We start from the raw sequence: 72089 nt of genomic DNA, 5'->3' as shown, positions 1-72089 counted from the left end.
GCGTAGGTGGAGTCACACCATTAAGTACCGAGCCCTTGACTTGATTAGATAGAGTAGGATCAATGGACTCTAAGTAGAGCGTGATGAAAAATTCTTCGCGATACCTCTCATTGACCTCAGGATCTGCGCTTATCGGCTGGTATTGAGCTAGAAGATTGGCATACTTTGTCAAGGCGAGATAGGTGCTTTGCCAATTTCCGGACGTCCCACGGAGCTTGAGCATATCGAAGTAGATGTTCATCGTATGCCCAATGCTCCCGCGCGCCCCAAAAGACCGCTGTAGCTTGTCCCACATCGCCTTGGCGGTGTTTAAGTACTCAACGGTACCTGTGAGCATCGGAGACACCATCTTGATGATCCAGGCTTGAACAATCTCATCCTTGGAAATCCAAGTTTCATAGTCGGGATCCGTTGAAACCGGCGGTGCATCAGAGAGATGCTGACGATATCCATGGATGCTAAAGAACCTGCGGAAGTTATGCGCCCATTGATGATAATTTATTCCATCGTCTGCAAGGAGAGGACCGGGGGTGTGTAGTTGACTGAGGAGAATATGCGCTGGCGTACTGGGGACCGGCGGAGTACAACTCGTGCTTGAGAGGTGTGGAGAAGCAGACGACGCCTCGGGATCCATTGTGAGTGACGGAAAAATAAACACGAGGATTAGATCAGACCTCGGAATTGGAGAGACGACGGCCGGGTGAGCCCGACCCGATTCGTATTGGCCGCGAAGACTCGGAGGAGGAGGATCGGCCGACTCCGCACGTCCGTGAGAGAAGGGCAGCAATCAGTGGCGTCCGTCGATGAAGACCGGTGGGTAGTGTGAAGAACCCGTGCACCGCCGGCAAGTGGAAAGTGGCGTTTGGCGGCGCTAGAAGAACCGCCGGCGGCGTTGCGGCGGCGAGCGGCGGTGGGCGGCGGCACACTACGCCGGTGATGGCAAGTGGAAGGGGCGGACTGGCGGCGCGATCCTGAACGACGAGTGGCGGCGATCAGGGACGATAATGGGCGAGAACCTCTCAAGCCCTAACGATCTCTTCTCCTTCCCCTCCTCGCTCTGATACCATGTGAAGGCGGAGGCGGAGACGGAGACGGAGATAGAGGAATCCGAGAAGATGAATAGTGTCGAATTAGGTTTACGGGGAGAGAGAGAGAGAGAGAGAGAGAGAGAGAGAGAGAGAGAGAGAGAGAGAGAGAGAGAGAGAGAGAGAGAGAGAGAGAGAGAGAGAGAGAGAGAGAGAGAATACATATCGGGGAGAGAGAGAGAGAGAGAGAGAGAGAGAGAGAGAGGAATGGGCCCAAGTGGGCCACATTCTCACAATTCACATATCAAAAGATGAATGCCACTATCGTAATTACAGTTACAAAATGATGATCAAATCACATGTGCATGGATCGGATCTACAATTTCTTGATTCATCAAGTGAGATGTGTTTGGCTGTTCATGTGTCAACTCCCTAGACATATACACATGAACCTGGCACACTGAATATAGTTTTCCCTCCATCTTGTGTAAAACAATGTCAATTGGCTAACTTGAAACAGTTACATTAACTCCCTCAAATATGATTTAAAGAACCATCATATGGAAATTTTTTTAAATATTTATCTTTCTTGACCCGTGCAAAAGTTATCATCATAATCATCAATAGGAAAACACCAAATAAAGGCTTTGTTAGAATTAATATTTGGGAATTTATTGCGAAAGCTTAATGCATTGATTTGTAAGAGACCAACAATTTGAGATATCTTTCTGGTTAGATTTTTGGGGAAAACTCATTCATAATGTCTTCTTTTAATATTTTTCTTTGTAGATCGCCTTGGGCTACAAGTCATGTTAGGGGTCACATCATAGGTGGACATTAGTGCCAGGATTTCTCAGCAATCCTTCTCCAGACATTGCTGCCATCCGGCACAAACTCCCAGAAGGTGCAGGGAATTGGAAGCCACTCAACAGTGCTAAGCAGTAGAGGAACAAGGCAACTCATCAATAGTCCCACTCTATTACAGACAAGGTTGGAATTACTCCTACCTCCACCCCAAGATGTACATCATTCTTGTCCACAACCCTGAAAGCATGGTTACAACATCATAGTTGTTCCGAAGAGCTGAGGACTGAAACTAATTAGGTTTAAATTCCTTAAAAAACTAATTAGCAAAACTTCCAATATCATTAAAAATAATCATTCTATTTAATTTTAATTTACAATCCATTCTTGGTCAAATAAAATTTTTTTATTATCTAAATTCTGGCATCACAAGCTTTCTGAAAGTAAGGTTACATCTCATAACTGTTCCAAAAAGCTGGGGACTCCCTAAACTACTAATTAGCTTCAAATTCCATTAAAACTAATTACTAAAATTTACAATATTATTAAAAAATGCAGTTCAATTTAATTTTCGTTTACAATCCATTCTTGGTCAAATAAAAAATTTTATTATCAAAATTGTGGCATCACAAGCTTTCTGAAAGTATGAATCTAACGTCATAGCTGTTCCAAAGAGTTGGGGACACACATTTACTAAGTTTAAGTTCCTTTAATCTAACCTAATTAGTAAAACTTCCAATATTATTAAAAATGCAGTTCAATTTAATTTTAATTTACAATCCATTCTTGGTCAAATAAATTTTTTTTATTATCTAAATTCTGGCATCACAAGCTTTCTGAAAGTAAGGTTACATCTCATAACTGTTCCAAAAAGCTGGGGACTCCCTAAACTACTAATTAGCTTCAAATTCCATTAAAACTAATTACTAAAATTTACAATATTATTAAAAAATGCAGTTCAATTTAATTTTCGTTTACAATCCATTCTTGGTCAAATAAAAAATTTTATTATCAAAATTGTGGCATCACAAGCTTTCTGAAAGTATGAATCTAACGTCATAGCTGTTCCAAAGAGTTGGGGACACACATTTACTAAGTTTAAGTTCCTTTAATCTAACCTAATTAGTAAAACTTCCAATATTATTAAAAATGCAGTTCAATTTAATTTTAATTTACAATCCATTCTTGGTCAAATAAAATTTTTTTATTATCTAAATTCTGGCATCACAAGCTTTCTGAAAGTAAGGTTACATCTCATAACTGTTCCAAAAAGCTGGGGACTCCCTAAACTACTAATTAGCTTCAAATTCCATTAAAACTAATTACTAAAATTTACAATATTATTAAAAAATGCAGTTCAATTTAATTTTCGTTTACAATCCATTCTTGGTCAAATAAAAAATTTTATTATCAAAATTGTGGCATCACAAGCTTTCTGAAAGTATGAATCTAACGTCATAGCTGTTCCAAAGAGTTGGGGACACACATTTACTAAGTTTAAGTTCCTTTAATCTAACCTAATTAGTAAAACTTCCAATATTATTAAAAATGCAGTTCAATTTAATTTTAATTTACAATCCATTCTTGGTCAAATAAAATTTTTTTATTATCTAAATTCTGGCATCACAAGCTTTGTTAAAGTAAGGTTACATCTCATAACTGTTCCAAAAGCTGGGGACTCCCTAAACTACTAATTAGCTTCAAATTCCATTAAAACTAATTACTAAAATTTACAATATTATTAAAAAATGCAGTTCAATTTAATTTTCGTTTACAATCCATTCTTGGTCAAATAAAAAATTTTATTATCAAAATTGTGGCATCACAAGCTTTCTGAAAGTATGAATCTAACGTCATAGCTGTTCCAAAGAGTTGGGGACACACATTTACTAAGTTTAAGTTCCTTTAATCTAACCTAATTAGTAAAACTTCCAATATTATTAAAAATGCAGTTCAATTTAATTTTAATTTACAATCCATTCTTGGTCAAATAAAATTTTTTTATTATCTAAATTCTGGCATCACAAGCTTTCTGAAAGTAAGGTTACATCTCATAACTGTTCCAAAAGCTGGGGACTCCCTAAACTACTAATTAGCTTCAAATTCCATTAAAACTAATTACTAAAATTTACAATATTATTAAAAAATGCAGTTCAATTTAATTTTCGTTTACAATCCATTCTTGGTCAAATAAAAAATTTTATTATCAAAATTGTGGCATCACAAGCTTTCTGAAAGTATGAATCTAACGTCATAGCTGTTCCAAAGAGTTGGGGACACACATTTACTAAGTTTAAGTTCCTTTAATCTAACCTAATTAGTAAAACTTCCAATATTATTAAAAATGCAGTTCAATTTAATTTTAATTTACAATCCATTCTTGGTCAAATAAAATTTTTTTATTATCTAAATTCTGGCATCACAAGCTTTCTGAAAGTAAGGTTACATCTCATAACTGTTCCAAAAGCTGGGGACTCCTAAACTACTAATTAGCTTCAAATTCCATTAAAACTAATTACTAAAATTTACAATATTATTAAAAAATGCAGTTCAATTTAATTTTCGTTTACAATCCATTCTTGGTCAAATAAAAAATTTTATTATCAAAATTGTGGCATCACAAGCTTTCTGAAAGTATGAATCTAACGTCATAGCTGTTCCAAAGAGTTGGGGACACACATTTACTAAGTTTAAGTTCCTTTAATCTAACCTAATTAGTAAAACTTCCAATATTATTAAAATGCAGTTCAATTTAATTTTAATTTACAATCCATTCTTGGTCAAATAAAATTTTTTTATTATCTAAATTCTGGCATCACAAGCTTTCTGAAAGTAAGGTTACATCTCATAACTGTTCCAAAAAGCTGGGGACTCCCTAAACTACTAATTAGCTTCAAATTCCATTAAAACTAATTACTAAAATTTACAATATTATTAAAAAATGCAGTTCAATTTAATTTTCGTTTACAATCCATTCTTGGTCAAATAAAAAATTTTATTATCAAAATTGTGGCATCACAAGCTTTCTGAAAGTATGAATCTAACGTCATAGCTGTTCCAAAGAGTTGGGGACACACATTTACTAAGTTTAAGTTCCTTTAATCTAACCTAATTAGTAAAACTTCCAATATTATTAAAAATGCAGTTCAATTTAATTTTAATTTACAATCCATTCTTGGTCAAATAAAATTTTTTTATTATCTAAATTCTGTTATCACAAGATTTAAATGATATCATGTTTTTACCATATTTTTATGATCTAAATTCTGGCATCACAGGCTTTCTATGATATCATGGTTTTATCATATTTTTTATCATCTAACCTTCCTATGACTTTAAAATGTCTTCCAAATATTTTATTAAATGGTGGTTGGTTTCACCCTCCACAGCCGGCTAATGGCTGAATTTCTGACACGTGGACTTCCCAGAATCCTCCACGTGGGACCCAACAAAAACCGAGGGTCGTCGCTGATTCGTCTAATTGCGGATATATCTTCTCCCCCGAGATATTTTTCATCTCAACCTTATTAAATTAATAATACCACATATACTCTTAAACAAACTTAACGTAGTTTAAGGGCATCTCGCAAAGTCGAGGTTCAAAACCAATTTACATTAAAAACAAGGGTTTATATGGGAAAACCTCGTCCTCGTCCTCCCCTAAGATATTTATCATATCAACCCATTAACTATAATAATTCGATACATACCCCTAAAACTCTTCCTCAGGAAATCTTTCGCGAAACAAGGTTTTTATAAAAACTTAAGGTATTGCAAAATATCAGAAAACAAGGTTTTTGAAAAAGGACAGGAAAAAATAAGGGCTTATGTGGAAAAAATTCTTCTTATGGCTGCTCCAGCTACTCTGTTCTTCCTCTTCGGAGCGAGCAGCTGCCTGTGGATAAGAGCTAAGGAAGACCAGATGAAGAAATTGTCTTTCTGGGTCTGTTCAATCTTCGAATTTGCTTCATGGGTCGTGGAAATTTGATTCATCAAGCGATTTCTCAAGGCAATTCTCGGTTATATCTCTGGAATTTCTCTGCCGGGAGGCTGCATGAATAAGGAGAAAACTGAAGGTTTGCTCTTCAGTTCATCGCTTTTGAATCGTCCATGGGATTGGTCGCAGTTGAGCGTTCTCCATCGCCAAATGGGTTGCCCATTATTAGTTTACCTCGTTCTCTCCGAAGAGTATCTGCGGTTATTCCTCTTCGCTGCGGCCACCTCGTCCCTGCCCAGCGGCTGAGGGTCTCTTCTCTGTCTCAACACAGGCGAGATTCTTCTATTTTTCCTCGATTTGAATTCTTATTTTTTGATTTTAGATGTTTTGTTTACGTGAAGAATACATTTCTTTGACAATTTTCTCAAAACCCTGGTTGTGGGAGGCGTGTCTAATGTATGAATTGGCGTTCTCTAGTGTACCCTTTTCTCCTATCTGATATGAGACAAAATGAGATCAGTTTGTTAAGGGGCCAAGAGAGTTGTTAGGCGTACCGATAACTTTTTTTTTCTAGTGGGAAGCCTCAGATCATTGATTAAAATTTCCGTGTCCTTTCCTTAAGCCTGTTAAATGCTTTGATCGCTTGATATAAGCTCGTGATATCATCAAACGGCATACTGTCACTAGTTTTTGTAACCCTTGAAGTCAATGTAAAAGATGTATGATTGGGTGGCCCCGTCTTTTGCTTTTCTTGCCATTTGATGCGATTCTATAACTCCCAGGGACAAATTATTATTCCCAATTGGGTTTTTTGATGTTATAATATATGTAATTCTCCCTCCTACGTGTTGATTATCTGGTGATTTGATTCGGCCCTATATCTCCAAGGGTTATCTCCGCTACTTTTGCCCATTAGGAGAATTTGGTTGGTTTCTATCTGCTCCATTCCTTTCCAATACAAGTTGCTCTTTAGTTTAGAGGAGCAGCCATGAATGAAGAATTAAGTTGTAGCTTGGTTCAATTCCATCGTTTCTTTTGAAGACTACCAATAGCAAATTGATGGAAGGTCTTGTATTTTTTTTTTTTTTCAGATTACACAGGTCAACCGCTAGGTGCTATGTGACACAAACTGAGGTTGACTTGGATCAAGTCAACATAGAAGAAGATGCATCATCAAGCAGCCCCATCTGTACTATTCCCCTTGTTCATCATAGAACAGTTATCCTTGAACCTGAACCTTTGGAATTCCTGGGAGATGAAGATTATATGACCAATCTTCTGACAACACTACCGGTACAGGACTTATTGACATTTGGTATTAAATCTATTTTTTAGCCTTTAAGTATGGTATATCAATTATATTTTCATCTTCATTTCTAGGTTCTCACGGAAGAACAGCAGGATGCCCTTGCCGCCACCCCTGCTCATCCAGCCGGTTTATATGGTGGGTTTTATCAAGCCAAATGAGATAAATTTCATTTCTACCTTTTGGATTTTCATCCTAATCTTTATCAGATTTAAGTTTTTTCTGAGATGCAGTTACACACTTTTTTGTTGACCTAGCACCAATTTTATGTTTTCCAACGTATTCGCTGACGATGATAATTTCTTCATCAATGAAGGACTCTGACAAGGATGACTTGTCATTGTCCTCATCCTTGTCCACAGCCAGAATGATGAGGACAGAATCATCATTGACAACATCATCATAGCCACAGACAAATGACAAGGATGATGAGGACTAAGCATCGGCCTGCTACCTGAAAAAACATAAAGAAACTGATGAGAGACCAATGATGAGTCGTCGTCATCATCATCATCGTCCATCAACAATTTGCGGGTATAGGATGATGGCAAAATTTTCATCCTCATTGTCATCCAAGTGACAGATGAATCATGAGGATAACGAGAGCTTGTCGTTGCCCTTTATCTGGAAGAGTAAAAATAAAGAACAAGAGACTCATCAACAATTTGCAGATTTAGGAGAGTGAAAAAATCATTACTATTATTATTATCCTCATCAAGGTGAAAACCAATGACGAGGACAAATGATGAGTCGTCATTGTCCTCTCGTCCTTCTCTGCAGTGACTACACACCATATTCTGACAGGGATCAGTTAGTTTTCAGCTCTATACGCTAGTTCCTTGGCGGGAAACCTGGTGACACAGATGTGGAGTTTCACCTGGCCCACGACAGTTGCCCTTCTCCATCCAAGTCTTTTACCTGTTGCTGTAGTGGGTTTCTTCACCAAGGTATTAAAAAAAAGATATAATTCCAATATATTTTAATAGATTATCATGTATGTGTAGTTAACCCATAAATTTGCAGCTTATGATGTTCTCTGTTGGTCCTCTCCTCGGAAATCTTGTAGACTCTTTCCCAAGAGTTTCATCTTATAACCTCTTAAGCTTCATTCAGGTGCATTTCTTTCATCCAGTGTTATGTAGTATATTTGTTACATTTTAGTACTGATGCTTTGTTGGGGTTATTTTCACTCTTCAGACATCGGCACAGCTGATGTCAGCAATGATGATCATCCATGCATACAACTCTGCTCGCCATGTATCTGCGTCAGCTATGCTTGTTCAACCCTGGTTTATTGCGTTGATTTTGGCCGCGGCTGTCGACAATATGGCAGGGCTGATAATTGGTGTCATGATGGGCCGTGACTGGGTCGTGCAGGTAACTTTTGATATTTTGTGGTACAACCCTTGGTTTAAGTTTGCATCAAGGAAGGGGGAAGGGAAAGGATCGATTGGAGACACCTATAGATTAAGTGAAACAGTGCCAATTAAGCTTCAGCAAATGTAAATGTCAACACCAACAACCTGACGATGACATTAATGTTTAGGATGACTTTCGTGAGTTACCATTGGCACTTGTTAAAGTTAATGGGATTTTATGGATGGTTGAAGTTGTCTGTCAAGGTCACCTGTCAACTTATTTAAATTCTAGTCGAAAAAAATTAACCCTGTGAACCTCATGGCAACACCTTCCACCCCACTTGACATTGAGAATATTTTTTGAACTTGTGGATGGTTGCTGTTGTTTACGATATTGGCGGTCATTGAAAGATTACTGCCATCATCGAAAAACGGTCAACCTTTTTCAGCGTTTTTGTCAATATTGTAGACATGCCAAACTCTAGTGCCAATCATGGTTTAGGGGATTGCAATGGGTTGTGGGAAAAGATCGAGAAGTGATGAGGGAAAGAAGGAACCCACACAGGAGGACTACCCTATTTCAATGAAACATACAGGAATGGAAAAAAAGAAATGCATCTTGACGAATCTTCTGAAGCTCAGAGAGAGAGACAGTGAGTAGAGAGGAGAACAAGAAAGATAAATTGGTGTATTAGAAGAGAAAAAGATAGATAACAAGCTCATAGATTGTCCCTCTTTTATAGAGGGACAATTAGCCGTTAACAACGGCTAGTTATAACGGCTAGTAAAACTAGCCGTTATAACTTACCCGATTCCGATAAGGAATCGGGTAATGGGTCTACCCGGACCCGATAAGGGGAATGAAAAAATTAAAAACTTTAGGCTTATAATTTTGCCTATACATTCGACACATCTAGTGGGCTGAAATGACAGAAATACCCCGAGATGCTGTTGGGGATTGTATTATTTGTTTCTGTTCACTCATTTTTTGTAGCATTTGCTAATTTATTTTCTTTTTCATGGATGACGTGTTCGTTTCTAATACAAACTGCTCTAATGTAAAGCTGGCAGGCTCCAACAGGCCAATAGCCTTGGCAGAAGCAAATGCTATGTTAAATGGAGTTGACCTTCTGTGTCAGGTGTTTATCTCCCTTTAATCTATTTTTTATTTCTTTTATCTAATGGCGATAAAAGGCATCATGGATGAATGCGAAAATATTTGATTGAAATTGCCATGAATTAAAGATAGGAGCACAGAATGACTATGCCGAAGAAAATGGATGTATTTTATCGACCAAAAGTTTCGGTGTTGATCAATCCATTTTTTTTTGCAGATTGCCGGACCGTCAATTTTTGGGTTCCTCTTAACTAAATACAACCCAGTGACATGTTTAAAGCTTGCAGCTGGGATCATGGTTTTCGTATTTCCCATCCTGGTTAGCCGTCCTGTTAAATCTTTGACTCGTTACTTGGCACTATTGTAGTTTAGACTTGAAGAATTCTTACCCTTGCAGTTATGTCTCTCCCAACTAACGAACACACTCTCTAGTGGTGTTCTTGATCGCTCAAAGTTCCAATCTCCATGTGATAAAGTAAAAAGCACATCCTTTCCCAGTTTCACTTGCATAGGTAATCTTGGTTGCCAAATATCTTTTCAAAATCTTTGTTCCCTTTGAATAAAATTCTGATACTAATTGTGGCGTCCAGTGAGAAATTGTTTGGATGCCATCAGAAATGGGTGGACGGAGTACAAGCTTCAGCCTGTTCTCCCTGCCAGTATGGCGTATGTGCTTTTATATTTCAATATCGCTCTTGAGCCTGGGGCACTGATGACTGCATTCTTGACGCACCGCGGTATGATTCCACAGCTCTCTCAATCTCAGTCTTATTTCTCCTATTTCTGTGCAATATTGGGCTTTGTTTGACGGAAGGGTGTAAATTCCTATTTAGTCTTTAGTATGGAGTTTTGTGTAATTTTTTAGTCACATATTTTCCTATATATGGAAGCTAGACAGGAACAAAAAGATTGGACTTTTCAGTGTTTTCTACCCCAAAATTTTGATGTCGTGTAGCGTGGGGTTTCTCTTGTCCTTATGCAATCTTGATCTCATCTCTCCTATTCCTGTGCAATATTGGGCTTTGTTAGGCGGCAGGGTGAGAAGAAAATTTAGCCTTTAGTAGAGGTTGTTTTATGCAAATGCAGAATCACCTATCTGCATATGTAAGTCAGAAATGAAATGAAAATGTTTCAAGTGTTCCCTAGCCCAAAATTTTGATCTCGGGAGGTGTGGGTTTCCTCCAATCCTTGTGCAATCTTGATCGTACTTATCTGATTCCGGTGCAACTTCCATCGTTATGGTCCAAAACCTGTGTTTTCCTGTCGTTAAGAAGTCCAGGGATGCTTTGATAATAGTAATTGTTGATATTATTGTGAAGAAAATTTTGGGAAGTATGTGATCTGTCTTATGAGTGCGAAGATGTCTTTACCTCTTTGAAAGTTGATATCATCTTCATTCTTTTTAGAATTATGTAACAATGGGATTCTGGTCCCTATGTTTAAAGAGTATTTTTATGACAGGAATCAGCCCATACGTCATTGGGTGTTTCAGTGGATTATGTGCATTCATGGGTATTGCAGCAACCTTCGCATCAGCCAGGCTAGTAAAGAGACTGGGGATTTTGAAGGTAATTTTTTGCAATGTCTGACATGCCAAATTTTAGATTCTTCTTTGCCCTCTTCCCTGCGGTTATCATCTCCATATCAAAACTTGCAATGTTTATTGGTAACAAATATCTTTCTATTTTCAGGCAGGTGCAGCTGGATTAATCTTTCAGGCCGCACTTCTCTCTATTGCTGCCGTTGTCTTCTTAAGTGGCTCACTTTCTCGCAGAACACCTCTGCTGATATTCCTTTCTTTGATTGTAAGTTGAAAGTTAATTTTGAATTTGAAATTTATATTTTTTTATATCGTGAGTGTGAGAGCTTTTACAATCTGAACAATACTATTCCTTCACATTTAGAATTTTTTCTGATGGAGATTTCAAAAGTAAATTTAAGCATGAAATTATAGTCTTTTAATTATCATTTGACAATTGAAAAACATTCATAAAGGTCCTTAAGGATGATCATCTTTCTTCAATGTTAGGTTCCATATTTTTAAGTTTGAGAGTCTAATCACTCCACAAAATGTTCCAAATTTGAGGGGTCTAGCTTAGTTTAAACATGATAACCCAAATTTTGAATGTAAGTTCTGAACGTAGGTAGTTTTGGGGGCAACAAATTGGTTTTTGCACTAGTTGTTGGTTGTAGTTTCCTTTGAAATTATAAAATGGAAAATCATAAATAAAAAACTCTGGGCACCATGACGAGAGATTGTCATTGCCGGTTATACTTATCTTATAACGTTTTCCACTATCATCCTTATAGATAAATAATTGTGAAACATTTTTGATGATATCAAATTTTCAGGTTTTGTCAAGGCTTGGAGTTCAGTCATATGAGGTTGTGGGAACCCAAATTCTTCAGACTGGTATACCAGCCAACAAAGCAAACCTAATTGGTGCCACTGAAGTCTCAATTGCAAGCCTTGCGGAGCTTCTAATGCTTGGTGTGGCCATAATTGCCAATGATGTTTCACATTATGGCTTTTTGGCTCTGCTCTCTGTCTCTTCTGTCGTTGGGGCAGCATGGATGTTCTGCCAGTGGCTTGCTAATCCCACTGAAGAACAGAGGAAGCTGTTTTGTTTTTGATCCTCTGTTCAGTGTGTTATGAAATGGGGCACAATAATCACAGGTCGGGCTCACAGTTTCATCCTTGGGCCTGAACTATAGGCCTAACACTCTGTACATAGACACCCTTTGTTCAATAGTGATCCATTGCCAGATTGTGGCTTATTTTTCGAACTTATTTCCATCATTTGGCTTCACACCACCATTTTGTATAATATTGATTACACATAGGTAATGAACCTTTGATCAGTTAGACCTATCACCAAGGTCTCTGTTAAGACCCCGCTAAGGGTTTATCAGAGATGGAAGTCGAAAAGGCCCCCTGGCATTTCGAATCCACCGGGGGGCCATTTCAGGTCCCGACCAGCAGGCATTCTGACTCGCGGAGGTACCGTGAGTCATAAGAAAGGAGGCCTGAGGAGCTGAAGGGTATCGGAAAAACCTCTCGTGAGTGCTCCCTCTTCCCTCTCACCCTTTCCTGACCCTAACTCCTCTCTCTTCCTTGGCTTTCTCCAGCTATCCTTGATCGTGCAGCCGTCTCCTGCCTACAAGGGGAGCGGACGTGCTCCTGCCCCTTCTTTTCTTGTCCCCCTCTATTTCCCTTCGGTTTCCCCTTCTGTACTGGACATCAAACGTAGTTGGAACAGAGTTTGAGTTTGCGTTGCGAGTGTTAGTTTGAAGGTCTCAACATTTTGGTTTCAGAGCCAGCCATCCAGCGACCTGTGCATCCCGAAGGGGCTGACATTAGGTCGAATGGAGGAGTTAGAAGGGTGAGTGGACCAGCTTTCGGTTGTCTCCCAAAACACTGCGGACGCTCTGGCCACGCTCACGGCAAGGCTGGACGAAAGTCAGAAGACTATTACCGATGCTCTGGAAAGGATTCTTCAAAGCCTCGTCACCAAGGGAATGAATTCTGACACCGGGCAGGGCACATCCCCAAGACCTCCAGTGCGACCCAACAACTCGGGAGACGACAACGCTTCCCTTCGCGACACACTGCCACCACCGACCACCGTGCCGCCTGAACACACGGGACTGTTGGTTCCCGGCATGCCACGCCTCACCCCCTTGCCCCCACATCCTCGTCTGCGTGGGTCTCCGTTCATACCCATGCCGATGCAAGACATGCTTGGTTCGGCGCCGCTCTTCCCAGGGCATATCGGTGTGAGTGACCCCGAGTCACGATTTCCAGGGTTGTATTCGGGATTACCACCGGCACAAGCCTTCCCCTTCGAAGACCACGAGGGACACCATCCTGGAATCCCTCTCACGGCAGATCGTCAGGCTACCCAGCGCACTCATGTGACGGGTCGGCCGCCACCGATCCTTCCACACCAGGACACAAATTGGGCATTTTCGCGGGCATGCGAAGTGCCTGATGAAGACCCTCATGCTGGAATGGGAAGGCACTCCGATCGCCCCCGCGTCTACCGCAAGGGCGACCTGCCAGTGTTCTCGGGCGACAACCCGGAAGGGTGGCTACGATGAGTTGATCAATACTTTCGTTTGCTCCCTACGGCAACCCATGAACGTCTTCAATTAGTGGCGATGCATCTGGAAGGAAAAGCCTTGGACTGGTTCTGCTATCGTGATGACCACTTTGGGTTTTCAGACTGGGACGACTTCCGCAGGCGAATCTCTAAGCGCTTTGGGTATTCAACAGACGAGGCGCACCATCGTTTGTTTAAACTCGAGCAGCAGGGGACAGTGGAAGAACTTATTGCAGAATTTGAGCTGCTGGCCGGGTACGCATTCACCATCCCTTCCGACATCCTCGCGAAGGCATTCCTCTCGGCCCTCCAACTGGATATTCGCTCTGAAGTCCGAAGGTGTAAGCCGTGATCCCTCGATGAGATGCAAGAGTATGCTTTGGAGGCCGAGCATCAGCTGTCTCAGGTCTTGCAGGGGGTTCAAACAAAGATTGCAACGGCTCAATCCCTACGGGAGTGGGGAACCAGACCACCGCCAAGCACACAGTCTCTACCTGCTGTTGTGGGGGGCCAAGTGGCGTCAGACCAAGGCAGAAAAGGGGGCAGGACCTATGTGGGTCTGACGGAGGAGGAATGGACAATGAGGAAGGCAAAGGGGCTTTGTTTCCACTGTACCAAGAAATTCACACCGGGCCACCAGGTCAAGCGCGAGCTGCGGCTCTATTTGATCCAGAGTGAGGCTGACTATTGCCCTTCATTGGAGGATGAAGAGGAATGCCCCCCAACCCCGGACGATGAGTTACAGGGGAACCGCCCAGGTGATGCTGAATGCAATGCTTGGCCTAACTTCGCAAGGTACACTGAAGTTGACGGGCGTGCATCTTGGGAGGGAAATTTCTATTCTGGTTGACAGAGGCGCGACGCACAATTTCGTCTGCAGAAAATTAGTCAATGAATTGGGTATTCAGTTGATTGACATCAACCTTGGGCGACGGCTACGTCTTACACGGCCATCAACGATGATGTAACCTGGAGTTAACAGTGCAGGTCCTCTCTATCATCCAAGATTTCTTACCATTGGAGCAAATCGGAATTGAAGTGATTCGTGGAGTGCAATGGCTGTGGAGCCTCGGGTGGGTGAACACTAATTATGACCTCTTGATGCTCAGTTTCAGCATCGACGGCGTTCACCATACCCTCATGGGTGACCCTTCCACGCCTCTTTCCACTCTACCAGAGCACCGCCGTCGAGGTTCTAGGAGGTTCCACTCAGAGTTTCATTTTGCTTCGGGCGTTTCTCAGCCAATCTCCGAGCCTGACGCATCTCGCTTATGTGAGCAGCTGCAAGCAACATTTCCCCAGACGTTTGGGCCAACCCAGGGTCTCCCTCCGCAGCGCAACATCGACCATCGTATCCTTCTCTTGCCGGATGCCATCCCTGTCAGTGTGCGACCCTATCGTTATTCGCCTGTGCAGAAGGATGAATTGGAACGAGTAGTGCAGGAGCGGCTGCACAAGGAATAATCTGCCACTCGATCAGCCCTTATTCGAGTCCAGCATTGCTGGTCCCCAAGAAGGATGGGACATAGCGCTGTTGTGTTGATTATCAGGCATTGAATCACATAACTGTGCTGGACAAGTTCCCCATTCCGGTGGTCGACGAGCTGCTGGAAGAACTTAATGGGATGCCGATCTTCTCCAAACTGGATCTTAAGTCAGTGTATCACCAGATTCAGATGCATGCTGAGGATGTGCCCAAAACTGCGTTCTGCATGCACCAAGGTCACTACGAGTTTTTGGTAATGCCGTTTGGCCTTACCAATGCTCCCGCCACTTTTCAGCTCCTCATGAACCAGATATTTCAACTTTTTTGAGGAAGTTTGTGCTCGTCTTCTTTGATGATATTCTGGTCTATAGCCTTGACAGTGCCTCTCACGAGCAACATCTTCATAACCATTTCCCCACCATCTCTTCGTTCAAAGCATGTAATTTGATACATGGTGATATCTGGGAATCTAGCCCTCATAGTGCTTTCTAGAGTATTCATTAGATTTAACAATTCATGATTTTGAGTCATCTGTATCAAATTTATATGATGAAATATCAATATGTAATACAAAAGTAAGTTTACTATTTTCCTTTCTTTACGGTATAAATTTTAGTAATAAATAAATACATTTATGCCTGAAAACTTGATTACAAGTGCTTTGGTGTCATATGAGATGGAATTATCACATGCGTCATCATAGGAATCCTTAGAAACACATGGCTTTATTTCTAATTATCGAATAGGCTTTGCCCAACTGATATCCGTCCGATAATCGGTATCGGACAACCGATATTCGATATTCGGGAAAAAATGGGACGGGGCTGGATATTGGATATCGAATATCGATCGATATCCATCTATAAGGGGTTAGACGGATATTGGTATCGGATATTGGGGGGGTGAGGACGAAAAGGGTATCAGATACCGGATATCGGTTTTCCAATATCCGGATGTCGGAGACGGATACCGGATGCCGGATATCGGTTTTCGATATCCAGATATTGGAACCGGTATTGAATTGTTTTACTTTATTTGAATCTCAGTTAATATATAGAGTTTAAAATTTTTATTTTCTTCCATGTGGAATAACAGGATTCGAATTTAATATAAACTCAGAATCCCGTTATCCCACATGGAAGAATTTAGAAATCTTTCTTTGTATATATTAAATGAATCCGATATTATATTAAATGGTAAAATTATATTATAATACATATTCGATATCTTTATTGGCCCTTATATTTGGTCATTATTTAATAAGTTATCACAGTGTCCAATAAATAGAAGTAAACATTTTTATATTCTTCCATATGGGATAAAGGGATTGAATCTGGTTATCCCATATGGAAGACTTAACTCTTAATAGGTTCTCTCCTAACTCTCTGGCCCACATTAAATCGACCTTTCACTGAATAATTATCAATTAATTATATTTTTAACTATACTTTCGATGTGGATATCGAAAACCGATATCCACAACCGATATCCGGTACCGTCAGCTGTCCCCTTGAGACGGAGACGGATGCCGATATCGGGATGGAAATCGGTATCAGATATCGGCACTGTAGCAACCGATATCCGATACTGATATCCGGTATCTGGATATCGAAGAAAATGGATATTGGAAATTTCATTTCCGATATCCGATACAGCATCCGTCCCGATACCGGCATCCGATACCGGCATCGGGACGGGCAAAGCCTATTATTGAAATGGTGTTTATGCATTAAATTTCATAATATAATTATTTTAATCTAAACGATTTGAGCTGGTTAGATTTTTTGAACAACTAATTATAATGCCTCATGGCCACTATTGCTGGTGGCAACATCTAGGGTTATTTTATTAATTGACTAAAATGTTGTTATACTAGATTATTTGCACAAATATTACACTGAATTGCCCAAATAACAAGTGGAACCACATAGTTTTAATAAGTTAGGTGCTGACTTCTCATGAAGATGTAAATACAATCAAGTTTGTTAATAGAAGCACATGATACAAGAGGCAGTTTCCTCTTCTTGATTCTTGTGACGTCCATGGGGTGTGACTTCTCATTCAAGAAACCTTGCATGCCCAATGTACCAGCAGGTTTTGAAATGATAACCCCTTCTTTGATTTTCTGTGTGGTTTTGGTCTTTGGTATGTTACAGTGTTGAAGTGTCTCCCCACTTAGATCATCATGTGATCAACATGTGGAGTTATAAGAGAGCCTCTCCAGAAAATGCCAAACTTTTATCTATTGTCGCAAGTGAACAAAAAGATTTGATTCTCAATTAATGAAACTAATGAATTTATATGCAATTAATGAAACTATATGTTCTCGTCAAGTCAATTGCACATGACAAACACTCAATTAGGTCAATTTACATCATGGTTGTGCAAGTAACCCATACACTTGAGATGCCAAATATATCATGTGGATGGAAATTTTTTATAGAATTCCTATTCATAGAATTCCAAATAGTCTTAGATCAAGTGCAGCAAGAAGTTTGAAAATATGATTGAGTGATCCAGATGGGATCGTCCGTTGTTAGAGTTGCTCATTGGAATGATAAATTGGCCTAAAGTTCAAATTTAGAGGGTTTTCTTAAAAATAGTATCGTCAAAGTATAAATTGGGGAAGTCCTAAAACAGAATTCACATTGGCCAGAATTGTTGTGGTTTTGAAACTTTCTTCTCCATTCTCCCTTTGGCTCCCTTCCATGCCTGATGCAATCCAAATGGTGTAGCAACAATGGGGCTCATTGAGGTGGATGATATTTGACATGATGAGGATCATGCAGATACATCTAGAGGTTAGACACACGAACAGGTCAACACATCTCACTCAAGGAAATTCTAAATTATAGATCTGATCCACACAGGTGATTTGATCATCAATTTTAGTGTGTCATTAAGATTTTTTTAAGCCTTTTGCTATGTGAACTATTTAAGTTTCATCTCAGTCACGACTCAAAAAACCAACACCAAGGCCATCACATATTGGGACAATTATAATTGGTCATTTTGGTAGGCCCGAACGGAATCATATATGGCACACAAACTAATCACACATTTCACTTGTAATTAAGTATTAATTACAAGTATTATTAATATATCACTGTTATCATGATGTTCAAGAATATGATAATTTACTGAGCATTTATATTTACACATATATTATAAACATACCTTTTATTGGATATCTAAGAAGGAAATCAAAATATCTTGATAGTGTAAAAATATATGATCACATTCAGATGATGAGTATGCTCGTACTTGTAGAGATTAATGTAGAGATTCTAAGGACAACGTCTTCATATAATATATGTTTGAAGTCTTCATATAATTTAAAAGAGCACTATGATGATTTCTCAATGCCTTATTTCTAACTAGGATGAGAAATTAGGGTTTGATAGTTGAACATATCTATCATTTTAGAAATATCACCCTGATGATGGATTATTCATACAATTTTACTGGTGATAGAAAGGTTACATGAAAAATTGATGAGCTCCTTGTACCTTGAAGATCACATGGTGCAGCTTGACACCTGGCCTGTTGGCAACTTAGCCTATCAATTGCGGTAAATCAATCATTTATGAATTACTATATAGGATTGATATAGTAAATTCAAAAAATATTTATGAAGCTTGGGAAGTCATTAATATAATGGGACATAAGCTTAGAGGGTCACACACGCAACGTATTATACAGAGGAGGATGTACAAAAAGTTCATGGGTTTAATGAAGCTTTATTAGTAATTATTAAAAGGGAGGAAGTTCAAAAAACCAATATTTACTTGGGTGCACCCTCCTTATCCTTCTTGGTGTCTTCCCCTTCCCATGTGACATGACAAATACGAAGATCCTCCCAGATTAACGTGCTGAGAACTATGTGTATACATATAAGGGGCAAACACTTGTGAGCAACATGAAAAATCATTCAAGGACCAAAAGGATAATATATTTAATTCCACACAAGGTGATTCAATCATCATTATACTTTAATTTTTAAAACCCATTATGATTTCATTTGAATCTTGCACTTTATGATTTGTCTTTGATTTATGCATCATAGCCGCACAACCTAATAGGACACGGGACCTCAAAGTCAAATTTATTCTATTAGGTCATCCCATCACCATCATACACTAAGGAATCACATATTTTCCACCTGGTAGTTGCCTCTTGTTTCATGTGATACAGCCTATCATTTATAATAAATGGAATTAATTTGAGTCTAGATGATAAAGTATGGAAATGAGTCAGCATTTATATTTTCTCCTGCCTTAAATTTTATTCTGAATTATATTTAACCTGTTAATAATATATATTAGTCGGCTTGCATATTGGGCTTAGTGCCATACACATGGGATACTAAAACAATAATACTAACTTGGAGATTATAAAGAATAACTCCTCCTAGTGACCCTATGCAGTTGGCAGCATCATCTTTATTCAGTTCCAGCTTGGGTGGTGGGGCTGGCAGGTTCCGTACGATTAGATGATACGTGCAGAATCGCATAAAATTTTGGGATTGGATTTGGCGTGCTTATAATGCACAAGTTATATTAAGGGATATCCTGGCACACACACCAATGTGCCCATAAAGTTTCAAAAAATTTGGCTTACTTGTAAATATGTTTTTAATAATTAAATTATATCATGAACCTTTTCATTTTTCAAAATTATAAAACTTAAATTTAAATAGGTTTAAGCCCCCATCATTTGTCATCTGTATCAGCCAAAGATCTGCTTTCTCTGAGCTCTTAAGTAGTGGACGTTTGAATGTCTAACCCAACCATGGCAACTCAATAATGAAAAGTCTCAGAGTTTTGAAGTTAGTGAGCCATGGCTGACTGGTAATGCCTAACAAGTAAATACCAAGAGTTCCCCCCATTGTAAATGACGCAAAAATGATGACCCACATACTAAATATCCACTAGCAGATACTTTTTTTAACCTTTTATTTAAATGATGACTCCAAGCATTTTTGATAGTGATTTTGCTAGATGAGTTTTAAATTATGTTTCAAGAGCACGCATAAGCAAGAGAATCAACTGAATAGGTCAATGAGTCATGTTTTGTAGACATAATGAATGAGGTTATAAATAGCATAACTAAGGGCATCTAGTGAAGTGCCTTAATTATGTGTCTTTGGGACCTACCTTATGATAAAGTGTGACAGGTCGAAGGTTGTCAAGATGTGCCACCAAGTGGGCTGGATGCTTACAGTTTATTATATGAAAATATGGAAATATCGTTGACGTATGACTCATCATCTCAAGTGTCATGGACCTGCTATCGTGATGCTAGAAGTTCTTGATGCATGATGCACAACTAAATCAATAATCACCATGGTAGTGGTGTCATTTGTTAACTGTTGATGTATCTAGGCTAGAAAGACTGGTCGGAAATCTATGACACAAAATGTCTCTTCCTCTGTAGTGACCTATAAAGGCCACTTGGGAGGGTTGGTTTTTTTCTACATATGTGGTCTACTATACTACTTTGTGCCCTGCAGCCTTTTAGTGCGGGAAGCCTACTTTAGAGAAAATTGAATGCTCATTTTACAAAAATGTTGGTACAATTTTCATAGATTTTTCATCTTTTGATTCATGTGTTGCAGCCTTAGCTGACAGGAGGGTGCCAAAGGAAAGGGGAACACTCCCAATACATCATAAAAAGAAAGGGGACCCTACATAATTCTCATGGGTGTATTTTGTTCTTCATTTATAACCCTATTAAATTGATCTTTAGTAATTCAAATATCCTTTTATAGCTAAGTATCAAATATTCATGTCAAGGTAGAGCAAGTGGCCCTAAGACGTGAGATGCAAATGACATCTTATGGACGGATGATTGTGTCTTGATTATGACCTATAAGTCTCAAATTTCAAGATTATTTCTTTGATATACAGCTAATATTTATTTTATTTAAAAGAACCAGAGTGAAACATATTGAATTAAGAGGAATATTGATAAATGAAATAAAAATAGAATAATTCTATAAGCATACATTGTGATACAACACTACTGCTTATCGGAAACATAAGCCAACTAATAGATATATTATTAAGAAATATGGTAAACCCCTGATAGATTTTTCATAATTTTCCTAGAAAGGATCGCATCAATTTTTTCATTTTTTAAAAGCAAAATCCACAATTATAAATCATTTTAATATTTTTTTTTCAAATTAATATCATTAAAAACCTTCTATATGGTTAATTATCCCAATCTTTGATCAAATGAAATCATAAAGAAAACATATATCATACAAGGGGTTCGTTTTAAATAATACAAGTTATTTAAAGATTAATTTGATAATGGAACCACACCACAGAAAGTAATTATTTTATTTAATATGATTCACATCAATGAAATGACCTATTTTTAAGATTGTCAACTTATAATTATTACTTCAATGCAATACTTTATTTGTAACATACTTGTTAAAAGTATTTTATTTTTTGAAAAATTCTAAGGAAATTTAATGATAGTAAAAACATACATTATTTTCATTTTTAGTAAGTTTAAATGCATTTAATTGGAAGTAAAAACAACTTATGTCTCTGGTCATATTTTAATATCATAAAAACTTTATCATAAAAAATCTCTAAGTCCTCAAAATTTATTTTTTTTGGAAAATGGATAAGAAGTATTTAGATCATTTCATAATCATTTTCGATGAATTTTATCATACATTTTTATAAGGATTCTATTTATTGGTATTTACACAAAATATTTTTGATAAGTACGAAAAATATTTCATTTATTTCAATATGTTTAAATATTGTTATACTATTACTTTGTCCTCTTATATTCAATGATAATGGGGATATATTTCAATATGTTTAATTATAACAATGTTCATGGATCTTAATGAAATAAGACATAAGGGATTACTCAATTTTAAGCTGACCTGACCCAAAATGCATGTCGTATCAGACAATTCTTAAACCTGCTTAATGATATCAGTTTTGTGATATTTTCAATGATGATCAGATGGTTAAATTAGGTACTCAGAAACCATTTTTTATTTTTTTTACCTGTATTTTTTTCTCCTTCAAGTAGGAAATCAAAAGTGCCATAGCTCATAAAGATGGTGGGGACCATGCATGTGATAGAGCTGATTGCAATTATTGGCGCCTCACATTACAGAGTGTACAACCAAGGACAAAGCCATTCATGTAATTTATTACCATCAGCTGGATGACGGATTTCAGTGACAAGAAGGCTGTTGAATGATCCAAAAACATTTCAAAGATCACCCTGATGTGGCACACACCATCAAAATCCTATAGAGGATTTCTTTGACATTTAAAATGGTTTGAAGATAGAGGTTCTTCCATCTTGAAAAACCAATCTCAGTGGGAGAACTGCCTTGTGGTTTGGGTTGCTTAATTAGAGGTATCACAGCTTTGTGATGGCTTGAAGAATTGAGGGAGGTTCCGTAATCCACCTTGGCCTTGTCTGGCTCTAATCCACATTTACTAACATAGAAAGACAAATGAGCACCAACCTTTTCTCAAGACTATTCCAAGAATATTCCATCTTGGAACATAGAATGGGGACTTTTCCCAAATGAGCACCAACCTTTTCTCTACACATATCTCCAGAATTTTTTCTAACTAAGCCAAGCATGCATTAAAATCCTAACAAGAATGTCATCCATAAATTTCTTTAAGTAACCTCCTACTAATTATGAGAACAAGGTAGTCATAACACAATCCAAATGACATCCTCCTAAACGCAAAAGTTCCAAATGGACTTGTTAAAACAGTCTCCTCCTGATCTTTAGGGTGATGTTGTATCTGATTATACCTTGCATATCCATCTAGAATATCAAAAAGGTTATGACGTGCTTATTTTTCTAAAATATGATCAAGAAGGGTAAGGTGTAATGGTCTTTCTTTGTGATTGTGTTTAGTTTACTATAATCCATGCATATTATCCAAATAGTTTGTAATTTAGTTTGGATAACCTCTGTTTGTTCATTCTTTGTCACATTTATTGATGTCTTCTTAGGAACTCCATGCACATGCGAACACAAAGACTATCAAAAATTGAACAAATAAATCTAGCTTCTAACCATTTAAAGAGTTCTTTCATAACTACCTCTAGTATGGTGGAGTTTGATTTCCTCTGGCATTCTATAGTATGTTTAGAATTCTCCTTGGTAAAAATTTCATGAACAAAAGTAGATGCACTAATTCCTCTAATTTCAGAAATGGATCAACCTATAGAAAATTTGTAAATTTTAAACAGATCAAGATATTTATCCTCTTGTTGTATTGGTAATGATGAACAAATGATGATCTAATACTCACTATTTACACCCAGAAATGAATATTCAATATCCATGGAAATGGTTCCAATTCAATTAACTGTATTCTTCATCCTTATTCTATATTTCTTACCTTAAATGTATTGACATTGAGACATTAATTTGGATGTCACTTGAAGCCTTGAAGGTTCTTGATTGGAATTCTTGAGAGGAGAAAAAAATATGAACCTGTACTAGATCATTGTACTTGGGAGCTCGACTATTATGTATCTCATGGCAATATTATGACTTAAAATGGATTTTATGCTTCACTAAAGCTTAATAGCTATTTTGGTCTTTCTAAAATTGGCTTGGTTTCTTAAGGAATAATAAAGGCTTTTGGGATTGATTATATGGAGACTTTATCCCTAATTCTGTATTTGAACTCTACCATGGTGCTCCTCTCATTAGTCCTCAACCAGGCCTGGTCTCCCACCATCTTGACATCTCTAATCCACTCTTCTTTGGAGATTTTTCCAAACCTTCATTTATGCAGAAACATATTAGGTGTGAAGCATGGGTATGCTTTCTTATTTTTGCAAGTCTAGTGTGGGGCCCTGCTTTCTAAATTAATACATATTTGAATTTAAGTGGATTTATTCCATTCATAGTTCATTTAATTATGATGGTAGAGATTACTTCTACGGGCCATTTCATACTTTACTTATGTGTTGATAACATTATTCTGATTGGCATTAATTCAGGGTATGTTAGCTACGGAGCTTGGGGAACCCTGGCCTTAATACTCATTAATACTATTATTCTGATTGCCCTTAATACTCATTAATACTTCATCTAGTGAGACTTGGGGAACCCTAGGTACTTCCAGGAGCGTGAGATATTTTATCTATAGGCCAAAATATCTCAATCTCAAAGTAATATGTGTTGTAAATTGTGAGATTCAATCCAACCTCAAATGCACAGTGGAATATTGAATAAAAAATGGATCTGAAAACTAAAAAACACAAATTGAACTGAAAACATTCCCCTTGCACCGATCAAGTATGTGATTTGTTGGTTTCTCGTTTGAGTATCTTCAAACTATTCATATTCCTCACCTCATACATATCCACATGATCTTTAGAGCACTAGATCTCCTCTTCTTTCCTCGATCTTTAGAGCACGTGACATTTAATATTAGACATCCTATTTATTTTAGTTTTATTATAGAGGAAGAGAGGAGAAGATAACCAACACCCACGAACATAAATACAAAAATGCGAAAGACACTCAAAATTATGTGCATGAATTAAGTAATGACGGTGGCCTTCTCTATTCATACTCTTAGAGAAATGATTACAAAAGCCCTTGGGAATTTTTTCATGATAAATATTTAAATGACCCACTAGCCTTCACTTGATCATCCTTATTAATTCAATATATCATTTATAGCTTAATTAATCATGAATTACTTTATTAAAATAATTGGGATAAGTTGCCAGCTCATGGGGTGCCCTACATCTATAATCTTTGCAGAATCTTCACCATTATTAGTTACCATAAGTGTATATTTGACGATCACAAATAACATGCTAATTTTCATGGTTATACTATGCATTTTATGTGTTCATTATTTAATAACCATAAATCCATAATATAAAATCTTAGAATCATTTGTTACGTTTTTAGAATGAATTCAAAAATTTTCTGTATTTTTATGGTATTTTAGCACAAGGTTTTGACACAAAAATTTCACACAGAAAATTCTTTTATAAGTAAAAAAAGCATAAATTTTGATTTAGTTAAAATTTTCTAAGGGTTCATAATATTTTTAGAATGATATTCTAATTTTATGAATTTTTTTTGTATTTTGTGGACTTTATTGATGCCAAATTCCTAAACAAAATAATTTTATAAGTTCACTTATATAAATTTAAATTTATTTATTTTTTAATGAATGTTTTAATCTTTTTTCTCCTAGAAGTGTGTGCCACCTAAACAATTCAGAAGACTAAATCGAGAAGAGAGACTGAGATGATTCAGATTTCTCCAAATTCAAATGATGATATCTAATGATCTAGAAGAAGCTTCAGGATGAAATTTGGAGGGTGGTACCATCTTTCCATCATCTGTCCATCAACCATCATGGATTTATGAATATAATCCCCATCCTTATAAAAAGGTATCCTTGTATTTTGTTCTAATTATGATTAATAGAGAAATTGGCTCCTTCAAAATCTCGTTTGGGTTCATTCTTGGATCCCAACAAACAGTGATTGATGGTGTGACGTTCAAATCAAGACACATGAATAAAATGCACCACTAGTCCCATTAGGTAGGTAATGATGAGGTTAGGGTGATCTTCATTTTTTACTCACGTCTTCATCCTTTTTCCCAGGTTAACATCACCGATAGGCTAGGTTTCCACTATCACACATGCCTCCTTTAACTTCCCTGCTTGTCGTGAAATATCTACCTCCATATCCATCACACTATTGATGGTCAAATTGGCATCGCTTGACCTTATTCTATTGCTCATTGGCACGTTTCTTGCATCATCTCTGTAGGAATCAGGTGAGGTATCTCTTTCATCCACTCCACTCCACTCAATCATCACCCTCCACTAGTGCTCCACTCCATTCAATTACATCTTCCTCCTTGAGTCCATCTTCTCTAGTAGTGATCGGTCATCCGATATCCATCCAATATCCAATATCAGACAATCGATATCTGATATCCGGTAAATGACAAGGCAGTTTCAGATACCGGATATCGAATATTGAACGGATATTGATAGTCCTATCTATAAAAGATATTAGGATGGATATCGACTAGGCTAGGGACGAGGTGAATCTCGGATAATGGATCCCAGAATTTGATATCCGGTATCAAGAGAAAAAGGCCCTTTTTTAGATGCTATACGTAAACTAAACAGCGCCCAAAATTTCCAAATATAATAATTATTCATATTATATATACACTTCAAAAAAGTTGTTTTCTTCCATATGGGTTAGTAGGATTTGGATATAAGAGAAAAGTCAACAGAGTACAACTGTACATGAATTTGGATGTTAAGTATTAACAGTGCCAAAGTTTTCTAAATATATAATACTTTATATTATTTATGCGCTTCCAAAGTACTGTTTCTTCCATATGGGATAATAGGATTCGGATATGTAAATGTAATTTTAAAGTCCGAATCCTATTATCACATATGGAAGAAAACAGAAATTTGAAACGTATATATTTTGTGAGGTAATAATATATTTTAAAAATACTCTAGTTATCGGGTGGACGAAGGATTTCCTCTCCAACCCATTCTAACTAACAAACTTCAACCGACTAAACCTATATTTACAAGGATTAATTTTTTGGATATCGATATCTGATATCCAACTCCAAGATCCGATATCGTCATCCATTACGAGAGCCGGAGGCGGATGACAACATTGAAATGGATAAGGATATCAGATACCATTACTGTAGTAACCGATATCCGATATCGCCATTTGATATCCAGATATCGATAAAAATGGATATCAGAATAGTGTTTTCCAATATCCGATTCAGCACCCGTCCCGATACCGGCATCCGATTCTGAGTACGGGACGGGCAAACACAATCCTCTAGTACCAAGGTGGAATAACCCATCTTCATCACATAATACCTCTGTGGGCTTATTACTTTTGTTAGAAATATATGCAGCATGAATGTCAATATCATATTCCACACATTATTCAACATTGTATTATTACGCATATTCATTGCTTATACTTGAACTCCATGAATGCATGAAAACACTGAGTGAATTAAGGTGATATAATATGATGATAACTAGTCTTTGAACCTGTATTCTAAACACTCATGTTCAAAGGATAGATGAGACAGAAATGGAAATATCCAAATAGGATACAATTTCTAGTCGTACCCATATGATCGCTAAGGTCACTCTCATGGACATTAGTGTGGAGATACTAAGGATAAATAATGGGTGCTCATTGGGGAAAAAGTTAATTTAATTGTTCATTATGAATCCTTAAATGATATTTACCTAATGTCAGTCAGTTTGATTCATGTTTTATGATTATGTAAGAGATCCTTAGACCTTAGACAACAACGATATATTTTAGATGAACAATTGTGTTTTGACTATGACCTATGTGCCTCTATCTATGGAATTCCAAACTGTTCTAGCTTAGATGTAGCTTGTGGGAACTTTAGCCTTGATTGACATCATCTAAACTCAATTGTGCATCATAATATCAAATTAACTTTTATTACATGTTGCTAGGGGTAAGAACTTTATGAAATCTCCCCAAGGACTTCTACAAAAAATTCCCAAAGAGTATAAATAATGGAGGGAATGCTCATATGATACCCATTCAAGTTATTTTAAATGCCTTCCTCTTTCTTTTCATCCTCTTCCCAAGTGGTTCTTCTGGTGAGACATGATGAACAGAAGATCAGATTTCTAACAACAGATTTTGAGGGAAGTAAAAGGATATCCAACACTATGAAGATTGTGTGATACATCTTTTCGCTAGACATTTGAAGATGTTCACTTAAAAATTAATAAATCCGAGCATTGATCCATGCGAGGGTTATGTTTTTGGTTTATCTATATATTTTTTTTTATATCCATCTTTAATTTAATATTCTCTTATGCCACTGTTTAGATCATGTCAATCAAGGGTGGACTTCTAAGTACTAGGATTTAATCTACGATGGTTTGGAATCTTGTGGCTTAGGACTTGTATGCCATAGGCAAAATACTACCATCCATCCAGAATGCCTTTGGTGTCTCTCCAAGGACCACATACACAACCATGACATCAATAAACCTGATTGATATCAGATATAATATTCCAGGGATTTAATAAACTCAATTTAGAGTTAAAATATGTTTTTGTTCAATACAGGTAACTTTTTTTGTTGTGGCCAAGCTCATTTTTTTATGTTGACCAAGATGAAAATTTAAGACCCTGAGGGAATTGGGGTTACTTCCTTAAGAGCAAATTTGGTCACTATAACCAAGATGGAAGGCATGTACAACATGCCCTAGGCCTAGTCTAAGAGATGGAGGCATTATTGATACTCATCTAAAATTTCTACATACTAGATGAGAAAGTGTCATCTCCATAGAGATGGATCTTTGGGTGTTAACGGACTTCAACAGATGATTGAAGAGACATGACACATGATACAAGTAATGTACTAAGTAGTGACGCGATGAAGGCAAAGCGACAAGAGAGGTGAGACTAATTATTTTATGAAGGGGCGACAATCAGTAATACGAGAAAGAGGTAGGGTGATGTGAATAGGGGAATGAAAAGGAGGGAACAATATAGGCAAAGCTGTAAAGGTAAAATGATCAATATTGAAGATGAGGAGAGGAAAAAATGAGGAAATTAGATATTCAAAATTTTGTAAATTTCTAATGAGATGCCAATGATAAGATAGAAATTATGCAGATGGTGTGTAGATCTAACTAAGGATGTGATGGAGAATGACAGGTAATTTCCACCAAGATGAAGCTTAGTATCTTACGTAATTCCCTATTTTCCACCAAGATGAAGGTAATTTCCTGATGCAGATCACCTCTCTACTTCTCCATTCACCTTTTGTCCAAGCATTCAAGACAGCAATAAAACTTTGATGGATCTTTAAAACCCCACTCTCTTTTAATCAGCTTCTCTAGGAGGCGGCAAGTAAAAAGGTGTTTCTTAAAAATCTCAGCGTTTCACTAGAATGATCCAACCATATAAATGGATACAAGAGAAAAAGACAAAGCCACCCTCACAATTTCAGTTAGGTTGGCCTTCTAGATCGTCAGATATCAACACTGAACTTGGATAATTCCTGGCCGTTAATTAAATTCATTTATTTCTCTCACCTTGTTGCCATTGCCGCCACATCATTTTTGAGGTTCTTCAAATATCTTTAAAATTCCCTCATGATTGGCATAAACTTTAAACATAACATTGGGAAGGGGCAGCTCTCTCTATACCACGTGCCCCATACCATAAAATGAGATTTTCTAAAATACAACCGAGCACAAATGTGCCAATGAATCAGAGCGCCCCACGACTGGGCATTGAAATATTGAACCAATAGATTTTTGACACATTTTCACCACATATACGTGTGCACACCATGTGCACCCAAGGCACTAAAATTTTGCGCCGCATTATCAGTATAACATTTATGGCTCTGATTCAAATATTTTTCTTCAAATAAGTTTTTTATTAATAATTATAAAATTTTGCTTTAATGCTAGAAGGAAATTTAGGGTCAAATCGATTGGGACCAAGTAATAAAATATTTTTTGGTTGAAATATATTTTAGAATAGTTTTAAAGGTTGTTGAAATTTTTGGGATTTAAAATTAATATGAATTTATTTTAATATATCCGAATAATTTTTATGATATATGGAATATAAATAAATTCAATCTCGTGGGCAGTGCTCTGGTTGCAAAATTTGTGCATGATTGTGCTAGTTAGGGAGAAATTTGTGGGCATCAGTGAGCTCACGAGTGGCAGAGTTGGATGACAGCATTTGAAATCTTATCATCTATCTATCCATTCAAATGTTTACAACAGAATAAAAGGTGAGAAAATTCAGATAAGAAATATCAAAGATTACACAAACTTTGTCGTCACTTCGCCCAAGGCCCAGGTGGCACTATTTCTCCAAGGTCTATGCTTGATCAAAGTTCAACTATATGTCCATTGTAGAATAATAATGGATCAAATAAATTCAATGCACTAGGCTGCAACAAAAATTGGGATAAGAAATCTGAAATGGGATACAAAGAGAGGGGAGAAGAGTTAAAACAGAATTGCCCTAACTATGCCAACCTTTGGATTTCATTCTAGAGTTTAATAGACTAAGATTACTTGATTTCCAGCCTACATCCATATCGGTTCATTTGCGTATTAAAAAATGGGACTTTCAAATTCAAATTGTCAGTTAGTCCACAATTCTTCCCATTATCTGACCCTGCTCTCTAACAAAACTGAACTGGACTCCAAGAATGAACTTCTTGTGTATTGGGTCTCTTCTTTATGATCCAGTCCATGGTTTGTGTTTCCTGTTCTGCTCTAGGATGTGGCATAGGATTATTTTTTCCTCCCATTTGTATCCATAACTCACCATTTAATTTACATATGTCCTTACTTTAAATTAAAATGCTATGAAAATGTGATAAAAATCTATTTGACTTTGAGTCGAGTATGGTAAGTCTCAAAATTCAATAAATACATTAAATTAGAACTCAGAAATTTTATTTAGAGACTCTTGTTTGAATTTAAGGCAGTGGAAATAAGTATAAAGGAACATTTTTAATTTAAAGCATTTGAGGTTATAATGAAACCCCTAAGGCAATGAAGTGGTGGTATTAATGAGGAGAGAAACAATAAATGCAAACTGAATGAATTAGTTTGCACCAAAAATGTAATTTGGTATCTAATTATACAGAATGTGGATCAAGCTGATACTTGGAGGGTAGCTTTGTCTTTCTTTCATTTATCCATCCATGCTGTCTAATGCATAAGTAAAATTTGTCTCTGACCTTACTTAATATTTGTTGGCTTAGAGTTGGGAGATCTATGAAGGTGACTTGGTATTCTTAGCTTATTGAAGAGAAGCAATAAGAATATTATATGGCATGGAACTTATTTCTTTCTAACTTTGTCTCTACGACTCTAGCATCCATATTTCATACTAGCATCCATAGTGTTTATGAATATTAATGATCAATTTTGCACCTTTCCATTTCCCAATGCTCCCTAGTTTTTACCTTATAAGTATCACTTATCACCATATTATTATATCTTAAGTAATATTAAGCTCTTAATCACCAATCCTTGCGGCGACAGTTCATACTCATCATTAACTATTTATATTCTAGTGTATAAAGGTTTTATAAATATTATAGAATAAACTCAAATACCGATGACATATTTGAGAATCATAATATTGAGTTTATTTTTAAGGCTTCTATAGACTAGATCCTAACAATATACACTGTTTTGGTGGTCTATGGAAGAGGGAGAAACTTAAAATCTGACTAGAGTACATATTTCAAACTTATCCCAAAATTAGGTCTCAGTAAATCTGTAATGAATTCTTCTAGTGTACATCTCATATATATTTGGTAGCTAGATATTATATACGATCAAGAAAATAGTAGATAATACATAAATTGACTTAGATATCCAAAGTTAATTGCAAAGGTAATAATGAAAATGTCACTTCAAGATGATGGAAAATAATAATAAAGATAAATGATGATTTTTCTCTTAACTTAAAAATATTTGATTTTTTCTTTGTTGTCATAGCTTAGCTTAGAAAATATATTATACATTGAATAACTAAACTCATGTGCTTGTGAGCAACATAAAATGTGACATCAAAACATAATATAATATTGATACCATTTACAAGGTGAAATGAATAAATAAATTTGTTTCTATATTTTATGTCATTTGATTCAGTTTTATATGATATGACGATTCTAATTAACTAATATTCAAATGGTAGGCACACGATCATCATTCTCAAGATCTTGCATCATACATATCAGACTCATACTTGATAGAAGTATCTAAAAATATATATTTAAATGCATAAATTACTGTTCTATGCTTCATGAATAATGGACAAAGATCTTGCTTAAATATAACAATATATTTTATAGATAACCTCAAGATATAGTTTAGAACTGTGTAATTTAAAATATGTTAATGCATGTTATTTAATCCATTTTAAATCTATCTGAATATTTAATGAATATAAATAAAACTTATATTATAATATTGGGTGCTGATAGTGTGCTATTTGTGCTTTTATTTCTCATCATTATTAACCAATATTGATGCGTAATTAATATGAATATAGTGCATGTTATCATCTATTTATGTCATTTTAATTTCATGCTCTGCTATTTTAGCAATGATCCCACTTTTTCACTTGTTTGCTCATTTTCACATGATTAGCAATAAAGAGATGAAAATTTCAAGTTTGACCCTATTCAAGGTTGTTGTGTTTAAGCATAAGAATTGTTTTTTTTTTTTTAATTTCATTTTTTTTGGGAGCTGGAGTGAAGGAAATAATGAAGTGCAGGTAATGCGGAAAATTCCTCGGCAGAGTAATCTGAAACTGAGTGCCATTTTTGGCGCTACTTTTTATTGCCTTAATAATGTATTTTTGAAATGCAGAATGGATGAAAATGAAAGAGGGCAGAAAACAGAATAATTAAAACATATAGAAAAATTAAAAAAACATTCCATTTATTTATGGCAGGGGTCACGCGACAACGCAGCCACTTCAGAACGTGCTAGATAACTGCACATGTGGCACCGGCTTGTAGCGCTGACCTGATGCGAGGTCTTCCACACCAAGCTACTTGTGCATGCATACATGGCAACATAGGGTTTTGTTGTGGCATGCACATGGTATACACCTGGCACACACACATGGGACGTAGAGTGAGTGATGTGGCGATGAAGAGAATTCGACACCCTTGGATCATAACTCATCTTATATACGCTTCAATATTTTAAATTTGGGACTTGATGTTTCTTTTTTTGCAGGGACAAGTTGGAGAGCCAACCGATCGAAGGAGGAAGAGTCAGCCTATGCACATTGTGTGTGCGAAGCGATGCACGAGCACACACAAAAAGACTTCACCCTCTCACTCCTCCCCTCTAAAGTGGGGGACATGGCCACATATTTCCCATCCTGCAGCCCTAAAGGGGTGGTCAGCTGGCCGGAAATGGTTGCAATCCCTTTTAAAATTTCTGATTCATTTTCTTGAAGGATCGTTTATAGTTTTTCTCAAAACCTTTCCAAGTCAAAACCCTAGCACCATGGATAATCCCAACACTTCTCCAACCATTTCCCAATGTAAAACCTTGAGAATTAAGGAAGAATAAACTCCGGTAGTGTACAATTATGAAAGATAAATATGTGGCTTGAATCGGGACTTTGACAGAAGAAATCTTGATGAAACCCATCAATCCGGAGCCATTTGGATTGATTCCTCATTGCATTCAGGTTAGTGACACATTAGGTCATCAAATTGACACTTATTATCATGCTAGTTCACAAGTTAGCACAATAGGTGGACACACATATTTGGGGTACAAGTGTCATCATCAAACTCAATATGGAGAAGGCCTTTGATAGAGTCGAGTGGACTTCCCTTACCATAGGGTTATGACGCTTTAGTTTCATTGATGCATTCATCAATCTATTTGATGCTTGTATTAGATAGAATCATTTCTCTCTCTTGGTGGACGAAAAATCCACTAGTTTCCTCACTGCCACGCGACATCTACGACAAAGTGACCTTATCTCACCTACCCTTTTTCATATTGATGGAGGGGGTCTTTAGTCGATCACTCACTCGCGCGACTACTCGAGGGCTCATCCAACCATATTATTTGAAAAGAGATTTTCTGATCATCTCACATTCTCTATTCGCAGATGATGCTATTCTTTTCCTCAATGGATCTAAAAAATCCATTAAGGGGCTTATGAGTGTACTCACTGATGTCTAGAGGTCACTAACTGATATTAAGAAATAATTGCGTACAAGCGAGCCTTTGGCCAGATTGTCAGTAGCTCAAAGAGTAGCTTTATGGTTGAACCATCCATCACTGTAAAGCTCTCACATATCATCCAACAATATACTCAATACTCACGAGGACGCCTTCCTTTCAACTATCAAGGATGGTCCATCTTTCTCGGCTCCGCACTACATCATTATTTTGATGCCTTTTTGGCCAATATGAGAAAGAAAGTAGATAGATGGAAACTTCAACTTATTCGACACGTTCTCATCAACTTCCCGTTGTATACCGTAGTGGTACACTTGGTATTGCTCTATCTTCTTCACTCTATGGAGAGCGTATGTGTGCATTTCCTATGGTCAAGTCAACCGAGAAACAAGGGGTTATCCATGGTAGAAAGCTTGTCAACTAATGGACGAGGGGTTATCTATGGTCTAGAGATCAGGCACCCTCAAGACGTCCATGCCATTCTTCAGAAGAAGCTTGTGTGGCATATGCGTACCACGAGATTCCGTTGGGGTGTTTCATATCGGCCATGTAAAGCGAGTGGACTCGTAGGGTGTCAGATATCCAATGTGACACGTTGGTATGTCAGCCAAGGCACGATCAGTGCTTGCTATGATAATTGACTCACATACACACACTTAGGTCGCTACCCTAACTTTGTCCAATATAGCTTACGGTGGTCCGTGGTGTAGTTACTAACGAGGAACATGCGACTCTTATGGGAGCAACATGGCCTTCTATTAGATCCCTTACTGTAGGCTGTCTACTGCAATAGGGACATCCCCAACTCACCCTATTTGGACACTCACGCTTGATGAAAATTTCTCATGCGTGTCCTCTTGGATCACTTTCGAGAGAGATTCCCAACATAGATTTGGGGTTGACGGATCTGGCATTTAGCGATTATTACTCGTGTCTCATTCTTTCTTTAGAGATTCATGCACCATGGCCTCCCTACTAATGAGCGGGTGTCCCATTTTGCTCACTCACATAGTTTGGGCTGCCATTGTTGCCCAATATCTCCTCAAGTTGAGACTATGGAACACCCTTTCTTCCATAGTGAGATTGATGTAGACTATTGGCGTATACTCTTATGCACCTATACTACGCTAACACCGATAAAGTGTTTTGACAAGATCTTTATCTCGTTAACACACTTTAAACTTAGCCCTTATCTATACATCACCATATTATACTTGCTATGGGGGCTATGGAAAAGGTAAACTTCTTCTCGTTTTGCAAGGTATACAATGAGAGCACAAGACGTCATGCAACGCATCAAGCAATGGCTACGGAGAACACACCATCTTGTACTGACCATTGCTCGACGGCTCTCCATTTACATGCGATATACTTCGCACTTGGGGAATCTCGACGGCATTGACTTTCATCACTACTCGACTAAAGATTATCTATTGGTATCCATTGCCAATAGGCTTTCTAAAGCTCAATGTGGATGGTTGGCCAACGAGAGCCTGGGCCTATTAGGTGGAGGTGGTATCCTGCAAGACGACACATGGAGTATCAAATTTTATTTCTCATCTTTCTATGGAGGACTAACTAATACGACAACCAAAAATTATGGCAATACATGATGACTTGCTCCTCTGTAAGGAGTGAAACCTTCACAATATCATCCTAGAATCGGACTAAAAATTTTTTGGTCAACATGCTCCGTGCATGCTCTTGCTCCTAGTGGTGTCTTTAGAGAGTCTAACGAGACATCACGCGATGTCGCCCATGCTTGGCAACCATTTGTCATCAATTGCACGAGGTAAACCAGACAACGAATGCCCTTGCCAACTATATATGGTATGCTCTCACACCCCCTCCCAATCACACCCGGACCCTACTCACCCATGCCCATGATGCAAAAAAAGGAAAAGATACAAAGGTGATACTTGTGAAGCTCTCAGAGAACTCTGTGGTCGCCCATAGTGTGTTTCTGTCCCACAGAGGTGGTAATGAATGGAGTATAAGCAGTCCTCACACCATCATTAGATACCATCGTGGAGGTGGGCAGAGGGTACAGTAGTTAGGCGACAGGTCACACACTCCGCCTCTAGTGCTCCATGCAATACGCCACTCGGGAAGGCAAGCATTCAATAGGATGCGCGACATGTAGAGAGAGGGCAAGTTGAGGCTCTCAACGCAATGGCAGCCGCAAGCCGTCTGAGGAAGGTTCTGCCAAGTGGGACATTTATGCTCACTCCACACCTACAAATGCTTAGAAACACTTAACATATAAAACCTCCTCGAGTGATGTCTAGGGCACGCCTGGATTGGTCTCTGGGCTCGACCCTTAGGTTGGTCATTCCCGGCACTATGTTTTTTGCCTATAAAAAAATCAACACTTAGTTAGGTTGAATTTGTCGAGTTTGAATAGTTAATAAGGAATTAATCCCACTTTCTCGCTCCTCACGTATCCATTTCTCTCTCTAACTTCTCTCTTTGATTTCTCCTTTTGATTGTCACTATTTTGGATTCATTAAAAATCTGGTCAAGTCCTCTCTCTAATTATATCCTCAAATCATATTTCTGACCTCATTTCATCATCTAAGATTCTGAATTACATTAGAGCGCCTGAAATTATCACGATTACCCCCAATTCCCCACGGACTTGACCTCAACTCGTCTTTACACTTGATTTTTCATTATTATTTTAGTGACTATAGTTTAATTTTTATTAAGACATAGTTTTGTGTTTTCAAATGAGCTATCAAAGGAGCTATCACCTCACAGGAACATTTTTCGAAAGGAGCTATCATCTAGTGTGTGCCTTGGGAGAAGGAAGACCCATTTATTTGACTCCTGATATTTATGCTTCCATTTAAAGGGGAACAGCCGATAAATATTTGATATATGATCTAATTAGTTATAATAGCATGTATTTTAAAATAAATTTCCAATAAATAACTAACTCGGTCACTATTAGCCTTAAATAAAAGTACGAGCTGAAATATTTAACACATGGGATTATTTTTTTATAAACTAATGAATACTTTTGGTGTGTTTTCATTGGTGCCCGTTCCAATATTATAATCTTAATCTTAGGCATAAAATATGGGGGGTGACAAAAGCTTCCATAAAGTAGGTATGTGCACGAAAAAAGTAACATAAAGTTACAAATATTGGTACTATGGGGGTTAGAATATGTGGAAAGTCTCTTCCTTTATTTATCTTTGTCCGTGCCTTGGAGACTACTTTATCTATAGATGTCTAAAGAGAAAATGTTTCTTGAAGTCCCCCTTGATATAATATTTTAGATATTTCTTTTATGATTAATGTTTGTCCAATATTTTAAGTATCCATTTTTATGAAGAATCCGTTTTTGTACCAAAAAATGATTACTGAATTTTCAAACATTGAGGCATCTCAAATATTGAAATTTCATAAAACATTGGTTACATCGATAAATTTAATTATGATAAATGCCACAAGAATCATTCTTATCATTGATATCTGATCAATTGGTTGGAATTATGTAGAGTCACAAATAATTCCAATAAATTGATTCTCTCTTATTTTCCATGGTGGGTTGAATTATCCATATTATTTTTTTTCATCTTCATGATTTCATATATTACTGAAAGACTTGAGGTTATTTATATAAAAATATATTTTTCTTTTAATTAAATTACCTACTTTTTAGGCGGATAACATGATAGTCATCCTTCTCTAGGGCAGCCTTATGTAAGAACTATGCCATCAGGAACCTCATTATTCAGACTAGAATAGCAGTTTTATTGGTGTATAAACTTTTCGTAACATATGGCATGATAAACTAGGTGCTACTATTACCTAGGTGTTTTAAAAATCTTCAAAGAAATAATGAATATCAATTCGGAAAGCTTTAACTCGGTAAATGAATTATTTTACATCAGTCTGCCAAGCCAATATGCAGGATTTATTGGGAATCATTAAATTCCAAATTGAGTCTTACAACTGTCCAAATTTATGTAAAATCTTCCATAAAAGAGCATTCAAATGAAAAAAAACAGGTTGTTGACAAAAAAATTGGTGAATTTTGATCTCATGTTTGGCCCCCTAAAATCAACTCCAAATCAAGTGAAATTGTTGGCATAAGAAAGACATTGATATCTAATTTTTACATAAAACTGTAGAATTATGACCTATGGCGAAAAATATATTGATGAGAATCGAGTGGTATACTTGACTTTCCATTTGATCAGCATCCTGGGGAAGTGCAAAACCCAAAACTTATTTGGAAGACCAGTATCACCAAAAAGTCTTCTTCAAGTTGCTGGAGGCTGAGACATTGATCAAGCGGAGGGCTTAGACATCTATACTTTGAGACTTTGACAACAACACTCGAAAGATCCTAAGGATGAAGCTGCCACTCTTAATGAAAGGAATTTTGGATGAAGTGGATAGGACAATATAGTTGTATGAAATGAGATATTCACTTTGAAGTGAGAAGTACAACGGGGTAGCAGCTCCTTTGAAGGCTATGGGTGAGGATACAAGAATACCCCTAATAAGAGAGGTATACAATACATATTTCTTGATGAAATAAGCGTCTCCCCACACTTCGGAGACAATGAAATTCTATCTACAAAGAATATCTAATCAAATATATCAAATATACTAACATGGTAGAATTATCTTCCTGTCATGTACTAATGGGAAACTCTTGCTGTCACTTGTCGCGAAAGTACCTAGTCCATAAATTCTAAGTTATTTGTGCTGAATGGGGTCTTATCTCCCATTCAGTCACTGATTATTACATACTATCCATGACAGCTCCTTAGAAAAAAACAGTTGCTCCTCTAAAAAATACCACAGCTCCTTTCTGGAAAGTGAATCCCCTCAACACCTTCAGTTATGACAGTCAATAAGATCTTTTTTTACCCAAGTTAGAGTCTGAATTAATTTCCAGCCCTACATAAAAAATTAACGTTCTATTCTATTTAGATTAAGGTTTATTTTAAGTAACCATCACAAAACTTCATCCAATTTAATTTTAGCACAATTTTTATACACAACTTTGATTAGAACTGAGTCAGAATTAAATGAAACATGACGCATATTCCCTTGCTGTTTTCCCCCTAAAAATGCCAGTCTGATATTCAAAAACTCTATCCTGGTTCTACAAAAAAATGGGTAAAAGATTCATGGAAAAAGAAACTACATGTGAATTTATTCAACACAACTTTGATTATAATAAAATTAAACCAGAGCTTATTATATTTAATTTTTTAACACAACTTTGATTAGATCTAAGTCAGAATTACATGAAAGATGAAAGTGTTTCCCCACTGTTTTCCCTCCAAAAAATCCAGTCTGATATTCATAAATTATGTCCTGGTTCTTCCATAAATGGGTAAAATCTTAAACACAACTTTGATTAAAATATAATTAAACCAGAGCTTGTCATATATAATTTTTAAACACAACTTTCATTAGAGCTAAGTCAGAATTATATGAAAGATGAAAGTGTTTCTTCACTGTTTTCCTTTTAAAAAATCCAGTCTGATATTCATAAAATTTGCCCTTGTTCTACCCTAAATGGTTACAACCATGATGTAAAAGAAACTTCCTGTAAAGTTTAGAAACAAACTTTCATTAGAATAAAATAAACCATAGCTTGGCATAAGTATATATCTATGTATACTGTAAACACAACTGTGATTATAACTAAACCAGAATTATATGAAATATGAAAATATTTTATAATGTTTTATTTCGATATAAGAAGCTCTGGTTTGTTTTTATTCGATTTTATATTGTTTATGCTCAGTTCTTACCTCGCAGCAGCGCTCTGTGCCAATTGTAAGATCCAGAAACTCGATCAACGATCGTCTCTGCGAGGTATGTACGTTCATTGATTGTTCTTTCTTCGATTGATTTCGTAGTTGCAGAATGCGAGTTTCTTGATTTGTTTCCAGTGCGGAAAAATGGCGTTTTGGTGGCTGTTTTTCGTGTTGGGTTGTTCTTACCTGCTGTGCCGCTTCCTGATCATGCTCATTCCGCCCAATGTGCCATCCATTGAAGTTGACGCTTCGGACGGTAAATTTGAAATCTGTTGTTCACTCTCATATGACTCTGTTCGAGTCTCTGTTGTCTGAATTGTGAGGATTTGGTGCAGTAATGGATGAGGGGAGCCAGGCGAAGGAGAATAGCTACATCTACGTATGTAACCGTGATTTCGTTACTTTGAGATCTTTCTAACTTGATTCTGCGGATTGTTTCGTTGTTGGTTTATTGTAATAGCTACATCTACATGTGAAACTGTGGCATCGTTACTTTGAGATCTTTCTATGTTGATTATACGAATGATCTCATTGTTTATTTCTAAGATTTCTGCTGAGCTTTCTTTCTTTTTAAATTATGGGTTGGTTTATTGTAATAACTACATCTACGTGTGAAACTGTGGTATCGTTACTTTGAGATCTCGTTGTTTATTTATCGTGAAATTCATGATTTTTTATTGAGGAATTCATGTAATGTATGATGATAGATTCCGAGGAAGGGTGGGGTTCCCCAGACTGATAAAGTCCGTTGTTATGAACCTGCGACAATGAAGTACCTGGGCCAATTTCCTTCGTTAACTCTTGAAGAGGTAAATTTACAGTTTCCCCCGTTCAGGCGCTTTAGTTTCTTGTCTATTTTCTAGATTAATATAAATGGTCATTATTTGATTGATTATCTGATTACTTTCTTCAAAAATATTGATGATCTGATTACATTTACTTTACTTTCTTCAAAACTATTGATGGTGTGTTCAAACCTAAATGCCTTTCAGGTTAAAGAACACGTGGAACAAGCAAGAAATGCTCAGAAGATTTGGGCAATGAGCGCCTTCAGGCAAAGGCGACAGTTCTTGCGAATACTTTTGAAGTATATTATTGAAAATCAAAGGCTTATATGTGAGTAAGTAGTCGTTCTCTCTCTTTGTTGTCTTCTATGTGGACGCAGGTCATTACATTTCCCTATTTCTGTTTCTTTATAATTGATGCAGATCCAGCCTAGTTTTTACTGTAATCAAAAGATACTCTCCTCTTATTATTTTTAGCTACAATTATTCTTATTTTTAGTTATAGAAGGCTCGGTGGAGGAGGTGAAAAACTTGTCCACCTTACTAGATCTATTTGCAGACTTCTCTGGCCTACAGATCAACCGGGCTAAATGAGCTTTTGTGGGTAGCAGCCTCTCTCAGGAGGAGGCGTCACGATGTGCAGAGGCACTTGGTACACCACTTGGAAGCATACCCATGAGATACTTGGGATTGCCACTGACCGCAAGAAGGATGACTAAGGTAGATTGGCAGCCGGTCGTAGAGAAGGTCGAGAGATGACTAGAAGGTTGGCAAGCCAGGGTGCTGTCTAGAGGAGGTTGACTAGTGCCAGTGAGGTCGGTCCTGTCATCAATTCCCATCTTCCACCTCTCGGTGTTCAAGATGCCAGTAGGAATCGGTCAGAGGATTGAAGACCTGATGTGTTGTTTCATGTGGAAAGTAGCTGTGATGTAGGACGTAGTGGTCGACGTCCTACGGCGGGCTCATGATCCGCTCGTCCTCCTCGGGGACGATCGTCTGGGATCGCACGTCCTGCTCTGGGAGTGTCCCGGAAAGGTCCTGCGCGGGGCCTCAATCCGTTGAAGCCGAGGGTGTCGCCATCAAGCTGAGCTTAACGAGGGTCGAGGACTAGCACTGGTGGCATGGGATATCGTCTGCAGACCTATTAAACAAGGAGGCCTGGGTGTTCTCAGCCCAAAACACGTGAACACAGCACTACTAACAAAGTGGGTGACACGGCCTATGCACCCTCGAGAAGACCTAGCCATCCAAATTATGGGCGACAGCTATGATCGGAGTCTAAACTGGGAGGAGAAAGCAACCCCAGGCAGAGGAATGTTGCCTTTCTGGCTGGGCCTTAGACAGAATTTTCCCCAAGTTAATGATTTTTTCACTGCCTGACTTGGCGATGGCTCCTTGTTTCGCTTCTGGAGAGACACATGGTCTTCGAACATCCCATTTGAAGTAGGCATTTCCTCGGCTCTATGTGTTGGCCAGATGCCCCAATGCCACAGTGGCAGAATGTTGGGACAACATACAGAATCCAACGGTAGACGGTGCTCTCTCAGATCAAAGGGTGGCAGACTTCTTAGGCATGCAACAAGCTTTCTCTCTGTGCCGGCCAAGACATGGTGACCAAGAGGAATGGACTTGGACAGACACTCCCTTTTCTGTTCGGAAGGCCTACACAATGCTATGCCAGGAAACAGAGGATCAATCAACAATCCAGGCATGTCGGGCCATCTGGCGCCTCAAGATTCCATTAAAGGTTAAGATCTTTGGTTGGCTCTTACTACGCAAGAGGCTGGTGACACACGTCTTCCGTCGGAGGATTGTATCCTAATACTTGTGCGACGTACACTCTATGCACAAATGGGGATGAAGACTGCAACCATTTATTCTTTGACTGCCCAATCGCCCGTTCGATCTGGGCTACCCAAGTGCACTTGGCGCTGAATGTGACGGTAGAGGAGGTTTTTTGGGAGTTCATAAGGCAAGGTGGCCCTGGGAGGCCGGAAATGGGTGGTCGAGCGTTGACAGTGCTCTGGGCAATATGGCCACACCGAAATGAGATGGTTTTTAGGGGGGGAAGGTATCCCAGGAAGGGCTAGCCCACGAGGTCGAGGGCCTCATGGCATGCTGGTTCGCTAGAGGGGTAATCTGTTAAGAGAGGGGTTGGCCAGGTGGTGAGGGGAGCTTTAACTATCTCTGCGTGTAACTCCGGGTGGTTACCGCTTTGTCGGGTGACCACCTTAAATCACTTTTCAAAAAAAAAAAACAATTATTCTTCATTTGATGAAAAATCATTCAAAATAATACTTCCACATCTTTGCATGTGCAAGTCGAAAATCGAGCTGAGTTCATCATGTAATGACCTAATGATAGAAAAACTATAATGAAATAGGAGGATCAATCTCATGAGAGAGGAAGCAGCGTAGGCAAGGTAGATCTGGGAAGATGGAGAGAAGATGTCGAATGGGGGTTGAGAGATGCATTGAATGAAAAGAGGAATTAAACTAATGTAACACTTTGCGTGTCTACTCTTTTACAGGTCTACAAACCCCTGCACAAATCTCAGTCTGTGTTTTATCTCTCTTCTTTTATCTCTATATCCCCTTTTTTATTGCTCGAAACCCTGTGAGGCTAAGGTTATACCCATTGGGGCTCTTTTATCTAACTGACTAATGGGCTCAAAAGGCCCATCATGTCCATATAAATATTTTTAACTCCTCTCGTAAGTTTTTAAGTAGTTTATCCGAATCGTGTTTGGTGAGCTTGGGACGGCTTCAAGGCAATAAACGACAAAAAAATCCAGAAAGAGAACAAAATTACAGAGCTCCCCCTTAGTTTCCATACCTAGCGTTATTTCTAATATTTTAAGCATAAAAACAGTCAAGGGTAGAGAACTCTATGTCGAGAACCACATCTTGGAGAAGATGAGGCAAGAAGATAGAAATTGAGAACAAAAATAGACCCCCTGCAGTCCACCTATTTAGGGCACATAGTATATAAATACAGTCTAATGGGCCGAAGCACGAGTAGCCCAATATGAAACTCCCAACGGCTAGCCTAACGGCTAGTTTCTTTAACAAAAACAATAATTTATCAGATTTACGATCATTGGAATACTTCCGTTGGTTTTTATCATAGGTAGCTCACAATTTTGTTCTGCAGAGTTTCCTCTAGAGATACAGGCAAGACAATGATTGACGCTTCTCTTGGAGAAATAATGACTACATGTGAAAAAATTACATGGCTCATTGCTGAGGGGGAGCGGTGGCTGAAGCCTGAATACAGGTATGATTAATTCTTATTTTGATACAGGTTTACATTATGTTGTCTCTTATCTTTCCTCTTTCCAATCGTTCCAAGGTTACAGTTTATAAATCTCATCTCTATTGATTTTTCATGGTCTAATTTTATTGTTTGAAATCCTTTATTACATCAATTATTTTGAATCTATCATCCTAATTTGGTCACGCAATTTTTGTTTATCTTAACATGGGAAACTGGCTATTATCTCAAGAAACTTTATTTTCAGCTGATATTCTTGAATAGCAAAAAGTGTTTGCCCTGTTCTTGTGTGGTGACACCCTATATTTGAACTAATGCAGTCTGTAACATCAGGTGTGTAGGTAGATCGATGCTGCACAAGAGAGCAAGGGTGGAGTTTCATCCGCTGGGCGTCATTGGGGCAATTGTATCGTGGAATTATCCATTCCACAACATCTTAAACCCCGTTTTAGCTGCTGTTTTCTCTGGGAACGGAGTCGTGATAAAGGTAAAGAAGTCCTCTTGTTGGTTAGGTGTTGACATATTTTCTTTTTGGCAGTAATTTCTTCTAATTTTTTTGAATTATATATTTTCCTTGTCTTTCCTCTTCTTAATGCGTTGTAATTTTTTGCCACATGTTTAGAACTACTGTCACTGTTGAAATCCATAGGAAAGAGGAATTAATAGAGAAGAAAACCAAACTCAATTAAGCTAGAGAGTTCCCTACTTTAAGAATGGGAAATTGAAATAATATTCCTACTTTGTATAGTTATTAACTGGGAATGTCTGTTAATGAGGTAAGAATAATGATGCACCAACTTCAAGGGGGCCACAACCCGATGAAGGGAGGAAGGTGAATTCGTGAGATTGTTCCTGGCGTCAACTCAAAGTGATGGGCCTGCAGCTAGAGTGGAGGGAGGCCAAGCAAGTCTAGACACGTTACCCCAGACTCTAGGCACTGCGACAAGGGAGTTGGTTACCAAAATAAGTGATATGATGGAAGGACGACAATCACGAACAAGCAGAATAGGCGAGGAAGGTCTCGTCTACAAATGTAAGAAGCTTAGCATCTGCCATGAAAAGAGGCTAGTGTTGTGGGTCAAAGCCTGTAAAAGTGGACATATGATGTTAGCAACGGAGGGCATGTCAAGGAACAACACCAAAACAGAATGAGTGATGAAGGAGTCAACAGAGACACGAGGGAAAAGTAAGAGATCATGAACAAGACAAACAGTGGGGAAGTAGAGACGACCACCAGTGTAAAGCTAGCGAAGAGGACCGTATTACTAATCCACGGACTAAAAGAATAGCGTCAACCCTGGGTGTAAGGTTGACACCAATTGAGACAGGGGCCAAAGATAGTTCATCATGAGATGCATTTCATGGAACGTTTGAGGCCTCCGAGATGAAGGTAGATGGAGGGTGGTGGGGGGCTACCTGCGAGAATGGGGGGCATCAGTGGTATGCTTACAAGAAACCATGTTGGAAACCTATGAACCAAGGGACTGGAATGTAGTGGGAAGAGACTTACATGAGGGTTTCCTAATGGTAGATGCGGTTGGGCGATCTGGAGTGGTGATAGCATGGAATGAAACATGGTTTTCAAAAGTGGCCACATGGAAGGGGTAACTTACTGTAGCAGCAAAGCTTAAGCGCTTGCAAGACAATTTCGAGCTGGTTGTAGCCTCGGTATATGGTCTTGTAAATGTCCAACAGCGAATTGAACTATGGAGGGCGCTCGCCGACCTTGCAAACACATTCCAAGGGTGCGCCATGTTGTGTGGTGGGAACTTGAATTGAATGTGACACTAGAAGCAAGAGATCGGCCAAATGAAGCTGGACGGAGAGACGCCGATTCGGAAGCCTTCTGGGCCTTCATTTTTGAGTCATCACTTGCAAGAAATGGGGCCCACAGACTGCATTTATACATGGCGAAGCATGTCGGGCCAAAACAGGATGTCGTGCTTAGACAGATTTTTATGCTCAGTTGAGCTCATGGAAAGATTCCCACTAGCAGACGTGCGGTCACTTCCGCGTCCGATTTCGGACCACAAATGAGTTGATCAAGAGGCCGACATACTTCAAGGTAGACAAATCATGGCTCCAAGAGGCTGGTTTCAAAAACGAGGTGACAGAAAAGTGGAAGTCACAGCCCCAACTCAGATCAATGACGGAAATGTTATTCGCAAAAATCCACGGTCTGCCACATTGTCCTGTGGAGTTCCGAAGGCATATACATATGCAAAGAAAGAAGACCAGAAACGAAGCTTTGAGCAGAATCAAGCAACTAGATGACTTAGAGGATACACGGTGCTTGGAAGCGAAGGAAACTCTCGATAGAAGGAAATGGAGAGGTGTGGCAGCCGTAGAAGATAAGAAACTAGAGACAGACTGGAGACAAAGGTCCAGACAGTTGTGGTTACATGCTGGAGATGGGAACACAAGATTTTTTCATCTCGTTGCAAATGGGACGCGCAGGTCCAACGATATTGAAAAACTAACAGTGGGAGGCCAAGTCCACAACAGGCCACAGGCAGTGGGTCGTGCAGTCGGGGATCATTTTCGCGAGCTCTAGAAGAAAGGTAGACACAACCGATGGATGTGGTGTTGAAAGGGAGCTCAAACTTTAGCACACGCACACCAAGCTGAGTTGATTTGGCCTTTTGTGGAAGAAGAAGTCAATGAGGCTATTTTAGGCCTTGACAGTGAAGGGGCACCAGGTCCAGACAGCCTGCCAGTTTTTTTTACAAAGAGCTCTGAGAGCTGGTGAAATCTGATGTGATGGTCACGCTAGACGAGTTTTGACAAAGGTCAGGTAGTATGGAAAAATTAAACAAGGCATATTTGGTCCTACTGCCAAAGAAGATTGGTGCGGAAAGAATTGAGGACTTTAGGCCAATCACCCTGTCCAACTCCATATACTTAATCGTTGCAAAGGTTTTGGTGAACAGGCTGAGAGAGGTGATCTGGGATCTTGTTGGACCCTCACAATCAGCATTCATACTAGGTCACTTACTGGTCGATAGCACAGTCGTAGCAAGAGAGATATTAACGGCATGGAAAAGGTATGGGACCAAAGGGTTCATGTGGAAGGTTGATTTTGCCAAGGCGTACGACACACTAGATTGGGGCTTTCTTTGGGCATCAATGAAATGGAGGCGCTTCCTTAGTGAATGGATCAGGTGGGTGAAAAGATGCATTACATCACTTTCCTTTTCAATGTTGTTGAACAGAAGGCAAGAAGGTGGCTGGATACAACCACAAAGGGGGATGAGACAAGGATGCCCTCTTGCACCTCTACTATTCGTGTTAGCTTGCACACATGGCCTCCTAAGGGGATATAAGACACCTCGTCTTCCAGAGGAGATAATGCTATTGCAGTAAGCGGACGACACCACCTTTTTTATAGAAGGTGGAGAGGAAGAAGCAAAAAATCTTTCCACAATACTCGACTTGTTTGCAGATTTCTCGGGTCTGCAAATCAATCGAGCCAAGTCAGCTTTCGTGAGCAGTGGGCTATCTCAGGAGGAGACGCAGTGCGCTGGGGCGCTAGGTACACCAATCGGCAGTCTTCCTATGCGATATTTGGGCTTGCCATTGACCAATGGGAGGTTGTCGAAAGGGGACTGGCAACCGGTGATAGAGAAAGTTAAAAGATGTCTGGAAGGTTGGGAAGCCAAGGTTTTGTATAGGGGGAGCCGGTTGGTTCTAATGAAGTCAGTACTGTCAGCAAACCCTTCTTCTATCTCTTCACTTTCAAAATGCAAGTTGGCATTAGTCAAAGATTTTAAATCCTGATGAAACAATTCTTCTGGAAAGGCGCAGAATCAGACCACAAACGACGTTTGGCACTAGTGACATGGGACACTGTCTGCAAACCCACCTGTCAAGGAGGGCTAGGAGTCTTGCACTTACCAAGTATGAACACGGCATTACTAACTAAATGGGTGACAAGGCTCATGCAACCCAGGGAGGACCTCGTCATCCAGATGTTGCGGGATAGCTACGGTCGAGGTTTGAGTTGGGAGGATAAAACAACCATAATCAGAGGGGCGTCACCCCTTTTGGCAAGGCCTTCGCCTAATTTTCTCCCAAGTTCATGAGTTTTACTCAGCCATGCAAGGAGACGACCCTATATTTCACTTCTGGGTAGACAAATGGGTACCATGCGACCCCCTTTGGTGGGATACATATCCGCGGTTATTTGCGCCCGCCCGAAATCCTTAGGCCACAGTGGGCAAATGTTGGGACAACATTCGGAACCCGGTAATTGACGGCGCTTTGTCAGACCAAAGAGTAGCTGAATTCATGGACATGCAGCAGGCCTTGCACCACATCCGACTATGTTTAGGAGCAAAGGACAGTTGGGTTTGGAATAATGCTCCCTTTTCAGTAAAAAAAGTTTATACAAGGATCCGCCAAGGGAATGAGGACCAAACGACCATATCGACATGCCAAGCTATATGGCACCTAAAAGCCCCCCTAAAGGTAAAGATCTTCGGGTGGCTACTGTACCGCAAGAGACTGGTGACTCGCACCTTCCTGAAACGGTTGTACTGTTAGGACTTTGCCGATTCACAGAGTCATAACTCCGTTATGGACAATCTTAAAATAGATCTGCTCATTCAAGAGTCCACGAATCCAAAGAAATGAACTGAGTCACTCAACAAATAGAGAATACCAGTTCAAGAGTAGAAGAATAGTAGGGATGAAAGGTAGATGTCAATGGCCGATCAGATCTCGACCACTGCTGGGGCACGCGATGACGACTGCCGAATCGGGAGATGCCGAGCTCGGGAGGATCTCCCCTGTGAACTTCAAGAATCCAGAAAATCGTCCCCCTTCCATCTGCTGCTCCCCTTTATTTATACCCTTCACTGCTTCCTCCTCCTAACTGATTTTCCCGCCTTATTTTCAAATTCTCCACACATGTGGGTTACTCCACTAGTGCTTCATCTTGGACCAGGGTCTTTCTCTTCTTGGATTGATAGGTCCTTAGAAGACGTCTATCATGTACCCAGAGATACCGACGATTTGTATCTTTTGCAAGCAAGGAGAAGATGATTGTGACCATCTGTTCTTTGCATGCCCTTTTGCACGATCAACTTGGGCTACTCAAACACATCTGGGAGTCAATACGACATGAGCTGAGGCCTTTTGGGAATCCATGCAAATAAATGGAAATTGACGAAAAGAGGAAAGGGGCCGCGCACTGACGGTGTTATGGGGAATATGGCTGCATCGAAACGATGGGGGTTTCAGGGGGAGGCAGGCCTTACTGGACGGACTCAACCATGAGGTCGACAACCTCCTTGTGGCATGGTTCCCGTGAGGGGGGAATAGAGAGAGGAGTGGTTAAGCATGTATCACACGGGCTCTATGGCCCATGTACTTCTCGGGTGGTTACCGACTCATCGGGTGACTGCCTTTTATTTGTTTCAAAAAAAATAATGGTTTGACTTTCAGGGTAGATTCTGTATTAAACATTTTTTGTTAGATGTGCCTTTTCACTTCAAATCAGCAAATTTATTCTTTCTTAAGCGACTATCCCTTTTTGTTTGTGAAGGTCTCAGAACATGCCTCTTGGTCGGGTTGTTTCTTCTTGCGCATCATTAGAGCTGCTCTTGCCGCTGTAGGGGCGCCAGAGAATTTAGTCCATGTGATAACGGGGTAACTATTCAATCTTATAACTTAATTCAAATGGATTCATTCACCTGTTTGATTTAGACTTTGATTCAATTATGTTTTTTTTAGATTTGCAGAAACTGGACAAGCTCTTGTCTCCTCAGTTGACAAAGTCATATTTGTTGGATCACCTGGTGTTGGTAGGATGGTGGGTCCCCTTTGGTCTCACGTGTGGCCACAAGCTTCTTAAACCCTTTTATGGATCTTCAATTAATTTTTTGGCATTTCCAAAATATCTACACGAGAAAAATAAAATTTAACTGGATCGCATGATGAACTGTTTGTATCTTGATCTTGCCTGATAGATTATTGATGTCTTTTACATTTATATTTTACCCATCGTTGTTCAAGGTTGAAAACAATAGCACTAATCAAATTATTTTGGGTGTTTAGGATCCACATAAATGAGTTAATTGGTTGGTTTGATTTATTTTCTCTGTTTATGACAGATAATGAAGGACGCTGCAGAGACTTTGGTTCCTGTTACACTTGAGCTTGGTGGAAAAGATGCATTCATTGTGTGTGAAGATGTTGACGTTTTGCATGTCAGTAGTGTCCAGTTTCTTTCCCATTTTCTTCGGTTATCTGAATGGTTTTTTTCTCTGGGAGGAAAAAAGACAAACTCTCATAATTATAGCGCAGGGTAAGTCAGAAAGTTATGGAAACCAAAAGTAGATTGATGGGAAAAAAGAGAAAGATAGATACAGAAGTGGTGGCAGAGTGAATGAGCCCCGAAGAGAGAACTCTAGAGGTAAGGGAACTTCACTGAGAAAGGGAAAATATATTGAGCAGGCCTAACAGATCTAATGGACCCACTGGGCCCATCTATCCTATCTCTGTCTTTCTGTCCTACCGTTCCATATGGGATCTCTATCGCATGTCTAATGTAGCCCTACATAGGGCTGGACTTTCTGAGTAATCGAGTATGTTCTCTTTATATCACTTCCTTCCTGCCTTCTAGGGTTTCCCTGTCATTACTCAACTCTAGCGCCCTGGGCTTCTCCCACTGCCCTACCATCATCCCCATGATCTCTCTCCATGTTAACCTTCCACTAGCTGGCTACAAGAGAAAAAAACCATTATCTGTCACTGTACAGGGTAGACTATCTCTCCTCGGAGAGATAGTCTACCCTGTACTAAGTCGTAGACTCCTCGCGTCACTGAGGACAAGGATGACAATGATGAACTTGACAATTTCATCATCGTCATTGTCCTTTGTCTGCAAATTATTGGCAGATGACAATGATGAACTTGTCATCATCGTCTCCTCACTCTCTGTTGTTACTCATTCGGATGGCAAGGATGATGACGAATTTTAATCGTTCTTGTCGTTCATCTATTGCAAGGATGATGATGACATTTTCTTCATCATTCTGACTGCAGATGACGATGACTTGTCATTTGTCTGTTCCAAGGATGATGATGACTCATCATCATTCTTGTCATTCGTCTATTGCAAGGATGATGATGACAGTTTCTTCATCATTCTTGCTACAGATGACAACAACTTATCATTCTTGTGTTGCAAGGATGATGATGATAGTTTCTTCATCATTCTGGCTGCGGATGACGACGACTTGTCATTCGTGTGTTGCAAAGATGATGAAGATAATGAGGATGAATTGTCATTGTCCCTCATAGAACTCATCATCACCAGAAAACCCAAGGCCCGATAGTAGACATGAATTCGTTTAAACATATTTTTTCAAATACCGAAATATGCTTGTATCACCCTCTGATAAAATATATGATTATGTACAGGTTGCTAATGTCGCTGTCAGGGCTGCTCTTCAGTCTAGTGGACAGAATTGTGCCGGTGCTGAGAGATTTTACGTTCACAAGGATATTCATTCTGACTTTCTCGCACATATTGTGAAGATTGTGAAAGCTGTCTCTGTTGTGAGTAAAAACCTGATTGAGCTAAAAGCGTTTTGAATTTGAGTCTGGGACACCTTGGATATGATTTTAAACTATTTATATTTTGAATTTTTCTCCATTTGAGTAATTGTATTCACTTTTTATCGTAGAGTTTCTGTATAGAGTTTATGTGAGAAGAAATTTGTGCTGTGAAATCCATTTGTTGCCATAAAAGTTATTTGTCAATTAATCCCATAAGTATCACCCCACCTAGTAATATTATAACTTAATATTTCTTCCCCCTTAATAATTTCAATTAGTGCATTCCAAACAATTCTCTTCACCTCAAACGATTAGGCATTGGTGATAATGATTCCGGTCTGTTTCTTTTTTTTTGAGAAAGAATTCTGTTTTGTTTCTGTCAATTTTACTAATGTATCCATCAATTTTACTAATGTCAATGATGGGGAAGATTGAGAATTCCATAACTTTAATAGCTTAATTTTTATCATTATTGTTGCTGTCAGCCAGTGAGCATCTAGAACCTTCTATACCATTATTTCTATTCAGAATCTTCTAGAAATGCCATTACAAGAAGTTATTCAAACCCAATACTTTTTTGTTTTTTCTGGAACCTTCTAGGCCCAATATTAATCGGCCCACTTGTAACTTTATAAATATGAGGCAACCATGAGTTAAGTGGTTTTATGTCTTCTTTCTCTTCGAACCCACCTCATGTGTAATCTAGATAAGCAAGAGTGCGGCCAAAGGGATCATGCGGACGTGTTGCTTGACCACGGGCATACATCGTACGAGAGCATCGAGAGCTGTGATGGGGATCTACATCAAGCATTACACAAAGATCTGGTTCATTTTTCACAAGGTGACAAGGTACAACATATGACAAGAAGCTTGTGCTAGCCTAGTCTCAGAGAAGCTAGTTTGCCAGTTGATGATTCACTGGCAGACGAAGAGAATCTAATTTCAGGGGATCTTATTGGCCCTAAAGGATTGCCAACGACTTGGACGCAAGTTACCAAGCCCGCGAAGGTCGAAACAGGAATCTAAGACAAAGTGCCAACACGGCTAAAGCTACTGATTCAACAAAGTCTTGAGTGATGATTCAGGTTTCTGGGGCAGAGCGGGAGATGGCGACTCAAGTTATGCTTCCTTCTGCTTTAGAAGTAGTGAAATTCCATGTCTTAACCCTAATGGATTGGAATCAGTATGTGGAATTAATATTGGAAAGCAAAGATTTGAGCAATCACCTTACAGAGATTGTTTATCCAAGTAGCCTGCAGTACAAAACTTGGAAAACAGAAGATGCAGTGTGCATGCCTGGTTGCTCGGCAGCATGTCAGACAATAGGTTTAGAAACTATTGGTACCTAAAGACTGCAAATCCAATCTGGGTCATCTTCATATGGGGACCATGTAGAAAAGTAATGTTTGGAGGATATATGAGCCAGAAGCTAAAGCAACCAGCCTAATGCAAGGACATCTGTAGGTTACAAAGCATGTTTATGAACTTCAAGTCCTTTGGAGAGAGATCAACGTCAATAGGCTGATCAAGGACCCAGAGTCTGAGGAATGGCAGACCACATTACAGGATCAAAAGTCCACATTGGAGGGGCTGAACAACAAATGTGAAAGCTTGGGGAGCCAGACTCTCAGAAAAGAACAAAATACCTGACCTAAGATGCCGTTCATCTTGTTGATGGAGGAGAAATGACTCCAACTGCTTCTGGGAGGAAGCAAAAAGGAAACTGGAGAAAGTATTGTGGCCATGGTGAGAACTCAGAAAAAATCATTACATGAGTGCGGAGTTGCTGGAGGGACATGTCAGAAGAAATAATCAGAAGACGTTTCTTATTTGAAATTTCACAGAGGGCGACAGCAACCCAAGTAAAATTTATATTTTGCATACTGCTGGAAAAGGAATCATACTTTAGATAAATGCTGGGCCTTGCATGGGTGTCCCTCAAGGACACCACAAGTTCATGTTGCAGACGTGTCAAGAGCTGAAGATGAAGATGGAGAAATGAAGGGAGGTGATAGCACCAAATTGGTATCCAATATTGACACCAAAATGCTCAAGGAAGGAGAGAAACTCAAAGCCATTTTCAGCTCCACATCTATGGCCTGTTCTGGTGGGTTTCATTCCAAACATATTTTGTCTTACTGGATTATTGACACCAGTGCTTCTGATCATATGACCCCTCATTTTTCTTTATTCTGCAAGTAAATCCCCTATAAAGGAGATAGACGAGTATTTACTGCAGGGGGGGTATTTAATCAGTTAATGGCATTGGAGAAGTTAGAATAAGTCAGGAATTATTAAACATGTGTTACATGTTCCTGACATAAGGCCGCAACTAATATAACCTCAGAAGTCTGTTAAAGATTGAAATTTGACATTTACTGTCTCCTGATGGGTGTTTTGTCAATGATAAGGCAAAGGACCAGAAGATTTCCCCTTTTAAGGAGAGGAATGGACTGGTCTATGTCAATGGCAAGGCTGATGCTGAGATGATGGTTGGATGCACTGTGCAGAATGATATCGGTGAATGACATGAGGTTATCAAGCTGATGCATTATCGTTTAGGACATCCATCATTTGAATTGTTGAACATAATGTTTCAAAGTGTTTGCATAAATTTGAATTTATCAGATCTTGGTTGTGATACATGTGAGTATCCTAAACATAAAGAGACATCATACCATGGGAGAAGAGAAAGGAATAAGCTGCCGTTTGCCCTAATTCACTGTTTTCTTTTTTTGAAAAATGATTTATGGCGGTCATCCGACAAAGCGGTAACCGTCTGCCCTAATTCACTGTGATGTGTGGGCCCATCTTCCATAATTGACAGGAGGAAATTGTTCATAATAATTGTTGATAGCTGCACACAATTGAATTAGGTATATCTTCTGAACGCCAAATATGATGCAACTGAGGTGATGGAAAATTTCTGTTATATGGTAAAAACCCAGTTTGAAGCCTCAATTGAAAAATTACGGTCCAACAATGCCAGAGATTGTTTCTACATAAATCATACAAAAATCATTCTGTTATTACGATACAATTTCTGTTATAAGCTCCCCTTCTACTTTAGGACAAAAGGTATGATACAAAGATCATCTTGTGCGTTTACTCAACGGAAAGCAAGATGCTCACTCATACACTGTGAGGTACCCACGCGTTTTTTGGGAAGCTATCTTGACAGGAGTATATCTGATTAACAGATTGTTGGCCAAAACACAGAATTATGAGAGTCCAGTACATTTAATGATAATGTTCTTCCTTCATATATAATAGAAAGATAGTCCTTGTCCAACGGTCCCTAGATACACATCATTTGTACATGTTCACAATCCAGAAGACAAACTGAGTCCAAGAGCTATCTAATGCAATTTTCTGGGTTATTCTCACATCTAGAAGTGGTACAGGTGCTATCATCCAGAGTCTAGGAAACTCTTCGTGTCTGCAGATATCGCTTTTCATGAGAATGAATGTTTCTTTAAGGTGCATCAATAATATGCTAAATTAATACATGCACAAGAACAGTTGCCCAGACTTTCAGAGACTGTGGCAGCATAAGAATTTGACATTTCTCTTATCTACCAACAATTTTCAAGACAGAACGTGGAGACTCCAGGATTTCCAGTACATGATGGTCAGCCTTAGCCAGTTGTCCAAGATGATGAAGCAGAAGTCAATATAGAAGAAGAAGATCACAATGTTCCTGTAAGCCCAGAAGAAGCTGAAGAAGATCTTAGGGGTGGATGGCCAATTTCTCTACGGAAAAAGAAGAGACAGTGTACTCAAGGCATTAAATATTAATTTTCTAATGCGGTTATGTGTTATCATCTGGCATCTGATTATCAGCCTTTTATGTCTGCACTCAATTCTGTGGTCACACCCAGTTCTTTTGGATGCCAAAGATGCGAATTGAAGAAAAGTGATGGATGCCGAAATGGATGCACTTATCAAGAATGGTACATGGGAGATTGCCGCTAACCCCCCTAGTAAATGTCCTGTGTGTTACAGATGTGTATTTACCGTGAAGTATAGAGTGGCACTCTGGAGCGATACAAAATCAGGTCGGTAGCCAAAGATGATATGCAATCGTACTGATTGACTATGGGGAAACCTTTGCACCTTAAACCAATATGGTGTAAAAAATGTTTTTCTCCATGGGGATTTAGATGAAGAAGTTTATATGCTGTTACCTCCTGGATATTAACAAAATGATTGTGGTCATGCCCAGTTATTATCAAAATGGCAACAAAAAGTCCCATTGAAGTTGAGGTTTTTTGGATGGCTGCTAGCACGAAGAAGACTATTGAGTTTTTCGCAAAAGGCTATACCCAGATACATCGTCGCAATGCATGCTATGCTTGAATGGTGAAGAAGACTGCAACCATCTTTAAATACTCTGCTCGCACAATTTGGGCCAGCCAGATACCCTCAAGGTTGAAGGTGACATCTGAAATGGCTTTCTGGGACTTGGTACATAATTGCAAGGGAAGAGGAAACATGGAAGGCAGCCGAGCACTAGCGGTTTTGTGGGCCATCTGGCTGCACAGAAACAAGTTTCTGTTCAGGGGAAGAACGGGTACTACAGATGGAGCTATACATAAAGTGGTAGGACTTAAGGCAGCATGGCTCCCTGGAGCAACGGGAGAAGGGAGATTCTAAATTATGTTTGAGATGAAGGTGAAGGGCCTGTTAGGTCCCAATGGGATTTTCACCGATTCGTCGGGTGTTCTTCCCTTGTTACATTTCAAAAAAAATGATAGTGGTCATTAAGTATGTAAATTGAAAAAAGTTTCCTTGGGGCTCAATCAGTCGACCAGGTTTGGTTTGGAATGTTCGCCTGCAGTCTGTGGGGCTTTTGTTGTAGACAAAGTAATGGGATAATATGCTGTGTCTAGAATATTCTGGTTCTGGAAAGATCACTTCTTTGTTGATCTATGTATAAATAGTTATAACTGGTGATGATGTGGAAGGGAATCACCTTGTAATTGCCAGGATATCTGAGGCATTTGAAATTTAGTGTCTTGGCAGACTTAGATATTTCTTAGGCATTGCAATGGCCTACTTAAAATTGGGAAGATTTCTCTCTCAACACAAGTATCTGCAAGCCATCACCTTGTGCCTATTGATCTGAATGTTAAACTGGAATTAAATGATGAAAAAGCACCTGTCAATAGGGAGCAGTACCGAAGTTTATTTGGGAAACTCATTTAGTTAAATCATTTGCCGCCAGACATAGCATGTGCAGTTGGACTTATGAGGCCATTCATGCATAGGCCACGAAAATCCCATCTTCAAGCTGCACATAAGGTACTGGCATTCCTTAAAAGAGCTGGTTGTCGGTGAAGAACTGTATTTCCTTCAAGTTTAGTAGAAAGTGAAGGACGGAAAACGGACCAGGCTGGTCATTCATGTATTTTTCACAGTCATATATATATATATTATTAATTTTGGTTTGATCACCGATTGCGGGTGATCTTCCTTCTTTTTCAAAACAAAAAAAGGAACTGCAGACCATGGAATCATCTTTGGTTGACATGGGGACACTGATATAGAAATGCACAGAGGCTCAGATTATGCTGGCTCTGGTGGGGATAGGAGATCTACAACAGGGTATTGTTCATTCTTTGGGGGCAATCTAGTTACCAGGTGCTAGCCAGGTCAATTGTAGATGCTGAGTTCAGATCATTAGCGAAGGGAATCTGTGAGACTTTGTGGATCAGGAACTTATTTGAGGAACTTGGAATGAAATAAGAGAAGCCCTCTATTACATTCTTTGAAACCAAATCAGCAATTAATTTTGTCCACAGTCATCTACAACATGACAGTCCAAGACATGTGGAAATTGATGGACATTTTATCCTGGAGAAGATTGATCACAGGAATGTTCAGTTAGAGTATGTGAAATCCTCAGATCAGGTGGCCGGCCGACTGACTAATGGTCTACCAAGCTCAACTTTTTGCGGCCTGCTGAGAAAGCAGGGAGTCTGAAGTATCTACTCACCAGCTTGGGGGGCAGGGTGTCCACCGGGGAGCATCTAGAACCTTCTACACCATTAGTTCTACCTAGAAACTGGTAGAACTGGCATTATAAGCAGTTATATATGCCTGTTAATTATTTGTTTATCTAAAACCTTCTTGGCCTGATATTAATTGACCCACCTTTAACCCTATAAATATGGGGTGACCATTATGAAAGTGATTTTTGGTCTTCGTTGTCTTCAACCCCACCTCGTGAGTAGTCTACACAAATAGGTGAGGCCAGAGGGATCGTGCTGACACTGAATTTCACTGTGGGTCAACAGGTGCTATTTGTTTCGAATTATAGCATGGTAAGCAGATGCTTTTACCATCAGTTTTTTTCATCACTAAATGATGTTTTGAATGTTGGTCTTTAAAGTCTCAGGTGTTCTCATGTTGATGTAGCCAAAAATTAGGTTCACGTATTGAATCTCTATGAAGTGAAAGTGTCATTCATTGTGATTATATGCTCTTGCTCGCCCTCTCACTCTCTCTCTATCTCTATCTCTCTTCCTCTCTCTCTTTCTCTCCTCACCCTCTCTTTCTCTTCCTCTCACTCTCCTCTCTTGCTCCATCGTTTTCTCACTCACTTCCCTCTCTTTTTCACTTCCTTCCCTCTCTCTCCACTCCCCACTATCTCTCTCTCCATCTCTCTTTCTCTCTATCTCTCTATCTCTTTATCTCTCTATCTCTATCGCTCTCTCTATCACTCCCCTCTCTCTCTCTCTACCCCATCCCTCTCTCTCACTTCCTCCCTCTCTATATATGGTTAACATGACCAATATACATCTAATTCAATTCCATCTTCCATCTAGGGCCCCCCACTATTAGGCAAGTATGATATGGGAGCAATATGCATGCAAGGACATGCAGACAAACTACAAGCGCTTGTAAATGATGCTTTAGAGAGAGGTGCTAAGATTGCCGTTAGAGGAAGCTTTGGTAATCTTGGGGAAGACGCCGTTGACCAATTCTTCCCACCTACAGTGCTCACAGAAGTCAACCACACCATGAGAATTATGCAAGAAGAGGTAAGTTCATCATCATAAACTTAGTCCAAACTCTTCATATTTCGTGTTATAATGAGCTATTTTTGCAGGCTTTTGGTCCGATCCTTCCAATCATGCAATTTAGCTCAGACGAAGAGGCTGTTAGACTAGCAAATGATTCAAACTTTGGACTTGGCTGTGCTGTCTTTTCTGGCAGCCAGCATCGTGCCAGAGAGATTGCCTCTCAGATACACTGTGGATTTGCTGCTGTCAATGACTTTGCATCCACTTACATGTGCCAGGTATGATATGTAATGGAACCATTGCACAAAACATGATTTGAAAAAAAATCATGTTTGCTTTCTGCATAAATCCTAAATTAGAGATTTATTTATGGGGAAACTTTTTTTCTGCACAGTCTCTGCCTTTTGGTGGAGTGAAACACAGCGGATTTGGGAGATTTGCCGGTGTAGAAGGGCTTCGAGCATGCTGCCTTGTGAAATCAGTGGTCGAGGATAGGTGGTGGCCATTTGTCAAGACTGTCATACCTCTGCCTTTGAGGGTAAGGCAATAACTCTTGTATTTTTTTTTCAGCAGTAAAAATTTATCTCTCCAGTTTTCTTCAATAATTTAGCATACCATTTCAAAACTTTTGTCAGAGTTCTTGCCTGTAGATATCTCCTCTTCTCTCGACCTCTCAGCTGCCATGCTGTTGGTTTAGGGTTTTGCCAGTGAAGACGATCCACTATCTCGACATTCTCTTGCATTAATACAGGTTACGCACTGATTGGGCCAGGCCCAGTTTGAGATGCTACGGTGGTCCCCTATTGGTGGAACCCCTTAAGGCATATTGACAATTACAGAAAGATGAGGATTCTAGGGAATTTGATGGTGGAAGACGGGGGCTTATTTAAAAAAATAAAAAAAACGTAAAATATATAATGAGCCGTCTGACAAGTTTTATGGATTCATTCGTCTTATTTCGTAGGAAAACCTTCCAATGACATACAACCTTTTTCAAAAACATTACTGCATTAATGATTTACTGTCCAGTTTTACTGATAATTTGTCTCATCATTTCAAAAATTTTATGGACTCCTTTGTCAAGTTTCCTAGCAACTTCATCCTGGTCATGCACTCTCTAAAATTTTCTTCATTATTTCTTTAAATTTGTATGGCGTTGTTAAAAAGTCTCTCGTGTTGTACTAATAATTTAACATTCCATTTCAAAAGTTTCATGGGTTCATTTTTCTTATTTCCTTGCAACTTAATCCTGGTGATCGTATTTCTCCATTGCTTAAATTTTTACAACGTTGACAATTAATCTCTCCAGTTTTCCAATTCAAAAGTTGACAATTATTTCTTCATTTTTTGACCCTCCAATTCAAAAGTTTCAATGGATTCATTTTTCTTAGTTCCTGGCAAATTCAACCAGGCGATTTCTTCATTCTTCCTTTAAAAAATTTATATCGTAGATTATTTTTTCTCCAGTTTCATGGATTCATTTTCACTGACTGAATAATTTGGAACTTCATTTGTTTCATGGATTCATTTGTCATATTTCCTTCTAATTCTTCCAGTTGCCTTACTTTCCTTGAAAATTTCTACATTATTTTTCTGATAAGCTTGCATCATAGTGCATTTTTTATAACTTTGCATTATGATCCTTCCCAGGAACTAAAATTGCTTTAAGTTTTCCATGTTCTCTCCTTTGCAGTACCCAGTTGCAGAAAATGCATTCCACTTCCAAGAGTTTTTGGTGGAAGCGCTTTATGGTTTAAACTTCTGGGACCGTCTCCAGGCTGTGGTCAACTTACTGAAGATCCTTACTGATCCCAAGAGGTTGCCAAGTGGGAGGAACATGGGAAGGGATCAATAGCGGGCTTATGAAATTGGTTGCTCTTATTCACCTCAACCATGGCGGGTATTATTCCTCGACGCCCGTTTTTGTATTTTGTATATACTTTCTGAATCATCAGAATTTCCTCTTTTGTTGGGTTTTCTATGCGAGACATTGATTAATTCGAGAAAATTATGAAGAAATCACCTGATTCTAATAAATAAAATTAGTTTATAAACCCATATGCAAAATTTAATCTTTTAGTCGAGTCCCTATCTTAGCAACATTGGTTTCCCATATTCTTCTTCTTTCTCTTCTTCCTAATTCCTCCTTGGGCCACAAGGCCTTCTTCTAGTTCTTTCCAATTGTTGGGTGGTGCTTCTGAATTCGGCATGTTTTAATAAAAAAATGGAACAAATTTTGGGTGGAAGCAATTTTGTACTAACTAAAGCATTCTTCTCTGGGGAAAATGTGAAGATATTTCATCAAATTTTGCCACTTAGGCACCATGTCAAGCATCCCATTATCAAAGTGGCACAGTGCCATGCCAGCAATGGGGCTTGGTTGTAGAAAAAGTGATTAATACAGACAGTGATCGAAAGAATACGAGAAGTGAATTTTGGTAAGGCAATAAATATTTGTCAATATAATACGTTCCAACATCAAACCAATGAATCTCACAGTCCATGGGGGATTGGAGCCAAAACCTAATCATATTTTCTTTACTAGAAACATTCTCCAAGCATAGGATTTCAGTTTATTGTGTAGATTCTGAGTAAGGGGGAAATGAACAGCTCATACAGAATAAACCTTATGCAAGTATATCATTCAAATGTCCTTATCTTTGAATGTATTACTTGTGTCCTTGTGAAATAACTGAAAAGGTCAGCGATCTTATCAATTATTGTAGTCCTACACAGTATCTTAAATGCCTTAGTGTTATAGTAAATATTATTGTCAAGTTATTTCTTTATTCCCAAAAAGCCTAAATGGACTAGTAAAACCAAGGTCATTGGATTTTGATTGTGAAAATCAAATAATGTCAACCAGGGTAAAATGCATAACACATCTTAATAATTATCAAAAAATTGATTTGGAGTAGCAGGCATTAGTAGTTAGTAAGTTTGTAGTAGTTAGTAAGTTTGTAGTAGCATAATAGTTTTACTTATAAAAGAATAATATATGGGTTCAAGAAGTGATTTTTATGTAAACTTTTAATGACAATATATCTTTGTACTAAAAATCATAGGTATAAGTTAATTGAAAAAACACTTTAGTTTAATATTCAAATGACTAGGTCAACATAAGTGTACGAATCAGTTCACTTTGCATGAATTAATTTATATCAAACAGTCACATGATAATACATGTTCTTGAGTATTTGCAGAATAAAGTGCCATGTACCCACATGTTATAAGATCAGGCTTTGGAAAATATTCTTCTATTGGGCCGATCTCCACATCAGCACCATGATTTGGAGATCACAGTCCACTGTCTAGTCCACCCATGATCTGTGTTCTCAGGCCAGTCCACTAATAATCTGATGAAAACAGCTTTTTGGACCAGGTAAAAGCCCGAGCTCAAACTGCCACTTCAAAATCGAGCCTTAGTTCCAGAACTAGACCACCATGTAGCCCATAGTGAAGTTCAAATATCTCTTCGGTGCATTGCCTTGGAGTAATCAAGTGGACCTTCATTTGGGCAACTAGTAATGTCTGAGCAGCGAACTGACCTCCTACTCTTATATAATACCATAATAATATTAAAAATAAAATAATACTGAAAATAATTTTAACGTTTTGAGCATAATTATCCCATTTGGCCACTAAAATCATTCTAATATATTAAACATTTTAGTATCCATGATTACATGAAAAATGAATTCATATGATAACATTCAGTCTTTAACTAATTTTAATGCAGAAAATGATTTAAAGTATGATCTAGATTCATGGTGGAAATGGTTGCTATCCTACCCGCACGAATTTTGCTTTTGCTCAGTTATTAAGGACATAATTCAAACCCAACACTTACTGACACCTGAACCTCTCTTTTGGTTATGTCATTCATCATATGTCTAACTCAAAGGACTTAGACGCCAATCCTGAATAAATTTCCTTTATAGGATTGAGTTGTCTACGAGAATCCCCCTAGATTCAATTTTAATTCCACTTTCCTTCTGATATTGTGCTACGCCTTAAGTTCCTAGTTTTTCACAAGTACTTGTGTTTATTCCTCATCAAATAGACATGTTATAGGAACATTCTGTATGTTCCTTACGAATATATTTGACATTATTGGCTTAATGGACATGAGATTATTTCAGATTTTCATATTTTGGCTCCATAGGATACATCTAAATTGTTTCAGTTAACATTTTCTACCCCAATTTTATTGTTTGATCCATAATATTGCATATTTACCATTAGGGATTTATATTTTTTGTGACACTAAAGAACTCACAGGAATATACCTGAAAGTTAAATATTCAATTGCAAATAAAATGGTGAACCATATCTGATGATCAAGTTCCACATTTTTCAGCCACTAAATTCCACCATATTTTGCAAACTGATTTTCCGTACACCAATAAATAGCTCTAATATCCTTAGTTCCTGTAACAGTATTGATTATTCTAACAGGTTCACTACTTCTTCGCCAAGATGTTCGCATTGATAAATCGGAGGAGATATCATGCTCAATTGACTAAGTCAGAATAAAGCATTGGGTTTTATAAGGGATAAATTTGTTGAATTATGAGAATAAATGTAAGAATATAAATATTTAATCATAATAAAAAAGCATAAAACCCCTAATTACAGTATGCATTATGGAAGTATATAAAACCAATATTGAGGTAGCCTAGTGCCCTACAGGATGCATTTAAAATGGGGGACAGAAGGTAGAACTGCCATTTGCATCCAAGACCATATTGAATGGATCCAGATTAATATGTGGAACATAATGGTTAAACATATAAATCAGAGGTAAATATTTGTCAAAGATGATGATTTTGTTGACTAAATAATGATCAATGAGAAGCGAGTAAATTCCAATTGCTCAGAATGATCCAAATTCAAAATGTGATAATTGAAAATCCAAAAGGATTTTCTGGCTGAAGTTTAGAGGATAGCTTTGCATCCCCATCCGTATAACCGAATCAATAAATAGATCCATCTGTATATGTAAAAGTCATATTGGAATTTTTCCTACATTGGTAGACCAATTTTAAGCAAGTAAATTTGAGATCCATTAAGTTTTCTTGGTCCGCATAGTTCATAGAAGTTACAAGGCAGCAAAAAAGTGAAAACCTTTTATAGTATAAAGTATCTATTCTCACCCCCTTGAAACCTTTTTAAAATGCATTAATTCATTCATTTGTATTCCTGGAGGAGATTATGCTTACTCATCACTTAAAAATAATATATTTTTAGAGTCAATGATCAACATAGGTATTAACAACAAATTAATACCCTGGATTTGAGTTCATGTCTCACACTCTTGGTCCATGCATTATTTTATCAACAAACTTAGTAAGTCTTTATTTTATGTCCAATTTATTAACTATATATAACATAAATTTTAATTAATTATTGATCAAAATTAAATCAATCAATAGCTCAGGTCACTAACTCATGAGGTGCCAAGATACATCATTTGCTCAAAAATGTGCGCAAGAATTCATCACCTCATTCATGAATTTTTTTTCAGAAATTACCATGTATGTGATGGATCTTTTTGGACCTGTAAACCTATAAAATTTCCATGTCTTTTTCATGTTTGCTGAAATAAACTTCATTGTTATTATCATGTGATGTTTCTATTGAAGCTTTTGAATAATGCTATGGCTGAGTGAGTTATTATTGGCTTAAAATACATAGATCACTAGTCTATAAAAATGTAACATTAATATTTAATGATATTCTTGATTGATATTAAAAACTACATTGAATGCACTATCTAATCCAATCATACGATGAGTATGGCCAATCTCGTAACCATTAGTGCGGAGACACTTTCGATTAACAGTAAGTTACCCGAGGAAAAGAGATCATCAAATTGATATGCATAAGTCCATAAATGGGATTATACAATGGTGTGAATCAGGTTGACTCATGTTATGGTAGTGTAGTAGTCCGTGGAGTTGAGATACCACAACATCTTATTTTTAGATGCTTATATTTTTCGCTATGACCTATTAGTGCCTAATCATGGCATTTCTTACTCTCACCTTGATGAACCAGAAATTAGGGTTAGAAATGTCATTTAAGACTTCTGGTTTATGCAAAAAAATTATAATTTCCTTGTGAACAAGGGTTGAATCCACTTATAGCAAGTATGAATAAGTTAATTTTAGCTTTCATTTCTACGTTTTTTGGTTTTTAATATTTATTTGAGTAATTTTAACCTAAACTCATAAAGGCAAACTGTTGAAATTAAATTCATAATAATATAAGATGATTGGAAAATAATTTTCGTGGTTAATTTAAATTAAATAGAATAATTTAGAGAATTTTATTATAATTTATACTAAATATAATAATTAATTCTAATTTAGGTACCTTGGCCAGAACTTTGGGAGTGCCAGATGATGGGTGATGGCAATGGATGTAACTATAGTTGAATGGATGAAAGGGATACTGTGCTGGTCACGAAAGAGATAATGGCAGTATGTACCGACAAGCGGTGGAATGGTGGCGAGTGATGATGATTTTACCTTTGTTGGAATGACACAGATGGAATGGCGGCAAATAGGTTCCAATGAGTGGCAGAGTTGGAGGTGAATAGTGTGTTACTGGAAACTTAAGCTATCGGTAATGATAACTGAGAAAAAAGAAGAAGATGTGAGTTAGAAGAAGACAAAGATCACAATAACCTCATCCTCCCGTGCCCAACAACCCGAGAGGTATTTTTTTTCATCTGTCTTGATCTGAACGTTTACTCCTTCAATCCTTTTCTCTTGGAGTACAAGAACAGACCCAAAAGAAATTTTCAATGAGCAAATAACTCTTCTAATCGTAATCAGGAAAAAAATTAAGGGTGTCTTTTTTACTACGATGGGGGTTATATTTATATATCCAAGCTGGTCGACGGATATAGGAGGAAAAGGTGGAACTACCCTCAAACTTTTAGCTTAAAAGTCCTCCTTTTTCATTAGATATGATAGTTTCAATATGGATAAATCTGAGCCATCCAATTTGTTTTCCTCTTCAAATTGTATGGCAGATCGCCAGTGTGGCACACACTCCTAGGAGCAGAAATAGTGAATAAATTTATTAAAATATTTAAATAAATTGAAATTTATATTTTCTGACTTATTAAATTATTTTTTTCAATTTAGTATCATAAAATTGATGAAAATACCATGAACTCAAGAAAAATCAGAATACCATAATAAAAGTATAATAAACAATCAAATAGTTTTATGTAAAGTTAAATTTATATTTTTGACTTATAATTATTTTTTTGGAAATTTATGTAATAAACTTATGTTAAAATGTCATTAAATATATAAAAATTGGAACATCACTCTAGAAATGTAGGAAACCATTTTAAGCCTTAGTAACAGGGATTTAATAATAATAAACACATAAATTATATGAAATTACAATGAAAATTAGCATGTTATTTTTTATTATTAAAGACCCTACGCTTAATCATTGCTAGTCCTTTAGTAGTGCTATTTATATTCTCCTTGGGTTGTCCATTTACCTTGAAACAAATGAAGACAAGTGCATAAAGTTTTAAAGATACCATCATATATTTTTCATGAATATATTATATGATCATTTGGACACTAGCATTTTACACCATGCATGGAATGATCCCTCTTGGCCTTGGAAGACCTCATGGTCATGAAAAGTGAAGCCTACTTCTCACCAGGTATGATACTATAACCTGAATTTTTTCTCATTTCATACAATAAAGTGGTGGCCCTCATACCTCTGGCAAGAAATATCGCTCTTTCACGGGTAATGAATAGTGTTTTGGGGTCCCCACCATTTTTCTTCATACCTAAAAAATAAGTAAATAAGTATCAATGAAACCTGGGTGATGAGGCTCCTATGTAAAAATAGGTAACAAGGAAGAGAACATTGGATGGCTTAAAGGTGTTAGGATAGGTAAATGATAATAAATACGCAAATCTTACTTAGATAGCATAATCCCAAGAATAGATGATTGAGCAGGATACACCACAAGGATGTAGAGAAAGATGAGTATAGTGGAAAATATAGGCATGTATCCACCTAAGCAAGGGATGCTGAAAAATAATAATAAACACGTAATTAGAGAAAAAAATCTTCCAAAAAAGAAAACCCCATTTTATATTTTATATATTTTTTTTACTTTCTTTTGTTTTCTCCTTTTTCTCTTTTTCTCTCTATTTTTTATTTTTTTGTTTTTTTTATTTTTTTTAATTTTTTCATTATCTTTTTGTAAAGAGGTTAACAAAAAATGAGACATTTTCAAAAATAAAGAAGTGTTTCCTTGGAAAATTTTTGTAAAGCCATTACTTCTACAAAGCCCTTGAACTTGGATTATGTCCATAAAAGTATGAAAATCTTATGACTATGACCCTCTAGACCCATGTATTAGTCTGGTTAATGGCTTTATGGGACCAATAATATTTATTAACCATAGCAACATATAGAAATTGTACAAGGATCTGTTTACCCCAATCAATGACTTATGGCTAAGTCACTGGCTCGTGGGGCGTCAAGGTACACTTCATGCCCTAGAATACAAAAAGAAATGTGATAACTCTCTAATGGAATCTTACCATCATCAGTTTTCATGTATGTTTAATCCCACAACATCTCGACACTCCAAGGCTTACTTAGGATATGTGATAACATGCAAATTACTAAAAGAAAATCATCAATATTACTGACATTTCTGAAGTAAAATGTCAATATTTCATCAACATGTGTAATATTATAATGCCACCTTAGGAACTCCATTTATCATCAAACATAGGAGTATGTGTAGAGAAGTTAGGCTCCTAGAGTGGGTCATGAACATGTTTTAAACGGTGCAAGCTATGATTTTAGACAGTGTATGGATGATTCTAAAATGGCAAGGGTATCAGGTGGATTGATGGAAAAAGCATGAAAATCAAAGGGTTGAAATTTATAGTCATGGATCGAGTGATGAGTGACTTGAGTGAACCCCCACTTTACCAACAACTTTTATAAGCCAACCCTACTTATGTGCCTTGGTTACCCGCTAGCTAAATCTTACATTGGAATAGGGGTATGCTTTTCTTCAAATCCTAACGGACATAATCACTGATCTTTGAGACACATAAAATTATCTTTGAAATCTATGCATCATTTTCAGCCATTCTCCCTATCTTACCTTACACCATTTCTCCTGCTCGTTGCTTATCCCTATAGGAACCTATTTTCGCCCCATCATCCCAACTACTTATGATATACTTTACTCCCAAGTTCTTTCTTTCTTCCCCATGTGATATCAGCCTTTATTCATTTTTTTTCCTTTTTATCCCCCTCTTTGATTTTTTAATCATTCTTATATTTTTTAATCCAATTCAAATCATCGATAGAGGAAATTTAATCTTATATGTCAAGTGTGAATGAACCAATCTTGACCATTCTGTAACCTTTTTAGATATATTGCTTCATCTTATTTTAGTCTATTTTGGGTCCCAATAGGAAAATTTAGTTCATAGTTAAAACATAAATGCCATTCCACAATATATCCTTGGTTTCTTAGTTCAACGGACCACTTACACAGTCATGATATATGACTCTTGGTTGAGATCTGGGTATAAAACCATCAAGGGATTCATAGAGATCAATTGAGTATACTACTTCCTTAAGAACATCCACTTTCTCTCTTTAGTGTCATGAGACAAATAGTTATGTTATCAACCATTCTCATCATATCAGAGAGATTACATCGTGCTATTGTATCTCAAAATTTTTATGTCATTTTAGAATATCCAAGGAACATGAATATATTGAATACATATTTAGAGTAAGCATCTAAGTATGATCTCATCAAAATTCGTTAATCATTAAAATATACTTGAACCTCGTTTTAAACATCACTCGTGAATTATAGAAAATATAATTCATATCGATAAAGTTAAATAAGACATTAAAGTTTGATTAGCTAATAGGCCATTTATATTCCATTAAATAATGCATAATGGACCTGGTGATTCTGCGCCAAATTATTACTCGAGTTATCTGTCATCAACCAAGAAAGTTGACCCTGGCTTGGAATATGTAAGTAGGCATAAATCGTCATCATTGTGCTTCAGAATGATGTGCAGCTCATCCCATATAGCTCTCTAAGTAACATCTTGAACATGAATTATTAAGCCAACCTCTAAGTAACTAGGATTTTTTCTCTTGATTGGCTTTGGGGTTTCCTTAGTAGATATCTGCACGGCCATATGATTCATTCCTCAGATCTAGATTGGAGAAAACTCTTTCTATCACCTTATTCTTGTGAAAGGTTGAGGTTTTCAAAACTCAATATACTTCACTCTATTTCACATCTCAAAGAGGGAAATATTTTCCATAGGCCTATTTGTAAGTATCAAGTCGGTGGTGATGTAACTTAGACAGTGGGGGAGTGAATTAGTTTCACATTAGTTCTTTATGGATTCATGGACTTACCACTCACCACTCAATCTCACATTACACGTGTATTTTTAACTTGGTTCGGGGACCTAAATGCTCTGTATGTCCAGTCGTAAGTATGTTTAACTCGGCTCCTCCAATCCTCACCAGGGAATCATGCTCTGTACTCCCCTAACTAGGGTTGTAAGAATATATTCATACAAGTTGCCGAGAATGCCCCATAGTGATTCCTACCATTCACTACTGTCCAATATCCCTACCCACTCCGGTCTTTAACTCTTGAGCTTATGAGCCGTGCGACTCCCTTGGGCTAACCTTCTCGCCGAGATCCTGTATCCTCGCAGGCATATCGTCCTTGAACATGGTGTGCTTCTCAAGTCAAGTAGTGTCTCTTCCACTCCCTGCACTTGTCGTTCGCATGGGTCCTCCAGCTCACCAACAGTGAACAAACAAAATAAAGTTTCTCACTAACTTTGAGATTCAATATGGACACCTATTAAACTAGAGAGGAAAAGTATATGAATGATGTAGTTAACTTCCTAAGAGGGGATTGTCTTCCAAAAAAGTTGACTTTGATTGACTAATGTTTACTTTGACTTAGGATTTTACCTTTGTACAATATTGTGAATGTGTATAGATATAGCAAGACTTTAATATTAATAAATTATACCTGGTGATTGATGTAGTGAGATATAGACAAACAACCAACCTTGTTCAATGATCAAGATTTATGTATAAGATAAAGAATATGATAAGGACACCACATTTAGTACTAAGTGCAGTCAAATAACAAGGTATAATTACTATGACATCCGAATGATAGGAAAAGAAGTATTGAACGAGAATGAAAAGTAGAACGAGAAAAAATGTGTTTGAAGATTATACAATGTGAAAGTATAAGAGATCAAAGCCATCTAGACTTATGATGGAAAAAGTGAACATCTTTTTATACATAAATAAAAAAATACATATCAAGGGTGATGAATGAGATGGAAAAGAGAAGGCTATGTTTAAAACAGTTATTCTTTGAAATAGAGAAGTAGAGAATATATCTAATCCAAAAGCCAATGACTTATTTCTACTCGTGCAAACTACAAATAGAGATTTAAAAACATAAAAACAATAATTTCTTCTAATCATTCAAAATAGTGATAAAGATTGCAAATGAAAAACCAATGATTTTTTTCTAATCATTCAAACCAGAGATAAAGATGTGAAGATTAAAAATCAATAATTTATTTCTAATATTTCAAAGTAGAAATATAATATAACGATCAGGAAAATCTTGTTAAAAAAAAGATTGAATAAGACTGATAAAAGAAGGTTGTTCTACAGCTATTAATTGATTCAAATATATATAAACAGTGAACTAATGAAAAAATATTGATCAATCACGGATGGGTCTGTATAGGTAGATAAATGCTACAAATAATAAATCATGGAACCATTTTGAAGACTGTGGAGATGCTTGTTTTGAGCTCAAGATTTTGTGCAGATTTTGGAGAACCGTAGTGTGGAAGCTAAGAGGATCAGGAAAAGCAGAAGCACAAGAGAGAGGAAAAAATAAAACCGTATGGACAGAGCTATGTTTTCATTCTTTGTCTTGCTGACCTTTCATTTCTACCCATTCAGTACGGTATTTAGAAGCTATTAACGTTCAATCTAGTAATAGTTCCATGGGCATCGACCCCTTACCCATTATTATTTATAGAGTGTTAAGTGGAAAAGATTTATGAATTTTTTTCTAAAATCTAAATTAAGAAATAACAGAAAACCCTAAAGTTTGAATTATCAAGATGGAAAGATGTACATATGATATTTATATTAATTCTATTTTAATCTTCCCATTTACATTAGGATTTTGACTCCATGGACACATTTTGGTTGACCATATCCCTTCGTGTTCCCTAAAGCACAGAATGAAACATATAATTTACCCATAATAACAATTAGATACTATAAACATCAGTTCATACTAAAGATATCAAAATATAACTATTCATCAAAACATACATTGCTCCAACACTCTGTAGAACTAATGCCCAATTGTCTTCTAAGTGTTCCAGTTTCTCCATAAGGCATCAGCTAACTAATTAGACCAACATGATATCATATACATTGATGTTTCATATACACATGATATTCCAATAAATATTTTTTTATCCTTTGTTTTTTCATTATAGTTGTTAATTTTCTGGTGGGGCACAGGTCACTTGATGATGGAATCCAAATTTCATATATATTCTCTAAAATAATGAACTGAATTATAGGATAAACTCTTTTTACTTTAATAAACCCATATTTAGAGAATACAATATTGTAAATTAATTTAATCACTTGCTTATGAAAAAAATTCTACGTGGATATAGCCTCCACCTACATAGATATATAATTAATGACCCTGAGTATATTGTCATGTCTATTTGATGAATTAAAGGGAGCAGTAACATCAATACCACCTTAAAGAAAAGAGTTCTGATAAATGATAGCTGGGACTTACGTGGGTAGGCAAGACTAAAGATCAACTAAGGATGTATAAGACAGACCACAAATCAATACGATCGATTTTCAAACATTTAAATCCGGAGAAAATGATGATGGTGCAGCCCTTTCCTCAGTAGAGTGTGGGAGGGCTCTCTAACAACCACCGCGGTGAAAAAAAACTCCAAATCCACTATCCTGAACGATCGATTACGAGAATACACAAACCTATTCTGCTAAAATATTCTATTAAGTCCCACGGAGGTGGAAAAGTGATGTCAGACGTCGTCGGGAATGTCGTCCGGTCGGCACTGAGTATGATTGCTTGGTATGGATAAGGGATGGTGGTATCGAAGGTTGATGGTCATCGTCTGACGGATAAACCCTAATGGGTCAATGTAACTACAATGCGAAAATGAATGTCCTACGTGTCGTACGTGCAGGCTCTAACTCGAGGGAGGTGCCCAGCTCCAAGCTTGGATGGGGTCGCCGGATGACGGCGACGGTGGTCTCTCGAACCTCGTCGGAGTGACGAGGGCATCTACGGCCAAACGGATGTATAGCTCGCAGGTAATGAACGGACTCGTCCATACGGGTAAGATGCTCAAAGTTGTCGTAGTTCTTTCAATTATTCCTCTCCCACCTACATAGCCCAAGCGCGGTGGAGGCAAGACGAAGATGTACTGCAAGTGGTAATTAAACAAGCGACAATAGAGGACAGCGTTCCTCGTCGGCGTGTCTCATGGTGCAGAGTTCATCAACGGTCGACGACGATCGAA

At 37.9% G+C, this 72089-nt stretch overlaps 2 protein-coding genes across 3 annotated transcripts; both read left to right on the top strand.

Moving 5' to 3' along the window:
* The first annotated feature begins 5708 nt into the window (after positions 1-5708).
* On the top strand, positions 5709-12334 carry IREG3 (iron-regulated protein 3). Its single transcript, XM_078587093.1, has 13 exons — positions 5709-6097; positions 6858-7059; positions 7147-7210; positions 7895-8019; positions 8096-8185; positions 8270-8449; positions 9495-9569; positions 9765-9866; positions 9945-10059; positions 10138-10284; positions 11009-11115; positions 11239-11352; positions 11900-12334. Exons 1-13 carry the CDS (start codon positions 5940-5942, stop codon positions 12179-12181), a joined length of 1761 nt encoding a protein of 586 aa, XP_078443219.1. The 5' UTR covers positions 5709-5939; the 3' UTR covers positions 12182-12334.
* Positions 12335-39723: 27389 nt separating this feature from the next.
* Positions 39724-60377, top strand: ALDH22A1 (aldehyde dehydrogenase 22A1). Of its 2 annotated transcripts, none has more exons than XM_078587081.1 (15): positions 39724-39807; positions 39885-40005; positions 40085-40128; positions 40457-40558; positions 40742-40869; positions 43688-43810; positions 44141-44294; positions 49353-49456; positions 49541-49619; positions 49921-49989; positions 51233-51370; positions 58201-58416; positions 58485-58676; positions 58793-58936; positions 60092-60377. In XM_078587081.1, exons 2-15 carry the CDS (start codon positions 39894-39896, stop codon positions 60251-60253), a joined length of 1767 nt encoding a protein of 588 aa, XP_078443207.1. In that variant the 5' UTR covers positions 39724-39807; positions 39885-39893; the 3' UTR covers positions 60254-60377. The 2 variants fall into 2 exon arrangements, with proteins under 2 accessions (XP_078443207.1, XP_078443199.1); XM_078587073.1 differs by having other exon boundaries at positions 49921-50016.
* The last annotated feature ends 11712 nt before the right edge of the window (positions 60378-72089 follow it).

Source organism: Wolffia australiana, chromosome 1 (assembly GCF_029677425.1).
Source record: "Wolffia australiana isolate 7733 chromosome 1, ASM2967742v1".
Classification (NCBI taxonomy): Eukaryota; Viridiplantae; Streptophyta; class Magnoliopsida; order Alismatales; family Araceae; genus Wolffia; species Wolffia australiana.
Note: the sequence above shows the minus strand (reverse complement) of the source record. Positions and strands in the feature narration are given on the sequence as shown.

Excerpts from the sequence above, each read along its gene's own strand:
- IREG3 (XM_078587093.1), top strand. The coding sequence starts at position 5,940 with ATGGGATTGGTCGCAGTTGAGCGTTCTCCATCGCCAAATGGGTTGCCC. Across the intron at positions 7,211-7,894 it reads TCATCCAGCCGGTTTATATG|CTCTATACGCTAGTTCCTTG; the intron begins GTGGGTTTTATC and ends GTTAGTTTTCAG. Across the intron at positions 11,353-11,899 it reads TGATATTCCTTTCTTTGATT|GTTTTGTCAAGGCTTGGAGT; the intron begins GTAAGTTGAAAG and ends TCAAATTTTCAG.
- ALDH22A1 (XM_078587073.1), top strand. The coding sequence starts at position 39,894 with ATGGCGTTTTGGTGGCTGTTTTTCGTGTTGGGTTGTTCTTACCTGCTG. Across the intron at positions 40,129-40,456 it reads AGGAGAATAGCTACATCTAC|ATTCCGAGGAAGGGTGGGGT; the intron begins GTATGTAACCGT and ends GTATGATGATAG. Across the intron at positions 40,559-40,741 it reads CTTCGTTAACTCTTGAAGAG|GTTAAAGAACACGTGGAACA; the intron begins GTAAATTTACAG and ends AATGCCTTTCAG.